General features: G+C 42.0%; 5 protein-coding genes across 7 annotated transcripts; 3 read left to right on the top strand and 2 right to left on the bottom strand.

Moving 5' to 3' along the window:
- Positions 1-23732: 23732 nt before the first annotated feature.
- On the bottom strand, positions 23733-33360 carry LOC140348548 (acyl-coenzyme A thioesterase 1-like). 2 transcript variants are annotated; one of them, XM_072434483.1, is made up of 12 exons: positions 33249-33265; positions 30182-30309; positions 29850-30059; positions 29679-29778; positions 29388-29578; positions 27624-27793; positions 27159-27278; positions 26607-26689; positions 25896-25989; positions 25702-25782; positions 25107-25248; positions 23733-24225 (listed from the first exon to the last, which is right to left on the bottom strand). In XM_072434483.1, coding segments are annotated over exons 1-12 (1443 nt in total). In that variant the 5' UTR covers positions 33251-33265; the 3' UTR covers positions 23733-24103. The 2 variants fall into 2 exon arrangements, with proteins under 2 accessions (XP_072290584.1, XP_072290585.1); XM_072434484.1 differs by lacking the exon at positions 30182-30309 and having other exon boundaries at positions 33249-33360.
- A 5827-nt stretch (positions 33361-39187) lies between these two features.
- kbtbd13b (kelch repeat and BTB domain containing 13b) lies at positions 39188-41500 on the bottom strand. The gene has a single exon (XM_072435240.1). It carries the CDS (start codon positions 41483-41485, stop codon positions 40043-40045), a length of 1443 nt encoding a protein of 480 aa, XP_072291341.1. The 5' UTR covers positions 41486-41500; the 3' UTR covers positions 39188-40042.
- A 5290-nt stretch (positions 41501-46790) lies between these two features.
- LOC140349347 (serine/threonine-protein kinase pim-3-like) lies at positions 46791-50041 on the top strand. The gene is made up of 6 exons (XM_072435642.1): positions 46791-47037; positions 47619-47728; positions 48391-48441; positions 48856-49219; positions 49481-49657; positions 49806-50041. Exons 1-6 carry the CDS (start codon positions 46953-46955, stop codon positions 49997-49999), a joined length of 981 nt encoding a protein of 326 aa, XP_072291743.1. The 5' UTR covers positions 46791-46952; the 3' UTR covers positions 50000-50041.
- Positions 50042-51346: 1305 nt separating this feature from the next.
- ftsj1 (FtsJ RNA 2'-O-methyltransferase 1) lies at positions 51347-54800 on the top strand. Its single transcript, XM_072434820.1, has 10 exons — positions 51347-51484; positions 51877-51946; positions 52042-52147; positions 52499-52577; positions 52655-52707; positions 53690-53743; positions 53858-53960; positions 54070-54153; positions 54260-54363; positions 54554-54800. Exons 1-10 carry the CDS (start codon positions 51364-51366, stop codon positions 54710-54712), a joined length of 933 nt encoding a protein of 310 aa, XP_072290921.1. The 5' UTR covers positions 51347-51363; the 3' UTR covers positions 54713-54800.
- Positions 54801-55059: 259 nt separating this feature from the next.
- LOC140349558 (bromodomain-containing protein 1-like) lies at positions 55060-69868 on the top strand. 2 transcript variants are annotated; one of them, XM_072435942.1, is made up of 12 exons: positions 55060-55375; positions 58110-59490; positions 60265-60418; positions 61014-61145; positions 61224-61352; positions 62039-62351; positions 63570-64271; positions 64479-64605; positions 64688-64815; positions 65700-65794; positions 65968-66122; positions 67656-69868. In XM_072435942.1, exons 2-12 carry the CDS (start codon positions 58127-58129, stop codon positions 67828-67830), a joined length of 3474 nt encoding a protein of 1157 aa, XP_072292043.1. In that variant the 5' UTR covers positions 55060-55375; positions 58110-58126; the 3' UTR covers positions 67831-69868. The 2 variants fall into 2 exon arrangements, with proteins under 2 accessions (XP_072292043.1, XP_072292041.1); XM_072435940.1 differs by lacking the exon at positions 65700-65794.
- The last annotated feature ends 830 nt before the right edge of the window (positions 69869-70698 follow it).

The raw sequence follows: 70698 nt of genomic DNA, 5'->3' as shown, positions 1-70698 counted from the left end.
TTATGGACAATCCGTGGCTAGCACAGAAGTCCAATAACTGAACACTGCTTGGGTTCAGATCGGGGAAGCCGTTCTTCCCGATCACCCCTCTCCAGGTGTCACTGTCATTGCCCACGTGGGCGTTGAAGTCCCCCAGTAGAACAACGGAGTCCCCGGTCGGTGCACTGTCCAGTACTCCTCCCAAGGACTCCAAGAAGGCTGGGTACTCTGCACTGCTGTTCGGCCCGTAGGCCGCTACAACAGTGAGAGACCTGTCCCCCAACCGAAGGCGAAGGGACGCGACCCTCTCGTCCACCAGGGTGAACTCCAACACGAGGGGCTATAAGCAAGCCCACACCAGCCCGCCACTTCTCACCCCCGGTGACGCCGATTCGGGCAACGTAAATGGCCTTGTTCGTGAACTCATCATAATAGGCTTCTGAACCGATCTATGTCTGACCCGTCATCTAGGACCTGTTTGCCTTGGGAGACCCTACCAGGGGCTTGAAGCCCCCGACAACATAGCTCCTGGGATCATACGGGCACTCAAACCCCTCCACCACGTTAAGGTGTCGGTTCAAGGAGAGGCGTATGATTATATGTTCGCTATTTGTTCACTGCCGTACTTATTAGACAGTGCGCATGCTCCACCTCACGGCACGCGCTTAGGAAGTAGTTTTGCTCTGATAACACGCTCACATTGTGATGCTGGAAATATAATGTGTGATTAAACACGAGCTAGACTTTGACCAAGACTCCTCGCTCATTTTGACACACAGGAATAAACATTAAGAGCAAACTGGCCTCAAACCAGGTTAAACCAGCAGGCTACAAGTTTGCAGTAGTAGTCATCTCTCTGTGGTGTTTCCTCTTCATATCATAGACATAACACTGAGCCAAATAGTGCAGGTGACACTTACATCTCTTGTTCAAATGAAGCACAATGAAGGAACTGGTGTTTGGAGAGTACGGATGCTCGATCAGGTGACTGTTCCCAGCCTTCTCCATCATCGCCTTTATCTGGAAAAACAATCAATGTCATGCACATCACGACGCACTTCTGCCACTACCTGATTGGGAAAGGGACAGTTTCAGGTTCTGTTCCCATTCAAACTAGTGGGGGAAGTATAGTTAAATGTACAAAGAAACATGAAACATGCTGTATTGTTGTTAAGTTATTTTCTTCACAGCCAAGCAGGGAAAAGGGAAAAAGTGTATTTCTTAACTTTCCTCGAGTTAGGAGAGTCTAATAATGGGTTGGTTGTTGTCTGAAAATAATCAAAAAATATAAAAATATATTTTAACTCAAGTAGCCTCATACTAAAATGATTAAATTCAAATTTGATACCAAAAATTAAGCCATTTATGAAAATTATGAAAATTAACAATAATAAACTGTTCAAAAATATAAGACTGAATTCCAGGACATTTCTGCTTTCTCTTTCTTTGAAGCTATTTCTCTAAAATTATTCACACTTTTTGGTACTTTTTTTTCCTGAATAATGTTTTTTAGTGATTTGACATTATAGCGCTAGAATCATATAGTGGGAGAAGAGCTGTACACATTGCATTAGCAGGACACATTTGCAAATTAGCAACATTTACCGTACATTTTACCGCTGGGGGGAAATAGGAGGAATAAAATGGTAAACCCCCCCCAAGTCCTATTTCATCATTTTCAGGAACAATTAGTTGAAACTTTTACACTTTATTTGAAATGTTTGAAGAAATGTGTTTCTCTCCTGATTGCATAATTGTATTATAGTCATTTTTTTGTATTGTATGTAAAAAAAATACAGAGGTGGGGCTGTGTGCTTGCACACTGAAAGCCATGCTGGGCCCAAACGCATTGGTACATATTTTATGTAATAAAGGCTTTTCAGTTTTTTAAACTGACAGTGTCTGGATTTTTGCATTTGGGAATAGTCAACGTATACTTTGCTACACTTTTTTAACCAAATAACCAGTAAAGAAGCACCCTCTTCTCCATTTGCGCACCTGTTTGTGAGTTTTTAAAAAGTTGGCACATTTTTGTACCCACCCTTTGATAAGAAATTGTCTACAGACGTTGCAGACGGATAAGTCTGAAAAGGGAAAAAACAGAGATAGGTCACTAAAAATGGAGTGACTATGGAGTTAAAGTAGCTGTGACATTGGAACAGACACAAATCTCTCTATAAAAGGGGAAAATAAGTGTGTGAAAAAGTGCACCAAACATAACTACAAAAGTGTTTTAAGCAGCTTCCACTGAAGAAGTTGAATCTATAACTGTGTCCAGGACCGAATGGGAAGCTAAATTTATTTTGACTATAAAGGGGAAATCTGGAATAATAGAGAAAATACTGAAAGGAGAGATTATCGGGGGGAGATTATAAAAATAACAGATATTAAAGTAAGGGGAATGCCGAAGGATCAGAGAAGGTTTATTCTCGAAAATTATGAGAGGATTTTTTGGAATAAATTAAATTGTGCATTAGAAATTAGAACGTGAAGACCAAATTATAGATTTGTGCTGTTTAGAAATATTTTCATGGACGAGTAACATGAACATTAACAACATTTACAACGTTAACTAGGACAACACCAAAGATGAAGTTGTTTATTATAAAAGCAAGAACATTGGCTATCACATCAACAACTAAAATGGAAATAGGGTTTAGAATTAGTTAATAGTTATTTACCTTAACTCAAAAAGAGTCATCATTCATGGTGATGTTTTTCTTCAAATGGATGCATCCACATGATCATTCATTTTGTTAGATAATCACTCACATAAGGGGAGTGTTCTGGTTTAATTGGGGAATAGTTAGATACATTTTACATTACACTACAATACATTACATTACATTACATATGTGACTGACCGTGGCTAATCCAGTTACATGTCTACCCGGAGACATTTTGAGTTATTCACAGATTCTGAAAGTGTGAATTCAAAGCTTTCCAATGATGTCTCACTCATGTAGATCTGATAATATGAGTAAGTTGTGGTCATTTGAATGTATACAACTCTCAAACCCATTCACTGATATATACGACACTGATACATATGACATTTGATTAAGACGTATATGTCTCTATAATTGCTATTCTGCATTTGCACTATTATTAGTACCTGCTGTGCAAAGTCAAAGCTGTAATGCATCCTGATGTCTTTGCTTGCTGGCGGTGAGGATCGGAAAGACAGCACATTAGATTCTGTTGTAGAGATCTGTGCGTGGCCTGCAGCTTCTGATGTGTTGGAGAAGCTGTTTCCACAGTGATCTGAAGCTTGATGTACAAACTGCAGGCTCACCTGAAAAACAGATGTTGCTTATGGTTAATTATACTCTAATCATTAAAACATGAAAATCACCAGAATAATGTTTTACACTTACCACGCTCCTTAGCAGACTTCACGTAGAGACAGGTCATGTCAGTCAGGGTGTCTGCCAATTCTGAAAAGGGGAAAAAAAGGATTAGGGTTAACAGTAATATGGGAATAACACGCTTCACAGATAACAGTTCACATTGTGACGTTAACGGTATATTTAAGATGCAAAACGCGGAGATATTGGGACATCTGCCCTCGGCTAGCGGGGCTAGCTAGCTCACTTGAGATAACACGGCTCGTAAAAGCAGAACACTTGCAGAACAGCACACCAAAACATAAACATACACTCGAGTTTAAAACCGGCGCACATTAAAGTGATTAAAAGCGGGTGTTTTAGTCGCAAAGCTTACCTGGTTCAGCCGTCCTGTTGTCTCTCCCAACACCGTGCACAGAGAGACACACAGGAAGCTGATAATGGCCAGGCAAGCGCGTGATTGGTTTGAGTGACGCAGTGCGTGCGTGCGTGACGTGCAACGTACGTAAGCCACGTGACCAGAAGTGGTATCGGGAGTTGTAGTTTTTTTCTCTTCCCACGCCGAAAAATAACCCGATAACATAGCAAAGTTTAGCTTACAACTTAGCTCCGAATAGCTGCGTTTAGCTCCAGGCTGTGGGGCTAACAGCCGGTTTAGTCCACCATAAAACACACACAAAGCACGACCCACACAACCCACGGGCCAACCCATGCCGAAAAATAACCCGATAACATAGCAAAGTTTAGCTTACAACTTAGCTCCGAATAGCTGCATTTAGCTCCGGGCTGTGGGGCCAACAGCCGGTTTAGCACCATAAAAACACACACAAAGCACAACCCACAGGTCAAGAAATACTACATAAGTATATAATTTGTACGGACAAAACGCCGAAAAATAACCCGATAACATAGCAAAGTTTAGCTTACAACTTAGCTCCGAATAGCTGCGTTTAGCTCCGGGCTGTGGGGCCAACAGCCGGTTTAGCACCATAAAACAGACACAAAGCACGACCCACACAACCCACGGGCCAACCCACGCCGAAAAATAACCCGATAACATGGTGATAACAGCAAGTAGTCACATTAAGCCCGTATTGCTGAGTGCACTGAAGCAACATGTTAGCTTAGCATTAGCTCCACCTGAGCAGACAAGTAAGATTCTAAAGTGATCACGAGACCGCCTTAAAACACAGCGTTAAAGCAATAATTTAGTAGTAAAGTAAAAGTGTACCTGAGTAAACAGTTCCGTTGCAATATAGTCCAGGAAATGTAAGCTCTGAAGACTGTGCTCTGCAGACGGTCTGGAGTAATGAGAGGAAAACACGGAGCACGCAGCTGGCCATGCGGATCACAGTTGATTGGTGGAAAATGTAAACAATACGTTGGCTAGAAAAAGGTGACGCCCCCCAGGAGAGCAGGAAAAAGACCCGAAAACTCCACATTTTTAACAGCTTAATGTATACGTTTAAGACAACCAATAGTGTTATCTGACGCACACAGGGGCTTATTCATAACTTCAACTAGCACATTCTGCAAAAAAACGAAAATCACAAATTTGGGGGAAAAAAGTAAAATGCTGTTTTTCTCAGTTCACCGAGGCCGACATGGTCCGACAATTGCCGTGGCGGGGCACATATATTTTACATTTATTGTTCATTTTTACATTTATTATTAATTGCTTTTGTTTTTATATATTTAATGATTTATTTTACTTCTTCAACTATGGTTGTTTTTGTTAACACATTATATTGTCACATCTATATATCTATATTCTGTTTCACATAAAAAATTAAAAAATATAAATAGTTATTTTTGTTCCCAGGCCAACCACCGAAATGCTGTAAAAAGGGACAATGAACATGGACGATAACGGGAGTGGACATTGAGAATATCAGAGGAGAACGCTTTGGACCTAACATCACAACATATCAACACCTTTGAGGACAACATATCATCGCTGAGAGGAATGGTGAAAAGTTAAGAGAGAATGTTGAGAGGTTTAAATAAGTAAATTGTTTAAATAAGTAAATTGAAATAAGTGATGTGATAATCATGTGTTGATGTTTAGGTTGTGCGGTGACATGAATATCCTCACGCAGTAGCGATTCAAGATTGAGTCAATTGGATACTAACCTAATAATTGAAAACATACATACATTTAATGTTACCATTATTGAAGGAGTGGAGGCTATTTAGGTCATCAAGGAGACATGAACGAGGAGAGCCAGAAAGGGAAGGAGCCGATCGTTTAAGAACAACAACCGGTTGGTGCCGCAAGATAAGATAAGATATTCCTTTATTGTCCCACATGGGGAAATTTCATTGGTGCAACGCAGGTAGATACAGAGGTAGATACAGAAGAACAGATCACTTATAGGAAGTCTGAAAAACACTTTCAGTAGAAGATCTCCTATAAATAAATAAAAACTCCCATAAACAAATAAATAAATAAATACCATTGCATGTGATCCCGACAGTAATTGCACATGAATATGTGTCACGACAGCACAGTAATTGCACATGAATTGCACATGAATTCCAACAGCAATTGCACATATGACAGAATTGCACATCAGTATTAGGTTAGGTCAGTATTGCGACGGGATAACGTGACGATCTCCGGGTAAGACGACTGTTCTCCGCAGTTTCATGTGTTCCTCCTTTGTGTAAACGCGGTACGGCGCCGGCCGGGGGGAGGGGCCGGAGCCGGGGGGCGGGGCCGGGGGACTCAGAGCCAAGACACATCGCAACGACATGACGAAAACACTCAATCCAGCCGAATAAAGTCAAAACAAGTTAATTTAAAGCGATTCCAGTGCGTGTCCCGATCGTTCGTGAAGTTCCTCTTTCATATAAACGTGTATATAAACGTGTACCGACGACACGCCGTACTTTAGCGCGGCCGGAGGGCGCGGGGGGGGGGGCTGGTGGGCTCGCTCGGAGCTAGCTCATGTCACAACAACACAACGAAAAACGCTCAAATCCAGCCGAAAAAAGTCAAAAACAGTTGAATTAAAAAACTATTCCAGCGCGTGTCCCTATCGTACAGTAAAATAGAAAAAATATAATTTTTCCCCTGCTAAGCAAAAGTGAAGACAGACGTTAGTAGGTTTTTTGCTCTCACCCTCGCCTGGTTGTGGTAATTAATTCGAGTTTATGGACTCGAAAAGGGAGGAATATGAGGTATCTTGGTCGTACAGTGTTGTGTTTTCTCTACACATTGTGTTCTGCAGAGGGCCTCTTGATTTATGACAATGATTATTCGCTGCAGAAATGTGTGTGCGCTTAGGTTTGAGTTGAAAAAGGCCGTAGATGAGCTCTCTTCCAACCTCTGGGGATGAAAGAGGTGGCCTCACATGGCGTCAACCATGGATAGCATCTTGGTGAGCGCATGGAGGTCAAAGGGCAGTCTAAGGGGTGTTTCTTTGTGTGGGATGATCATAAAATCTGCGGGGAAAGCTTTGTTTGCGATTCTTTGATTCGGCCAAGCTGAAGTTCCCAGGCAATGACAATTGTCTGTTTGTATTGATGCTGCTTTCTGCAATACACATATTTTGAAAATACAGAAGCAAAGTGTCAAGCGAGTCCTTCCTTTTCTGCTCAACCACCTCGGAACGGAAAAACCTTTGGAGACCACACTACGTTATTTGAGAGATATTGCAGTCCATTTCAGATTGTTTATTTCATGATACTTTGCTCTTTTAACCCTCACATACTTCTCGTGTCTACAAATCTGACAAATCAATAATTCATAGTGAGGATACCAGTCCATGTGGACCGGCCTCCTGCTGCTGCCAGAGGCAGGACTAAACATGGACCGGCCTCCTGCTGGTGCCAGAGTCAGGACTAAAGCTTCTCAAGCCACTCCCCTCAGGCAGGAGGCCACGGTCCACACGGACCAGAACCTCCCGCCACAAGAACAGTTTCTCTCCCTGTGCCGTTGTACTCATGAACACTTCTTAAACACTGTCACTTTAACCATAATGTAATCACTCACTGCACTGTTCACTTTCTGCACTACACTATATATATATATATATATATATATATATATATATATGTATATATATATATCTGATAGCTTATTGTGGTGACCTATTCATTGTTCATTGTTTTATTGTTTTATTGTTTTGTGTTGCATCAAATCACCAAGTTGTAACCAAATTTTGAATTTTGTTCATTGACAATAATAATGGGAATAAACCTTTTTCCTAATTCTGATTCTGGAGTGTGTACTTGTGTACTTGTGTGGGTGTCGTCAGTGGAGCAGTAAATGGGCATCTGTAGCTAACGGTGCTAAAGTGGGCCACCCTCACCAGCTGTGCCCACCTCTGTCTGGGATGTCCACTCCCGTCTCACCTTTGTGATTATTGTACAGTATTTAGTGCAGTATTTTAAGTATTTAAAGCACGGGGTTCCCCAACTCTTTAGGATTCCCAAAATAACCCTGAAATTAAATAGATGTCAACAATGTAATTTGGCTTTTGTTGTATTGTATTCATTGAGTGTCTGCTTATGATGTCATAAAGCAGATACTATTATGTTCTTGTATTTTAGGATTGTAGGATTTTTGACACATTTTCACTCCTTGACACAACATAATAGTATCTGCTTTATGACATAATAAGCAGACACTATTATGTTCTTGAATTTTAGGATTGTAGGATTTTTGACACGTTTTCACTCCTTGACACTTTCACCAATTTTAACAAGTAATACCTCTTTACAATCACTTTCACCGTCTCATTGATGCTGTTGCTTTTGACACTTGTATATCTTGTTCTTTTTTCAGTATTTGCTTATATTTTTTCAACTCCTTAACACTTTCACCGATTTCAACAAGTTCAAACCTCTTCAAACAAACCTCTTTACGATCACTTTCACCGTCTTACTGGGGCTATTGCTTTAGACATTTTTACATACCGGAATATTTTTCAGTATTTGCAAAAGTAAATTGCTAATGCTAACGCTAATGCTCTACAGGGAGGAGGGGGTGCAGCCGGGTCACCGAGGCTCTCTCTCCCTTTTTCCCTGCTCAGGTCTGCGTTCTTGCAATTTGTCAGGACAAACTATTTGAGTCGCAGACTACGCAATCATCAACTGTGAATTACTGAGCGTCATTGGTATGCCGCAAAACGCAGCAGAAAACATGGACGGGCGGGAAGGAGGCCGCGCGGAAAGGCTGAATATTTTTCAACAAATATTGAACATTTTCAACAACACATGTAGTACTCTGAAACACGGGTTACACACATGCAGTACTTTCACACAAATGCTGGACCTTTTCCACTAATTTTAGGACATTACATTTCTTTACACTAACTAAACTACATGTTGTTGTTGTTGTTTTTGTTGTTGTTTTATGGCGGCTGGTATCCAAATGTTACATTGCCGCCAGACTTTATTCTTCAGATTTTATTCTTCAGATTTTATTCTTCAGATTTTATTCTGTGTTTCAAAGCTCATGAGTTAAAAGCACGTTAGAACAGACTCGAGCATTCCTTGGAATGAACATTCCATTCCATGGCTCGAGCCTAACAAGAATTAAGTCTTTACTACACACACGTAGTACTTTTACGTAAGAATGCAGACACTCGCAATGGCTTCAGCCATTGCACATTATCTAGTTTTAGTATTGTGGTATATTGCACTAGAGAATTGTATGGTAATTGTAAGTAAGTAAGTACATTTTATTTGTATAGCACCTTTCACAGACAGAAGTCACAAAGTGCTTCACAAAACACAGAATAAAACAGTAAAAACACAAAAAACTTACAGCGAGCAATACACATACAACAATATACAGTCAAATCAGTCCCTAAAACAAATGCAATTAAAAGGCTTGACTAAATAAAAAGGTTTTAAGTTGACCCTTAAAAGCAATAACTGAGTTCAGTGACCGTAGGGAGAGCGGAAGATCTTTCCAGAGTTTGGGGGCCTCTGCCTGGAAGGATCTGTCTCTGGTCCCAAAACGGGTGCGAAGAACCAACAACAGTTTCTGATCCCAAGGACCTTAGTGAGCGAGAGGGAGCGTACGGTTTGATCAGATCGCTGATGTACAGAGGGACCTGACCATTTAAAGCTCTAAAAGCTCTAATTGTATACGCTATATTCTGCTCCTCCTATTGTGAATGTGTTACACCGTGTGAAATAGAGTGTCATTATTAGTGCTCACCAATAGAGGGCGCACTTGCCCTTGTATGCATGTTGTTAAGAGTTCTCGAGCAAGTTATGCACCACATGTACCTGTTGGATTAAAAGACACGACTGGAATTGAGACGTTGTTCTTCTTTATTTCGGCCAAGATACAACAAGTATTGTTTTCTGACCCAATTTCACAGAAACTGAAAACATCTCACGACCCCCACTTTGGGAACCACAACCCTTTATTTATGATTTTACGAAAATGTAATTATTTTCCACGTTTCACAATTTTGTTGAAGTTTATCATGTTAATTACTGGTTGGACAAGAACACACAGCTGTTACCTAGCAACCACACTGTAAACAAGGGACAAAGCCATGCAAGTGACACAACAGTTATGATTAGACTAAAAAACATAAAAGCCGAAAACTCCTTTGTTTTGTTGGTGGTTCAAACTGTCAGAATAACGTGTCAGTCGTGAGTTGTCTCTGCGACTGTCGCTCATTGATGACATCACAGAGGGATTCTGCTTTACCACTCGGTGCAGGTTTTGTACTTTTATTTTCCCATTCGTCTTCGCAAACTGTAAAACTATGATCACTATTTTGCACAGATTCAGTTCCACCGAAACAAAGTCGTCATTAGAAAAACACAAGACCCAAACGCACTTTAAAATCTGAAAATAAATAACGAAGGCGGAGCTGAATTCAGTTGTTGATGAACAAACAGATGAAACAAACCCCCGTTTACCCCGCCCTCACAGACGCCTCTGCCACCTGCGCCCGCCTACCCGGGACATATGAACAGAAGTCCTGCTCCACTGGAAGTGTCATGACAACTGAAGATTTGATCTTGGTATTTTAGACACGTTCTTGGCAGCTACTCTCCCTTCTAGTAACATGAAGACAGCAAACCACAACGTTAGAACATCATCTCTCTCCCAAAGCCTACGATGACACATCAGGAGCGATATGGCCCAACACTTCCACCACCTTCTCTTCTATCTGCTCTTTTTCTCCATCAGCTTTGTAAGCTCTTGGAATTTGGCTCGCTCGGCTTTCAGCTTCTTCTCAAGCTCCTGAGCATTGTTCTGTGCCTCTGAAACCATCTGCTTCTGAAGGCTGAGGGAGCTCTGAAGGGTGTAGAGCTTGTTCTGGAGGGCCTGTTTTTCTTCCTCTGCATTTTGAAGCTTGGCGGTGGTGGAGGTCAGAAGTATTTCCCTCCCTTCAGCTTTCTCAAGGGCCTCTTGAAGCTGAATGTTTAGGGCCATGTTCTCCTCCTCGTACGTTTCCATTGTCCATGTCACATATTCCAAATCAGTCTCCTGCTCTTCTTTAAGGACCTGCTTCTCTTCTTGTGCTCTCTGAAGATCGTTGGTCGTTGTGGTCGGGCGTGTCTCCCTGCTTTGAGCCACCTTCTTGATGTTTTGAAGATTAACGTCTAAAGTCTGTTCCTCTTCTTCTAACATTTCTATGGTCTTCCTCCTTTCATCCAAAGCAACCTCCAGCTCTTCAGTGATTTGAATGGCCAAATCCAACTCTTCAGTCAAAGACTTGTGTATATACTGGTTGACTTCAGAGAGATTCTCTGCCAGATCTTCCAGGTTCTTCACATCCTCCTCTTTTATGTGGAGGTCTGCCACTTTTTTGTTGATATATTTTTCAAAATCCAGATTGATCTTTAAAAGCTCTCCAATGTAATCATCAATCCTTTGTTGTCCCTCTTGTATGTGTTTAGGGATGATATTTTTCTCCTCCTCCAACTTCTGCACATGCAATTGTTGAGTCTGTATGACATGGTGCATCTGCTCCACCTTTGCCTGTTTGTTGTGGACGGTGGCCTCTTGTTCTTGAAGAAATCTATTCTCCTGTACCTGGTCTCCCTGAGAATATAAGTTGATCCATGAAACTTGATCCAGGTCTTTGTTTCCGTGGATCTGCTCTTGGTACTCTCTCAGGACCTCCTGGTACTGCTGTATCTTCTGCACCTGAGGATTCTCCTTCATCCATGCATGAACAGGTGTTTGGGCGGTGGCCCCTGCTGCTCGAGTCTCCATATTGCTCCTGGTATTTTCTCTTTTCTCTGTGTTAGTTGAAGGATCTCAAAGTGTTCGTCTCTCCAAAGGTTTGCGTGTAGTGTAGGTAGTGTAGTCTATCTCCAAATACATGTTATAGTCCCTCTCAAAGCGTATGGCACTTATATACCCTGGCTTTGTGATGTCATAAAGCTTCTAGGCTGGCTTTGTGATGACATAAAGAAAGCTTAACCATGGATATAGAGCATTGGGCAACCTAGCGCTACATTATAGTACTACGTTGAAGTACTACGTTGAAGTACATTTTTGTACTTTTATAATTGTAGTAATCCTAGGACTTGCAGTCTATTCAGTATTTTTAGCACTATGTTTAGCTCTAGCTTGATTTTTTATAGCGAGAAAAAAATTAACATAAAAAAAAATTCCGTTATTATTATTTTTATCTCCCAAACCACCGCAATTTTGACCCCCTGAACATTGACGAAAACAAAAAAAAATGACGTAAAATGACTCACTAGCACCTCCAACAATTTTATAAAAATCGTAACAACATGACACTCACTCCAAAAAATAGTTCAGGTGAAGACATGTAAAAAATAATCTTATGACATAAGTCATAAGTCATACAGGAAGTCGGGCATATTGGATCAAACACGGCGCTGACTAAAGTGCACCTCGTACATTGTCGTACATTTGGCATGGCATCTTCTACTTCAGTTTTCATTGAAAACACTTCAAATTTGGCCAAATGACACAAAACCCACGAGCGATGTCATTTTATACATTTGAAGAAAATCTGTGTTTCTTAAAGGTGGTATGGACAATTTTTTTCAGCAATTTTTCTTTTATCATATTTCCTCGTGGCGTGGATAAATCATTTGTCCTGCCACATATCAATCATAAAACGCACCTATCGCTCACCTGCAGCCGCGTCAGGTTCGTCCCCACGTTTCCGCGTGCCTAAGCGCATGGATCTATCATAATATAGTTCCCTCAGTGTACGGGGCAAAATGAAGACGAGATTCAGCCAGGTTTTAGGCTTGCGGTGCGGAGTTAGGGTTTATTGACTGTGTGAAGTGACTTTGAAAAAAAAAAAAAGAGACTGAGTTTGAAACGTATATATATTGGCCAAGATGTTTAACCCTAATCCACCTTGCATTGGTAGAGGCATGGCACTGAATGCTGGTGTTAATGATGTACGCTCTGTTAGTGATAAGACTGTATTGAGCCCACCGATTGCCACTTCTACTCCTATTGCTAATGCACACTCAGATCCCACACGTGTTCTTACACATGATGCGCTTAGTGGCATAATAACTGATTTGGCAAAACAAATTGGGGATAGTATCGCAAACAGTCTGAACACGAAACCGCCCTGCCACACCCAGCTACCTGCTACTGACAGTATGTTCCCCAGTCGCCTGGAGGCTTCACAGCTCAAAGTAGTGGTGCAGTCTGAAGCCAAAGCCCCACCGTTCTTCAGGGGTGACCGCACTGATACATTCTCCATTCAAGAATGGGAGGGAATGATGAGATGTTACCTGTCTAGAACAAGCTGTGAGACGTCTGAGCAAAAGTATGAACTGATTATGTCCAGATTGACAGGCAAAGCTCGGGATATGGTTAAGGTGTCACTCCGCTGCCGCTCTGACCTGAGTGGGAGTGAGTTGATCGCTGCTGTATTTGACATCCTAAAACGAAACTTCAGTGAGATCACATGTTCCAACATGCCAATGAGAGACTTTTATAGCACTATACCGAGGGGTGGTGAGGATGCCATGGACTATTGGATCCGTCTCAATAAGTATATTGATGCTGTTGATGAGTGCCTCAGGAGGCGCGGGAAATGTGTGGACGACCCCACCGCTGAGGTTGTGATGATGTTCATAAGTCACTGTCCTGACCCTGCTCTTTCTCTGTCATTTCAAATCAAGCCCCCCGAGGAGTGGACAGCTGCTGAGGTCCAGCGCCGCTTGGACAGTCATGTGGAGCGGATAAAAGGTGTTGCGGCCAACACGCACTTGGTGACTAGTGCCTTGTCTGCTCAAGCCCCTGTTTATTCCTGCGATCTTCAGGACTCTGCTGAACCGACTCCCTTTTGTCCACCCAAAGCTGCCTGTCGGGAACAGTGGGCCCGCCACACAATTCAGCTAATGCCACACCAGAACCTGTCACTCAGCAAATGGTGACCATGTTTGACAAAGTTCTCTCCCTGTGCACTGCTTCAGTAACTAACAACAAGCAGAGGGCAGGTCGCGGTCAATTCCCTCAGCGTCCCCAAAGCAGAGCGTGCCAGGTTTGTGGTTCCAGCGAACACACCACTCACTCTCATTGTAGATTGTACAGACTGTGTCTTAACTGTTTTGGGCCCGGTCATATGAGAAATGAATGTGTGCAGAAGACACTAGTCAGCCTATGTGATAAGAGGGACAACATGGGCAGTGTTATAGATACCCTCGACAATCCTCCTGGTCCTCACTCTGTGTATGTTGACTGTTGTAAAAGCTACCCCAAGGACAAGACTGTCGTTCTGGTTGGGTCTCAAAGAATTGAGGGAGCTAGTGAACTGTTTTAAGCTCCTGTTTCAGTGAACAATCAAATATCTTTGAGAGGGATGCTTGATTCAGGTAGCATGTCATGTACACTTAGTGAATTAGCTGAGGCCAGGTTGAGAGCAGCTGGTGTGGTCTTAATTCCACAACCTGTCCCCGAGCAGGTGGTTCTCATTGGTTGTGGTGGTCTTGTTACTCAACCTAAATGTATCTATGATTTGGACATTGAGATCTATAGCTTGAAGTTTGTGGTGCCAACGTTTCTAGTGCCTGGGCAGAGGGATGAGTTTATTGTTGGCACTAATGTTATCCGTCCCGTTGTCCAGAAGATGAAATCTGAAGAGAAATATTGGGAAATGCTATCTTCGCCTACATCCGACCCTGATTGTGAACTGTTTCTTCAATTACTGAGTTGCTCCTCCCGGTGGTTGGGCCCAGAGGTTCCTGATATGGTGGGAACAGTGAGATTACAACAGGTTGTGACGCTGCTTCCTCAGAAGGAATACATTGTTTGGGGGAAGCTGCCAGCATCTGCTCCTGTGTCCCCTGGCAGCACGGTCATTGTTGAGCCTACATCCGCACGCTCCACACCCAAGAACATCATGGTTGGTCGAATTGTTACGCCAATGTGGGGTGATCGCTGGGTTCCCATGAAGGTCCTCAATCCCACGCAGACTGCTGTCACCTTGCGGCGTAATGCAAAGCTAGCTGACGTGTTCCCCTGTGTGGCCATGGAAGACTTTCCTGTTACCCAGGGCCAGTTTGACCCTGTGCAGCTACTGAAGGACTGTGGACTCGGTGACATTGACATGGAAGGTTGTGAAGTGTCAGATGAGTGGAAGTGCAAGCTGGCTGACCTACTGTTGGGCTTTAAGGATGTGTTTTCTAGGGATAGTCTGGATTGTGGGGAGGCTAAGGAGTTTGTCCATCGGATTCACTTAGCTGATGATTGTCCCTTTCGGCTGCCGTTCCGCAGAGTTCCGCCAGCTCACTATCAGAAATTGAGGGAAGTTTTGTCTGAAATGGAAATAAGAGGCATAATCAGCAAGTCCATCAGTGAATATGCCTCTCCCCTGGTGTTGGTGTGGAAGAAGTCAGGAGACTTGCGGTTATGTACGGACTTTCGTTGGCTTAATGCTAGGTCTGTTAAAGATGCTCATCCATTACCACACCAGTCAGACTGCCTTGCTGCCCTTGGAGGAAATGCCTTCTTCAGCACGATGGATTTGACTTCAGGGTTCTACAACATCCCTCTTCATGAGTCTGACAGGCATTACACTGCCTTTACTACGCCCCTCGGCCTTTATGAGTACAACCGCTTGCCCCAGGGCCTCTGCAACAGTCCAGCCTCCTTTATGCGAATGATGCTTAGCATTTTCGGTGATCTCAACTTCTCAAACCTTCTTTGCTACCTTGATGACTTGTTGGTGTTTGCACCTTCTGAGGAGGAGTCTTTGAGTCGTCTCAGTGTTGTCTTCTCCCGGTTGAGATCCAGTAACCTGAAGCTTTCTCAAAAGAAGTGTCACTTTCTCAGAAGATCTGTTAGATTTCTGGGTCATGTTGTTAGCGCTGGCGGTGTTTCTGTGGATCAGGAGAAGGTGAGCACAATCTCTGGGTTCAGGAGGGAGGACTTGATGGACTCTGATGGCTGTACTCCATCCCAGCAGAAGGTCAGATCCTTCCTCGGAATGGTCCTGTACCAACATTTCATCCCTGCACGTTCCCGTATTGCCAAGCCACTCTATGCCTTGACAGCTGGCCAAAAGCGGAGGACCAAGGGTGGTCAGGGCCCATGTAAACCTGGTACATACAGACAGTTAACACCACAGGATTGGACCCCAGAGTGCGAGGGAGCTTTTGTGAAATTAAAAACCGCTCTCCTTGATTGTGTGGTTCTGGCTCACCCAGATTTTGATAGACCTTTTATCCTCTCCACTGATGCTTCCACTGATGGGCTTGGGGCTGTTCTTTCTCAGGTGCCTGCTGGTGAGGAGAGGGCAAGACCGGTTGCTTTTGCTAGCAAGTCCTTAAGCCGCAGCCAGGCTAAATACCCTGCTCATAGACTTGAATTTTTGGCTCTCAAGTGGGCAGCTTGTGATAAATTCAGTCATTAGCTCAAAGGTCATCAGTTCACCGTCTGGACTGACAATAACCCGCTCACGTACATCTTGACCAAGCCAAAACTGGATGCCTGTGAACAGCGGTGGGTCTCCAAACTGGCCCGTACAACTTTGACATTAAATATGTCCCTGGTAGGCTGAATGTTGTTGCAGATGCCCTTAGTCGACGGCCTTTTGTCAAACCTTTAGCTGAGCGTCTCCTTTCTGAGCCATACATTGATCTGTTGAAGCAGGCTTGGGAAATGAGGGAGGAGTCTGTGCAGGATGCTTTTCATCTGACCTGTCAGCCTCAGTCATTGGTTGGCCCCGCTTTCTCAACCGCAGTTAATGTCTCCATGTCTGAGGATGAAGTCTCCACTGTCCTATCGGCATCCAATGACTGGGAGGTTGCGTCCAGACATCGTGCTGTTTCTTTAGCCGGCCATCTAGGTGCGCTTGTTGGCCCTGAGCCTTGCCTGTCGTCAGTGTTGTCCAAGCATGAGCTCCAATCCCACCAGGAGAGTGATGTTGTTGTTTCCAGGGTTACCTTCTTTGTGAACCGGAAACGCAGGCCTTCCAGACGTGAGCGTGACCATGAAAACCAGCAGGTCCTTAGGATTTTGCAGCAGTGGGAGAGGCTGACGGTTCTTGAAGGAATTCTGTACCGTGTCACTAAGGATCCTCTGACCAAGCACAAGCGCTTCCAGTTTGTTGTTCCAGAGTCCCTCAAGTCGTCTGTACTCGCTGGCATCCATGACAATGCAGGTCACCAAGGGCAGCCAGGTACTCTGTCATTGGCACGTCAGCGGTTCTTTTGGTATGAGATGGAAAAAGACGTCCGCAACTATGTAAGACAGTGTCCACGGTGTGTCCTCAGTAAGGCTCCAGAACCGTCTGCCAGAGCCCCACTGGAGAACATTAAGACCAGTGTGCCACTGGAGTTGGTATGCATTGACTTTTGGTCTGCTGAGGACAACAACAATAAATCGGTCGATGTTCTTGTGGTCACTGACCATTTCACTAAATTGGCACATGCATTCCCTTGCCGCGACCAAACTGCAAAGAATGTGGCTAAGAAGCTTTGGGAGGGATTCTTCTGCATGTATGGCTTTCCTCAGCGCATCCACTCCGACCAAGGTGCTACATTTGAGAGTGAGTTGGTGGCAGAGTTGCTAGAAATGGGCGGCATCATCAAATCTCATACCACACCGTACCACCCCATGGGCAATGGCATCACTGAGCGGTTTAACAGGACGTTGGGGTGCGTGTTGAGGTCTTTGCCCCCAAGGACGAAGCAGAGATGGCCGCAGATGATTCAATCTTTGACATTTGCTTATAATTGTACTGCTCATGAAACAACAGGATTTGCACCCTTCTATTTGATGTTCGGGAGGGTTCCCCGGTTACCTGTTGATCTCCTCTTCAAGAATGTTCTCCATGATGGCTCAGTGTGCGACTACAATACCTATGTCAAGTCACTTGTGGATGACCTTCGTTCCGCCATGATCTTGGCGCACGGAAACAGTGCAGTTGAACAGAAACACCAGTCGGACCAGTACAATAAGCGAACCAAGGGCTTACCTCTTTCTGTTGGGGACCGTGTACTGCTGGCAAATAAAGGAGTCAAAGGAAAAAGGAAGCTGTCAGACAAGTGGGAGGCAGTTGTTTACGATGTTATTGCTTCGAAACCAGACCTCCACATATACAAAATCCGAGACCGAGCGGGTAATGAAAAGACTGTGCATCGCAACTTACTTCTTCAAGTCAACTTCTTGCCGCTAGATACTTCAATGGACGTGACAAAAGCGCAGTCTATCGCTGATGTCGATGTTGTCCCAGAGGAACCCGGAGTGTCCGTGGTGGGTGGGGAATCTGAATCCTCCCTGCCCTATGCCCCCCCCCCCCCCCCCCCCCCCCCCCCCCCCCGAGTTTGAGTGAGTCTAGTGTTGACCGCACCACGTCTTGGGTCCAGCAGCAGTCCCCCAATGAAAGAATACAACCTGATGTGATGTCCTGTGACTCTCCCACCGAGTTTGCTGGTGCTCCCTTGGCCCCGTGTGATGAGGTACACAAACTTTCCGATGACCTTTCTGATTTGGGTCACAACCTTACCACTCGTTTTGGTAGGATTGTTAAGCCAGTCTGTAGATTGATTGAATCTATGACTCAGGTGGAGTCTTTGTTCGGACCTGAGAGAGTTCATGCTCCTATTATAACTATTTGATTTCAGTGGCTTCCTTTCTTTTGATTGGTGCCAGCACTTGTGATTCTGTTGGGATACTTGATATTTATGTAAAACACTCCTATGCACATTGTGAATGGTTGCTATTTTGTGGTGTAAATGGCACCGCTTATTGCCTTTTATTCTTTGAGTAGATTATCTTTGATATATTGGCCGTTTTCCTTTTTCTTTTTAGCAGCCGATGTTATGTGCTTTTGGTATTTTGTGTAATTCTAAGGGGGTGAATGTAACCAGTTCATGTATAATCACACAAAATCTTATATTATTTTTGTTTAATATTATGTTCAACATGCCTGGTGTTTGTTTTATTGTGCTGTCGGTGTCCTCCAGCCCCCTTCTTCTTCTTCTTCGTGTGTTCCCTTATATTCCCCCTATAAATGTGATGGACGTGACTTCCTCTTCCCTTCTGTTATCTCCGTGCGGGGAAGAGGTCAGTCATCCCTCGGATCGTCCTTCATGTTTTGTATGTAGTGTGTTGATTTAATTGTGTTATATCCCTTTTAGTTTGGGCTGGAGTTGCCTCGTGGCACGTTTGACTTTATTTTTGTGTTTCCGTTTACCAGGTATGTTTTATCCCTTCTGTTATCTCCGTGCGGGGAAGAGTTTGGGCTGGAGTTGCCTCGTGGCACGTTTGACTTTATTTTTGTGTTTCTGTTTACCAGAATAAACGGATAAAACCGTGTCTCGTGGCCACTCAATTAATCCACAACGCAGGAACGATCCGGTCACACATGCGCACTTCCGTCTGCGTTCCCAAATCGCCGAAAAATCGTCCATACCGCCTTTAAACAGTTTATTTTTTTAAATTGTTAATATAGCGTTTGTGAAGATTTTCAAGCTGAACGGAATCATATGCAAATGTAGTGGCTAGCTAATAGAACGGGTCTCTAGCGCCCTCTCCAACTTGATATTTAATCATTTGTATTCGTAAAATACTCTATTTCTAGTAGACAACTGAAAACATTTATAACTGGTTAATTTGTGAGTGATGTGACAATGAATGGTTATCTGTGTGTCTGTGTCCATGTCTGTCGGCCCTGCAACAAGTTGGCCACTGTCCAGGGTGTACCCCGCCTAAGGCCCAAAGTCACTGCGATAGGCTCCAGTCACCTGTGACCCCGAAAATCAATGAATTTGTGACCGGATACAATAAGTCAAAATCATGTGACTCTGGCTCGAGTTTTTATGGTGGAAAAAAATGGTTAATATTATCATTATTATTTTCCCCACAAACCACCCTTAAACTTTTTAAACTTATAGATTGCACAGTCTGGTGTTTGTTACATAGCTTTCTATTCAACAGCACAAGTTTCATGCACAAGTTTCATGTTTAAATGTGTCATTACTGAGCGTAATGACACATTTAAACATGACCTATACAAATCCAATCAGACTTGTCAGATCTATATAGAAAGTAAAAAAATATTTTGTGCAAAATTACTCAAAACTTGCACAAACATTGGTCGGACCAAATCACTCTATAAAGTACAATATATCTGTATTATGTACAAGTTGCCGGTTTAAAGCCATGCTGAAACTTCTCTGCTATAGTGAAAGTTCCTATAACAGCAACCAAACACTGTGACACTTACAAAATAAAGGCCTCTGTTTTTTACAGATACAGAAGCAGTTTTATTTTGACACGGCCTGACTGTGACGATTGATTTAACGCTGACGAACATACTGACAAACAGCTAGCATCAAAATATGTTCTCTTTTTCATCTGTTTGCTTACAAACTTTGATATGTCATATCCAAATTTGCATTAAAAAGATTTATAACACAACTCCTTTAGATAATTAAACTAGAGAACCTATCCAATCCAACAAGTGTGCAATTCATGTGCAATTACTGTGAAATTCATGTGCAATCCATGTGCCGTCGTGACACATATTCATGTGCAATTACTGTCGTGATCACACATATTTATTTATTTATTTGTCTATTGGAGTTTTTATTTATAGGAGATCTTCTACTGAAAGTGTTTTTCAGACTTCCTATAAGTGATCTGTTCTGTTCTTCTGTATCTATCTCTGTATCTACCTGCGTTGCACCAATGAAATTTCCCCATGTGGGACAATAAAGGAATATCTTATCTTATCTTATCTTTATTTGTATTGCCCATTTGACCAACACAAAGTTCAAAGTGCTGCACAGAGTACAAAACAAGCACAGGTAAAATATGTTAAACCAAATAAAAATAATATAATATAAAAAATAAACTAAAATGTAGCCGCAAGCGGCAATGATCGGCCCTCGCTACGCCGCCGCCACGCCGCAAGAGGAGGGGGCGCTAACGCGCCCCAATTGTCCTTTTATTACGCCTACTGCAGAATCTGTGACGCTGTCACATCTTCTCCCCTTTGTTTTACCATCAAAAAGCAATTTTATTTTGAATTCTTGGCAAAATGTGCGGCTTTGCCGCACAGACACCGTGACTCTTTGAATAAAAATGTGGATAACTTTTGATGGTCCACACCTGAAGATGAGTCTCACCAAATTTCAGGTTAATAGGGCTGACGCCCTGGGAGGAGTTTGTGAAAGTCTAAAGTGTAAACATGTTCTGGCGATTTCCCCATTGGAATAACATGGAAGGTTTCGGTCATCGTTACGGTAACGCCATAACAATTATGACATGGGTCTCATTGACTTTTTTGATGAGGATTCTAAAATTGAGTTGTGTGTCAAATTTCATATAATTTCGCAAAACTAAACATTTAACCTCCATATAAAATCTGTAGGGGGCGCTGTGGCTCCAAATTAATTTTTTTCACTTCAAGTAGGTTTAGGGCAAAGAGTTTAACAACTGATTCTAATTTGAGGCAATTCGGACTTTATCTGCGCAAACGGCAGAAATGTAAAATTTGGGAGATTTCTGAAATTCTTGCTACAGTTTGCGGCTTCGCCGCACAGAGACCGTGACAGGTATCAATGTAATTTGGATAACTTTTGATGTCCCACTCCTCAGTAGCATTTTCACCAAATTTCAGCTTTTTAGGGCCAACGCCCTGGGAGGAGTTCGTAAAAGTACGACGTTTGGAAAAACTCCGAAGTCATGTTTAGCCATTTTTGAAGCAATATGGCCGACATTTGGTTGGGCGGACGGCGTTGCCGTAATAATATTTTTTACTTCTCTTGTCACCATCTACCTCTGCGCCAAATTTCATGATTCTACGATCAGATTTTTTTTGGGTCATTTCCCATCTCTCAATGCATTTTTGGTACATTTGGGGGCGCTGACGCGCCAATTTTTTTTATTTTAAAAAAGGGAAATAGCCAGAATGTAGAGAGCCACGATTTTTAGAGGTGTGCAAATTTTTGTGACTTTTCGTCAATGTTCACTGGGTGAAAAATAGGGGGGTTGGTCCCGAGAAGAAGAAGAAGAAGAAGAAAGAATAATATTCCGATGCGAAAACAATGTTTCCCATTTTTCAAATATCATAAACTATACATTTTCGGAAAGCGCTCGCGCTTTCCTACCTCATGGTGTGGGTCCCTGGTCACTGACGGGTACTTTCGTTAATTTTGAGTGGGCTCCGCCCACTTTGTGTTTTTGGCCCTCTATACAGTAATAATGTTCAATTTTTGCATTAGATGCTTATATGCACGGAACATGCAAGAGATGGGGAACGTATTCGTGAGCTACTTAGGGCAAATGAGTGCTTTATATGGGGATGACGACCGCTAAAGTGCTCGTTTAGTGCGCACTTTTGCACGGGCTTCGCCCGTTTACAACGGTAATGTTCCATTTTCCTACTACTAATTAGTATGCACGGGGCGTGCATGAGTGAAGGAGTGCGTTAGTGAGTGTTTGGAAGTGGACGAGCGCTTCGCGCTCGATTTCATGCGCACTACGTGCGCACTTTCGCAGCCGTGCTTCGCACGGCCTTACGAGATTAATAGGCCTCTCGCCAGCTTGTGGCGCTCGGGCCTAATTATAAAAGACGGTCAGTGGACCACACTCATTAAATGGTTAAATGTTAGTCTTGGTTTAACCCTGGTCTTGTCTTAGGTTTGCTTTGCACTGGTTGAGTCAGGTTTCTGGAAAACACTGTGTTTGTGTTGTCTGGGTTTTAGTGCTTTTGTCCTGTGTTCAATCATTTAATATTGTTATATTATGACTTCTCTGAAAATAAAGTCCTATGTTGATTTTTGATGTTGAATTGTGCCACTGTGAGTTGTTTGTGGATCTTATAGAAATAAACATAAAATTGTGGTGTGATTTTGCAGTCCGACTTCAGCCCCCCAAAAAATCTGCCCCCCTGGAAACCATAATTGGAGACCCTTGGCCTAGCTACTCATTCAGTTTTACTCATACACTTCTCTATTAATCTGTATAATAAAGCCATTTGTATCGTGATTACAGTAATATCAAAACATGGTGAAAAGACAAAAATGTAGCTCGCAAAAACATCCGTCGTGACCGGACTCGATAGCGCCAGCCTATAGCAAAAAAGATAAGAAATGAGACGCGTCCACTTTGTTCTAGCCACATTTGGAAAAGTGACGAGTAAAGCACACAGGAGCATCGCTGTAAAACTTATCCTGGGTTTTTGTGCGTGCTGTGAACCGTGCTGTGCTGTGTACATAGTAGGCAGGTAGAGGAACTCAGAGCCTGGATGGTGGTTGGACGGAGAGAATGCAGTGATCGCAATCAAAACACGGACGCGATGGAAGGCGGTCGCACGGGTGGGGAGAGCAATCATCGCCGCTTGCGGCTTTAATTTTATGTTTTGTTGCACCAATTAAGATTAACTTCAAATTATAGATCAGATGTTGCACCCAGAATCACTCTTAAAATGACTCTTACTAATAGATTCCCCAATACTGCACTTTTTTACTTGAGTAATTTCTTGGCCCACTACATTGTACTTCTAATTGAGTAATATTAGTTTGAAGTAACTTAACACTTAAGTAAAATTTGTTGATATTCTCTACCCATCTCCACATGTTCATAAACCTTACAGTGAAGTGAATAGTTTGAACTCCACATATGAACTACTCATGGGTAGTTTGTAACTTGCTGGTGGCTCGATGATGGATCTCTTAAGCATGTGTCAGTGACTGTCCTGCTTATCTTCTCCTGTGCTCCCACATCTGACTGTAGATTCAATGTTTGACTTTAAAGCTTACTTACTATGTTACTTTCATTGAGGCATATTGATCTAAAAAAAACAACAACCTGTGTTCCTCTGATACCCTTACAGACACAAAAGGCTTGCCAGTATCATGGGAATGCGTTTCAAATTAAAATGCATACGTGCCTAAAGGCCCATACATTTAACAGATTCTCAAGCCACGTCAGCGGGCTCCTCTCGACACATTAACAACAACCTTATTTAATCATTTTTAATATACATTTTCATATACAATTGCTTCTTTCAGTCATTTCTGTTATAAAATCATCATTTATCAAAGCACTACAAAAATATTAAAACTAGCTACTCAAGATGAAAATTAAAATGTCTTCAAAACATATGTTGGGTGAGACTTATTGTGCTGACTTTTACGGCACATTAGAAACATTGAAGTAGAGGATCGTAGTTCAGGCCCAGGTCTACAGAGGTGCAAATGGGTGCGATGCAATATAATCATTTAAGAATATTGTCTTTGCAGATGGACTTCCCATTGAATTATCAGACTCACCCAAACAATGTCCTGATTTGAGATTAATTAATAGTAATTATTTATTCAAGTCATTGGTCTCAAAGGTTTGATGTGTTTCTCCTGTCGTACAAATGCTCTCTCAAAAACACCAGAGTCTTCCTCCAGGAGTCTTCCTGAGCTCGAGAATGTGCCACAGTGCGGCCGCCCCACAGCACCATGCCTGGCAAACAGGAGGGAAAGAAAATAAAGCCTTCAGAAGAAATATTAAATGAAGATTTTCCAGACATAATTATATTGAAAGAAGTTGAATAAAATACATCTTACTTTGTTTTAAATAATATATATAATATAATAATATTTTGGGTTATTTTATATAAAATAAAATGGTAAATTGTGAAAAAATAATTGGCTTATTATAATACTCTATACATATGTTATAAAATAATAATTACATATATTATAATATAAAAGTTGCAAAGTGGCACAAATGTTCCTGAAAGTTTATTAGTGACCCCTGCTGTAGGAGGAGGTGTAGGGCCCAAGTGAGCCCTACTGCATTGTGGGCCAAGTGTGGTCACACTGAATTGCCTGATGCTATGCTACTGAATATAGTGTAATTGTGACCAGCGTCAGGATATATGAGGCTATTCATATTTAGGCATTGCTTGGCACAGGCATAGATGACATTCATTCATATTGTGGCGATGACATTAGTGCATTTATACTTCAGTCAGGTTTCACAGGTTTGATTTTCAAAATAACTTTCTCAGTGGTGTGGAAATGATTAGACGATAAGTGCAGACTCCATGTGAACGCAGCAACTGTGTTTCCTTTGGCGGTTAAATTTGATTTATTTCTAGTATATTTTGTGATTATGACTTGAACTTGAAATATGCTGTACTTCCATTTCTGGTGGTTGTGGTCAGCGCATAACTACGGGGCTGTATATGGACCTGTGTGCATCTGTATTCAATGAAAAAGTGTTGACTGTGAGCTCTGCACTCACGATCGACAGGTTGCTCGCCCCTGATCTATACTATGTGCAGTATGTCTTTGTTGTTGTGGGAGAAAGCCGTCTTACATGTTTACACCTTTACTTACACAATTGTTTAGACGTAACATCTCTGAAGATGCTGGTCCGTGTATGTGGAGAGTACGGAGGTTCAATCAAATGACCAGTGTCAGGATATATGAGCAGATTGAGCAGGTGACTGTTCCCAGCCTTCTCCATCATCACCTTCATCTGACAGACAAAAAGCATCACATTTCACTTAAGTTAAAAATGAAACAAATTGTAATAAATTTGTGATTAACATAATCTGTGACTGACTAGGACACAGTCTATTCTTTCAGATTAAGGGAATTGTAAACTTTGATAAATATTGGTGACATTGCAAAGTGAACCATGAAAAAAAAAGATTTTCACAATATCCAGTATTCAGATATTTGAATAGTGAGTGAGACACAAAGAGGAGAAAGAAGGTCTGATTTTCTCAATCTGTGGACAAATCATCAAAATTAATAGATTTGCTTGAGGTTATTTACGTTTGTCCCCCGACCTGGAGAATAAATTATGGAATTCAATATATATAATTTATCTCAAATGAATGATCCCACCTAGAAGAACATTCTCAGCCGAGCTGCTGTAGGTGATGATGTATGCCACCAAATCTGGTAATAAACGCAGTGAACTCACATCCATTGCAGACACAAAAGCTGGCCAGTTCTGATCGTCCTGACCAACCACAAGCAACAGGGGGCACTGCAAACGTCCCATCTGCACAAAGAGAAATAGTGTAGAACTGAAAATAAACATGATCCAAGTAGTAGCTTTACCACCAGCACTTCTATTATACTCTTCATGATTATCTACAAATCACTCGTACTCACATCGACTTTGAAAGCAGGGTCTTCGGGGATTGGCAGGAGAATATCATGCCATATGACCTCCTGATTCTCAGTGACGCGGGTCTTCCCTTCATTTCTGAATAAAGTTTGTTTTTTAAATAAAACATTTCAGCCAAGCACAATGTCATACAATTCGAGGTGATATTGAAATGGTTAATTTGAGGATATACACAATTACAACAAGGTATATTGTGTGTATATCATATTGATTTGATTAAAAAGCTGCAGACAACAATATTTAAAATGTACCAAAGATTATCAAGTATCTGTTCTTTGACCTCAACCAAGGCATTTACAGGAACATTTTTTTAATGGATTTAAAAAATAATCCTCATTATTGGGATTATAAAAAAGGAGTGTCTACAGCGCGGCCGAAACTGTTAGGCTATTTTGTGCTGCGGCTCCTGAAACTGATGGGCTATTTGACCACGCCGGGTTAGACCGTGTTAGGGTCAGGGTCAGGGTTAAGGTCAGGGTTAAGGTCAGGGTTAAGGTCAGGGTTAAGGTCAGGGTTAAGGTTAGGGTCAGGGTTAGCCATGAGGCTATATGGCCGTGCCGCGGCTCCTGAAACTGCTGGGACATTTGACCGCACCGCGGCTCTGTAGCCACGGCCTATTAAAAATATTTATTGATGTTTAGAAAGTGTCTGAATGTAAAAAAAAATATGACTGAACTGTCAGCAGCATAACTTACTGTGCACAGTATTTTAAGATTTCTTCAACACTGCCGTTGACTGGCTGAATATGACTTCCGCTGTAACACACTGCACACCTGAGCTGAGAAAACACAAAAAGGCCACATTACAAAGAGTACAGAATTGCATTTTTTTGTTTCAAGTACAGAAAAATGAATAAGCCGCCATTATTTTTTTAGGTGAGTGGAATGGAAGATGATTGATGCCTCACTTTTGAACTTTACACCACTTTTCTGTTTGATCAACCTAACACTAATATATCAATATTTACTGTTAAATATTCGGTCAGACTCAGTTAAAACACATGTTTTTGACTGATCCCAGAGACTTCCCCTGCAGATTGTGCAATGGACAAAAGGATTCAAGTGTAATAATCTGCACACCTTTTTGAAAATAAAGATGTTTCGACTTTAATCTGAATTATTTTCTACGATGAAACACTCCTGGGCAAATGAGGGATTACACAGATTCCTCAAATTATGCCTTATTTCTAGTGAAATAAAATGTTATTGTTTAATTTAAATGATTAAAATGAATGGAACTCTAGTCACCTTCATAACCTTGGAGTAAGCGGCCATTTTAAACGTCATAGATGTACCAAAAGAGAGCCCCCACATGGCGATCCTGCTGCCCACGATCTGAGGGTGCTGCTCCAGGAATTTATAGGCATTCTATAAAAGGAATAACAAACATGTAATAACTAAACACAGTTTAGTGACCACCACTTAAGCTCAACATGTTGAATAAGTTGCTTAATGTGGGAAAATCTGTTTTGAAGGTGTACCTGTAACATTTCTACCACTTTTGTTCAAACTTTAATTAGATGTGCCTTAGACTAGCACAGGATTCTCTCATTTTAGTGTTTTATTTGGTGATTTATGGCCATTAAAGCTGAAGTTATCTTTGAGTCAATAATGAACCAAACTTTGGCTTTGTGATAAAAAAAAGTGAGCATTACATATTGATAAAGGGTTTTTCAAACTATATTTTTTCAATATTCAAAAAGATGCCTTTACCTCAAAGTAGTCATTTTCCATCATTTTGCCTGTTTCCACAGTGAGTTTATTGGTCAGATAATCCAAGGCCAGAGCAGCAAACCCATGTGAGGCCAGTAAAGACGCTCGGTACTCCACTAGTTTCCCACCTCCTCCCCAGAGGTCCAGGACGGCAGGGAATGGACCAGGTCCTGCACAGGAATACAGAACAATGAACAGTGCTGTGAGAGGTATTATTTTTCATGTTGATAAATGTATTCCTCATAACAATCAGAAACTTGTATTTAAAGGTTGAATGGACGATTTTTTTGGCCCAAATCTAAGTCTTATTTCCTCGTGGCGTGGACTGCCGATTAGTCCCGCCAGCCGAGTCAGGTTCGTCCCCACGTTTCCGCGTGCCTAAGCGCATTGATCTATCATAATATAGTTCCCTCAGTGTACGGGACAAAATGAAGACGGAGAAAGAGAGTTCGAGATGACTCAGAAGAAGACGGAAATCTACGGGAGACGAGAGATGCGATTCGATCAGTCGCGCTAATAAACAAAACACACGTGTGTGTTGTATCAGTCCGCACGGGGGAGAGCGCATGCGCACTTCCGCCCGAGTTCGCAAATCGCCGAAAAATCGTCCATTGCGCCTTTAAGTGCAATTCAAAAGGTTGCAAAAGCCCTTGGAAAGCAGTACTGCCTGCACAGGGCCATAAAGGTCACCTTGAGCCCAAAATATTGTTAATTATTCATTCAGAAGCTTGTATAACCCTAACCCCTACACAATAACAAGCTTGTAAATTTGATCCCCCTAGCTGCTTTTTGGTGCAAGCGCCGGAGAAGAAATTAATGGATTGACCAGTGGTTCCCAAAGTGGAGTTCAGGACCCCCCGGGGGTCACGAAGCATGAGATGGGAGGTCGTAAGATGATTTCAAGATGTAGGCAAGGCAAGTTTATTTGTAGAGCACATTTCATACACAAGGCAATTCAAAGTGCTTCACATAGCAGGATGTAATGTTAAAATGATGACACTGAATTTAATCTGTTTATTGAAAACAGAGAGAGACTTCCAGGTCCCGTCATGTTGACTTCAGCTCTCTCGTTAAACAAAAATGGAGGCCTGATGAAGACCTTTTTGGAACATCAACAATGGCCTTGATCCACAAATGACAAACTCTACCACTTTGAGGATTTGAGGAACTTTTTGCACAACGAATGCACTCGCAATCCCATGCGCTCGCTGCACATGTGAGACCAATCAAGTTGAGCCAAACTTCAGAAACAAGCTAGTCCTCTTTCTTTGGAAAAGCTGCCCTGGATATGCACTCATATGCTTGCGCAGTAGTAAATAGACATCATGGACCAAGTGAAGCCCGGGTGGAACCCGGGGCCCCCGCGACAGACTCTTGTGACAGACCGGCTAAAAAATCCAAAACACTGCAAAGCTATGAAGAGGCTGTCCCCAGCGCTGGCTTACCTTCTTTGCTCGCAGACACACAATATGTTGAGTATAAAAAATAATAAAACTCATCAAAACTAGGTAGCCTTGCTACTCTGACTTAAAATTTAAAAACTAAAAAAGAAAAGCAGTTCTCAATGCAAAGTTGATTTCAATTAATGCAAACAGCCTTAATTGAAATCAACTGCTATCTATACTTCATTAGACACATACGTTAACTTTTAAAAGTGTTTTTAAAAGTGCACAGTCTTTTTGCTCCTCCTCTGTCTTGATGAATAGCCAGTGGAAGTAATCCACAATTAGCCCACCTAGGTTGGATGTGACAAAAGAAACCCACCTGGAGGGAGGAAGAGTGTAGCAGTGAGGTTGTACTCTGTGACTGGGATCCTCTGAACTCCAGGAGCCATGTACCAGCGCTCCACCAGCACAGCAGCCAGAGCTTTCTGCTCTGGGAAGTCCTCTGACAGATGGCCCTGGTAAACTGAGATCGTCACCTCCAGGGGAGTCTCCACATTCGTCTTTCTCATCCTGGGGAATTATTATATAACTATTGTGACATTTGTTTGATACTTCACATTACAAGAGTAGAAATGAGTGTAGAAAGAACACATTGTACTGTATGTCTGACCTGAGTCCAGGTTTGCTCCCTGGCACTGGTCTGAGGCTCCACATTAATCCCATTGGTTCAACTCCTTCATATGTCCCACCCAGGCTCGGGTCCTGACACACTGTCAATGTAATTAAGTATATTTATGAAGATTAAATTTACCAGGAGGGAAATCATTTGAGAGGCTCATACAGTTGAGTGTCCCGGTGCTGTCACAGATGTAGTGTCCAAACGCCTCCCAGTTGTGTTTGTCTTCAGTGTGGAGATGAGAGCGCACCGTCAGCTCAGCCCCAGGAGAAGCATTCTGGACCAACACTTTAAACTTCTCATCCACAAGAGCTCGGGACGGCCGAACAGACAGCTGAACACAGCGCTGTTGTTGTGCCATAATACCAGAATGATCTGCAAAAAATACACATTTCAGTGAATATATGAATCATGTGGTACACACATCACGTCACATGTGTATTGAAGAGATGGTGTCGCCCACTGGTATTGAATTGGCCTGCAGCAGTCACACTCACTTTTACAAACCAGTTGTATGCAGATGAAAAAGGGAATTCGTTGAGATGAGTCAAAGCGAAACTTAATTAAAGAGTATCTCCTTATTGCACTGGTCAGTTTGTTTTGGAACCGAGCCTGAAAGATTAGCCTTGCAAGAATATATAGGTTACTACATAGGATACAATCACAGGACGACAAAACAGGTAATGCAGAAATCTGACGTGCCAATCATACAATGACTAGGATACATGCACATAACTAGGGCACATAGTCAAGTCAAAAGATTCTTGGTCAACTACTGGTCAATGTCCTGTGCATTGATTAATCAGCGAAAAGGAATATGATGGAGCTGGAAAAAGCTCTCAAACCAATTTAGTGTATCAATGATTTCACCATGTAGTTAAACTGATCACACACATACAAATACTCATAAAGAAAAATACACTGCGTAGAAGTAAACAGTGTCTTTATCTGTAAAAAGGCAGATTAAACTCAAATTTCACACAATATTGCGAATAGTTAGATTTGTTTGTATTCTGTTCAAAATGCACCACGTCCAGGAGCATTAACATTGAGAAAACTTAAATATGAACTGCTTAACTAAAACAAGAATCATATGCATTTCAGAGTATGTTTGGAGAAATCTAAAATACAGGGTTAGCAGCTTTAGACAGAATAAAAGGGAATAAAGGTTGTTTGCAAAGGACTTCAATGATAAATGTAGTCTGAAATCATTAAAATTCAGATTTGATAGTGATATATCTTGCAGAAATTCCTTCTTGATTTTGCTGTTATGAATATAAATCCTACAAAATCTTCCCTAAAATAATTAGTTGACTAATAAAAGGTTTGGTCAAACAAGATCAAACAGCATCAACCGATTAATGAAATAAACAACTAAAGATCTACAGCCCTACATATCACAGTATAGTGATAATATTATTACTTATTTGTTTTATTGACTAGCCAAACTTTTTCTCCCTTGGACATGTTGTGGACCCAAACATCCTTCAGCAACTTGATAAGCTATTGGCTTATAAAAAAAAAGGATATTTTCTGGTAATAAAGACGATATCGAACAGTAGTTATTATACTTTAATTTAGAAACAATCAACATTCCATCCCTTCATTTAATTTCAACTATCTAGAAGATTGGACTTACTTATTGATGAACCCCTGAGAATCTTTGTAACTTTTACTGTTTTTGAAAGAAATGTCCAAAGCAGAAATCCACAATCGTCTAACCTTATCACTATTTATCATATTATTCTTATGGCTTTAAGTCCTTTCAACTAACAACAATCACAATTGAATAATGGCACCACTTTGAGAGCATTGTGAAAAAATAATGAGGACGTTGAACTTTGTGCCAGTTTTTGTTTCATGTGGTTAAGACCATTATTATAGATATGAACCATAAACCAGGTCAACAAACCTGTAACCTAAATCTTTGTGTACACTAAAGTTCTAATATTTTTGTCAAATAATAAACCCTAAATTTACGACTTATATAAGGGCCATTCCAAATTTAAAAAAAAATATGCTGGCACGACCAGAATAAAGTCATAACATTCAGACATTAAAGTTGTAATTTCATGAGTTTAAAGTCAAAGATAGAAACAACTCGTAAATGTACGAGAATAAACTTGTAAATCTATATCTAATAATAATCTAATAAACTCATAGTCAAAATAAGACAGAATTTTCAGGGACCAACATCGAAGTGAAGCAGAAACACGATTCACATCAGCTCCACCGCCAGGACGCTTGGCTTGGATGACTGCTCCGTGTGTGTAGGTTTCATATACTTCTATCTGGAGCTTTCCGTCCTCTCCTCTGATAGTGGAACAATCACAAAGTGCTCTTTGGCTCTAACCACCCACAGCCCTTTTCCAAGGTGCTCTACAGCAACGCCATGGAGAAAGTAAAGAGCTGATCCAACAGTTTGTGAATGATGCGTAACAGGAATGGTGCTGCTAAACTGCATCTGTCTTGTAATCGGCACATGTGGGACATGGTTTTGTGTCCTGGCTGTGGTGGCCGACCTCGACGTCGGCCCCTGAACTTTTAAATGTCGACTTTATGTTTGGAAAATGACGTCTCTATTTTAAATAGAATTTTATTCTCATAAATGTATGAGTTTCTTCTCTTAAAATCATTAGTTTATTCTCGTAAAATTAAAAAAATGTACCAGTTTGTTCTCGTAATTTTAGGGACTTTTTTCTGGCTTTGACTTCAGTCTCTTAAAATTACGTCTTTAATTTTGAAATGTTATGGCTTTATTTTTGTAGTGCCCGCTTATTTTTCTTTTATTTGGAATGGACCTTAAGACTCTCATAATACTTTATAAAAGTATGATTGCATAAGAGACATAGGTCCAAGTTCAACTTCTCAGCCCCAGAGCCTCAAACTAGAAGCAGCAACAAAGTCCACGTCCAAAAACACGTTTGAAAAGGAAATGCAAATTCCTACAATGTATCATAATTACAGGCCCGTAGCCAGGGGGGGGGTTCGGGGGGTTCGAACGAACCGCCCATTTGGGCCGAAAAGGTCCATCTATAGCAGTAACTTTCAATATTTTGAGGGACCACAGATATTAGAGGTAGTGAGCCTCACCAGCCAGGAGGACCAATCAGAACCGAATCAGAAGCGAGCACAAAACAAAACTAGGTCATTTTTGCACACGGTTAACCGGGTTGATACTTTTATCTACCTCATCATACTAAAAAGGTCCACCTTGACAAAAAAAGAACCCGGGCCTGAATTAGTATACAATATATATTTTCTGTTGGACTAAAACTAGATCAATTAAATAACGTGGCATTTTGGTCGACTAAAACGACTAGATATAGAGCTTTAAGTTAAAAACTAAAAACTCAAAATGAACGCGTTCACGTGACATCACAACATTGAGCCTCCAGCTCAATGTTGTGATGTCACGTGAACGCAACACGTGGCCACAACCTATTGAACTGGGTGTAACGCACAGAGCGAGATGTAACGTAAGTCCAAAGAGTCGCGTATGGCAGCATGCATGTGACCTATTGGCTTGAGGAAAGTGTGTAGCAAAATAAAACAACTACTCACATAGTGAAAACAAACGTTGGGAGTGTTTAGAAGAACCCGAGTACCGCTATAATCTTACTTGGCCGAGCAGGAGAAGAGGCAGCCAAGCAGAGGAGCGCTGGTAATGCGGGGTAGAGAGAAGGAGGGGCGGGGTGAATGACCAGCGTGCTCCGCCCCCATCACCGCCCCCATCACCGGCCCATCCCATTGAACAGTTCAGCTAGAGGGCGCTAGGGGGAGCCACAGCACACTAAACACCATCCATGGCTGTGTTATACTGACCTGGAGGAGATGGACAGTTTAGAAGAGTTATATTTACATACGTTTGTTACGTCATTTGTGTTTGTATTCCTGTTTTTGTCCCCCATCTGCTAGTCCTTGTTTAGACCTATACTTCAATCATGGTCTTATTTTAGACTATTATGTTTAAAATATAGACCTGATGATGAACTATAGGCCAATGTATTAAACAATATCTAGATTTTCTTCGCAGACATTGTTTATCGTTTATTGACTGTTACTGTTTTTGAAAGAAATGTCCAAAATAGAAATTCACAAATGTTGAACCTTGTCATTATTTGTTTGGAATTGGCTCCACAAAGTTGTCATAATTATCGCATGATTTCAAACCCTTTCAAGTGAGAACAAAGACACATTTTTGAGGCAATAATGAAAACATGATTTCACTTTTGTTATTTATTTTGACAGAGAAAACATTGAACTTCGAGCCAAATTTTATTTAATGTGGATAGGGCCAGTAATGAGAGATTTTAACTATGGTCAACAAATCTGCAATTAGAAAATCAAACAACAAATTCCACCATAGAATTGTAAACTGCCTCATCTGGATTTACCATCCGTCGACTCTCATGTGTTTTTTTCCACATTCAGAATGTTGTGTTGTCATCTGCATAACCTATTTTGTAAAGCAACGTAAGCCGAGTGAGATTTGATATTGATGTTTGTATTTGGCTATTAGGGCTGCAACAAGTTAATCGATTAATCACAACTAATTGATTATTAAAATAATCCTCAACTAATTTAGTAATCGAATAATGATGAACTTCCAAAACGTGCCATGAACTGAGAAAAGTAGTTTTATGACTGAAATTGAGCTGTAATTTCATGAAAAGAATGTGGAAAGTATATAAATTCTGTCTATTTGATTAAAACCCTCTTTTGTCCATAAAATGCTCCACCATGATCCTCAAACAGCTTCACTTCAACAACTACCGGTTAAGATTAATTGAAAAAATAATCGCTAGACTGATCTGATTAGCAAAATGATTGTTAGTTGCAGTTATATTGCATCTATTAGTTATCAATGGTCTATTAAATCACAGTATGAACAAATGAAGCTGCATTTTCTTAAGCGCCTGTGCTGTGCCTGCAGAGCCGCAGAGTCGCAGAGCTGCAGTGCTTTGAGCCGCAGAGTCGCAGAGCTGCAGTGCTTTGAGCCGCAGAGTCGCAGAGCTGCAGTGCTTTGAGCCGCAGAGTCGCAGAGCTGCAGTGCTTTGAGCCGCAGAGTCGCAGAGCTGCAGTGCTTTGAGCCGCAGAGTCGCAGAGCTGCAGTGCTTTGAGCCGCAGAGTCGCAGAGCTGCAGTGCTTTGAGCCGCAGAGTCGCAGAGCTGCAGTGCTTTGAGCCGCAGAGTCGCAGAGCTGCAGTGCTTTGAGCCGCAGAGTCGCAGAGCTGCAGTGCTTTGAGCCGCAGAGTCGCAGTCGGAGAGCCATTTGTCAATGGAACGAACAATAACACAGTGCAGTGGTCTGGTGTCCCCAGCTCCCCATCTGTCCCAGAGGGGCCCTCACACCCAAAGAGCCCAAAGAGCACAATTACTAAACATATGCCTCTGTTCATCAGATTATAAACCCATTTATTAGCTCTGTTTAAAGGACTGCCTATTGTCTACCACAGCTCCACAGTCAGTATAAAGTAATTAGGCTGAACAGGATACTAATTAGCCAAACTAATGCAAAGTTAATTGCCATTGTAGTGGTAGAGGGAATCCATAGGCCATTAGTCTTGTTTACTCTTTCATCTTCAAATTATACATTTGTGTTTTTTCATAGTTTGTCACACAAAAATCTAGTTGGTGAGTGTGGACTGTCTGCTCTGTTTCAATGTGAAAAGACATATTAACTGTATCCATGGGTTTTAGAGTGATGAATAATTGTCCATTCAAAATAAAATATTGTGCATTTGAATGAGCAAAAATTCTCAAAATATAAACTGAAACTGACACACAGGCATTTAAATGTATAAAATAGACATTTAAAGGGACATGTCGACCCACTTCATCTTGATGTATAATTATTAAGAGGACTTAGTTCTAAAGAGTTTCTTATATTTTAGCTTAAGTTAACAAACATAGGTTCTACAAGTTTTTATTTGGTTTTAAATATTTTTAAATAATTTCACAAGAAAGCATTTGCAATTCTACATGTCATGTTGTTTGAGACAAATGTGGCAAATGCCAGCTGTTTATCTATTATTCCCGAAGCCATGATTTGCATGATTAGCGTCATAATATCCTCTGGTCACATTGAATAGGGCTAATAACAAATCAGTGTGAACAAAACATATTGAGTTGAGTTAATAGGTCAAAGGTCGCTGCCTCCATCAGAGTGAAAAATGTCTGATGCCACGTCTCCCCAACGTGGAAACGCATGGGCCAAATAAATCAGGCTAAAACACAGAGAATATGGTTAGTTTTAATATTCATGGGGCTCACTCATCATTGTCTGGTTTGGGACAGAGGCCAGAGGGAGGGGGTGAAATGAGGGCTGTTCATTCAAATGCTCCAGACACAAAAGAAGGGACACCTGTTGGTTTGGGCCAACTGGGAGTGATTCTGGAGGGAAACTAAATGCCTGGTTTGTAAAGCTATTTCATGGTTAACTAAAGCGCTATTGGAGAAAAGGGAGGATGATGTGGAAATGGCGTAGAATGATAGCAATGTAAACTGGGATGTTTTAAATCAATTATTTAAATGGAAACAAAATGACTTCTTTTAAGGTATTATATTATATAATATTTTATTTTTATAGAAAAATAAGTGAATTCTGTCAATTAGATAAAATTAGTTTTAAGAGTGAATGGTTTTCGTCTGTTCAGTTCTTCATTATAGCTGTTTTATTTACACTAAAGAGTACAAATACTCTTTACTGCAGGGAACGTTGTAGTGTGACTTGATTTATTGCCCGGTGTGCCATGAATAAATGTGCAATTTGGATTCACACACGGATTTCATTTTAAAAAGTTAGCATTTTGGAGTGCCAACATACTACTATACCAAAAGAGAAAGCAAATCAATTAAATAAATCCCCATTGCCAAGATTAAAGACCTAAATAGTGATGTGAACGCCGCATGGCTGATCTAGTCATGTTTTAGTAGGTGGTGCACTGTGGAATCTTTTCAACCAAGCTGTGGATTTTAAAGGTTGAAAAACACTGTGGTAAACAACTAGGGTATATCATTTTCAGTGGAGTTTGCTCCTTCCATCAAACATATATTTAGGGCAGTGACAAATCAGATCCCTGTCAGAGAAACTAAAGAAGCTTCTTGGATGAGTGACGAAAAAAAAACATGTCTATAAAACTAACAAAATAAATAAATACAATTCAAGAACTAAACAAGAGCTACATTTACAGTACAATGCACACATATAAACATATAGCCTGGCAAAGCCAACCTATTGGTCAGTCAACTAACTGAGGAAGAATGGGAACATTTACCGGTAATAAGCACATCCCAACAATGGAGAAGCACAATATCTCATGTTTGGAAAAAATTCTATTGGAAAAACGAATGATAACATTTCAAATTACACATTATTCACTGGGAAACACTTGTTGTAAGAGAAAATGTGGTTGCCAACTCCAAGTAGCTCATCACTTTCGTGTGTTATGGGACTGCCCCAATGTTTAATTATTTTGCACTGAGATGACTGAGATACAGCAAACTTTCTTCAACACCGATATTTCATTTTCATTTTGACTTGTCACTCTCTGGTCTTGTTATGCAACATTTGTCAGAAATGTGGAATGACTGGCTATGTCTGCAATCCTGTCTTTGTGAAAGGAACTTGCCTGTCAATGTGAATAAATGAGAGTAACTGATGCTTCTAAGCACTGACTGTTTACAGGTTAAGACGGGTACAGTCCCATGGGAAATATGTCCTCTGCATTTGGCCCATCCTTCAACGCCACGGGAGAGCAACTTGTCAAGATTACTGAATGACCACTGTGCAGCACCTGGGGCCCTTTTAGTTTAGATTTTTGTCTTTGGATCTGAGCAGGAGAAGTGAGGATCACCTACACTGTGATCCTCACTTTGCAGGGGAAATTAACCTCTTAAAACAGTTTAGTTTATCTTCTTTGCACTCTTCTCTTTTATGTCTTAAACTGTTTTGTGATTTCTGTCATGTGATTTTAATGATTTTTTTCCCCTATTGTGTGAAGCACTTTGAATTGTCTTGTGTATGAACTGTGCTCTACAAATAAACATGGCCTTGCCTTACTTTATTGGTTATTTCAGTTAACACACATTAATACAGGGCAATGAATGGAGAGCAATTATTTTTCTGCAAATATCTTGAATGCATCTCCAAATCCACTGTTTTTGCCTGTATTTTTAATTCCCAAATTTCCGCTTAACTGATGTACATTTGTGATACAAATTTACCCCTGGTATTGCCCCATCAAATTATGTTGGAAAACATAAAAAGGTGTCATAAGCACTTTGGGTAGTTGGTGATAAACTTTTGCATATCATGATTTTACAATTTGTTTGTTGTAAAGTCTGATATTTATTTAAAACAACTTCATATGATATAATAATATAAAACAATCCATTGACTTCCTGTTCCACACTGCTTCTCTGCTGCTGACTCATAGAAACATTTCACCACAACTAAAATCAAATTTTCAAGTTTAGTGTTTTATTTTTTGAGAAAATGTACCATGTGGCATTTTTTACATTTTCAGCTACCCGCAGTTTTCATTTTCTCGAGTCCATGCTGCAGCTTGCTGACTGTAAATGTCCCGGGGTGAGTTTGTGATGATGTAATGAAGTCACTGGTGTGGACCAGCAGCTCGCGTGATCACGAGCTTTATTTCCAGATAGAGCCTGACCTACTTCCTGCACGCTCAGTGGAGTAAAAACATGCTGCGTGTAAACAGTGACTTCATAAACACAATATGGTTGTTGTCACACGCTAACGCTTTCAGAAGCTGCTGTGACTCTTATTGTTTGAAATGTGTTCTTACTTCTCAGACCAAACAGCAAATGAAATATTTCATTTAGTTAATAATTTGTAGAATTTTGTATGACAACATTAAATTTGTGTCAAAGGTGCACTATGTAACACTTCTGGTTGCCAAAAATGCATTGAAAATCATTCAAATACTGTAAGCAAGCTTGCCTTTGTATAGATCTTAGCTGTACCTAGGCCTGGTGGTGTAATTTGCTTGCATCCATAGACATAGATAGGTTTTGAGGCTTTTAATTTCTTAGTAAAGGTCAAACTTAGGTCAAACTATGCTGTGACTAAATGCTTCAGTCGATGTCTCAGTTCAGCCGGACCCATGTTGACCTGAATGTGAGACCCTGGTTTCCGCTTGCACCCTGGTCTGTGTCTGAAGTGTCCACTGGTGCTGCTGCCTGGCTCAGCCTCTCCTCAGTCCACTCTACAACGTTTTGCAATGCCAACAAGAAACATGACACTGGGTAAAAGATTTAAACAGCATTATGGAAGCATTGTTGTGGTTAGGGTTGTGACAAACAAATAGCATTAAACAATATTTATCACTGACGGCCTTCTTGATATATTACTGTGAAATCCTATTTTTTGTTTTTCTTTAATATATTTTGTACAGCTAAATTTTGTATTAAAGTATTTTTGTTTGTTTGGGAAAAAACTTCTCTGTGTCATACAATTGAAGTGTAACTGTTGAAACAGCTGTAATTTTTAATAGATGTACCTGTATCAAGATCAATATCAAGAAGATTACTTTATTTGTCCTGAAGGTCATTTGTCTTGGACACACGCTGTTACACAGACAATACACACACGAGAGAGACATAGAACATGACAAATGGACTTATACTAATGTAAAAACACTACCACTACAAACCATCCCCGCTCTGCTCTGGATTTAGGGAGGGATGAGTTCTATTCTCTAAAATCTTTTGAAATGATTTGATCATTTTCAGTGCAACTCAGTTTTGGTTTTGTATTGGATGAACACACACACACACACACACACACAAAGCAACACATTTCATATATTTTAACAGTTTTCACAACAGCATGTTAAAATGCTATCGCCAAACAATATACCGTCTTTGTTGTACCCTGCTGCAAACTGACATCACAAGAATCAATGTACACCAAGGTCTATGAAAGTACATGAGCAACGTCTGTACCCTGTACCACGGGTGGAAAGTGCGGTGTGTCCCAAATATCTTTTCTTCCACTTTGATAGAGGTGGCGGTCATTACACCAGAAATACTCCACCTGTGATCTGTACACTGAAATGGACATATGCGCGCCCATGAGTCCTAAGATGGCTGTCATCAGAACGTGATGATTGCATTATCAATACATCACATTTTCCACATGACATTATTGGGATCCAAGTTGTATTGTATTGCAGATAAAAACATACAAATACAAAACCAAGGTTGGCTGTTAAATACCTCCAGACTAAACACTTTTCTCAAGTTGTAGAAAGCTTAATAAATAATTCCTTGATCACCTAGAATATGTATACTTGACTCTATCCCTAAGCCTAGATAAAAATAATATAATATTTACTCTTTGTTTTTGCCTGGAAGCCTGAGGAGAAATGTCCACACTGACCCACTTCTCGGAAAACCTTTCATCTGTCGTCTGGGCTTCCATGTTTTCCCATCTACGACATATTCCAGTGTCATACTCCTGTTTAGTGTCAGCGCCGAGTCTCCTCTCACTACAGCTGTAAATAAAGACCCTTTACTGTTGGCATAGTGACCCGGCAATGACGTCCACAGCCCTGTTGTGAGGTTGTAGCACTCCATTAAACATCTCAGAAAGTCATCTGAAGGTCCGTTTCTCATTATGTACAAATTGTCCCTATGTCCGACCATGCAGTGACCGTAACTTTGCTTTCTGATTAGCGTCGTAACTATCTGCCAATTGTCCTTATTTGGCAAATATTCATAGATATCCGAAGTCTCCATTGGCTTCCATAGACAGACAAAAATCCGGCCTAAAGCTTTGGCGCACGCTACCCCTGCTCCAGGTCGAGGCAAATGGGCCACAAATTCCCATGCATTTTTCTGAACATCGTAACTTTCTACTGATGACATTGCAACTCGATTGTACTCTCCACCAATGGCATACAGTTTTCCATCAAGTCCAATGAGGCTGAAGTTATAACGCAACTGGTTCGGGCTTGTGATCTTGGTCCAGGTGTTCTTTATGACATCGAAACGAAAAGAAACATCAACGACTTCTTTGCGAACCCCGTGAACTCCTCCTACAATGTAAAGCATGTTGTCCAAAACGGTGACGCCGGCTAGCGACGTGCTAGCTGCCAATGGAAGATCGGTCAGTACTTCCCAGCTATTCGCATTTTCATCAAGGCGGCAAACTGTCCGCGCCGCAGCATGGACAGTTTTTTCATCCGCGCAAGTTACGTGAGCCCCCACAGCAACGAAAGTACTTGGAGTTAAAGATTCGATGTAAGATACCAGCTCGATCGGCAAAGTTATTTTCACTTCTCGCTCAAAGTCATTGTACATGTCTCTGATGAATTGCGCCGCCTTGTAATAAAGCTCCATCAAACCGTACGTACCCGCTGTGTGGTAAATCAGCAAGCAGTTGTCAGAGTCCATATAATTAGAAAGATATTTAGTTAGCGGCGAAATTTGAAGAAACGAAGCACACTCTATCGCTTCAACAATGTCGTCGGCATTCAAAACCGGTTGATGGCCCCGTAAAACTGCTAATGCAATCACAAATCCTCGAGCTTGCAGACAGTGGAGGTGGATTTCTTCTTGGTAACACTCCTTCATTCCAGAGCGATACAAAGCTTGAAAATAGTCAGAGCTTTGAACAAGTAGACTTTTCTCTTCAAGGAAACTAGAGTCCCCAACTACAACGGTTAACTTGGATGGAATTAAACCAGGGTCTATGTCGCCGTGGTTGACCTCCTTTGAAGACATGACCGGTTTACAATTTCCAAAAATGTTTGCAATGTTCTTGAAAGACATCGAGGCAAGAGGGAGCAGAGGCTATGAAGGCAAGTAGACGAGGCGCAGTTGTTTGACAGTTTTAAAATAGATCTGGCTAAACATAGAATTGGACAAGCGACATCTGTGTTAAAAGGACAGTGCTGGCATTGACATAAGAGGCGTTCAATTCAGCACCAGGGCAATGAGGAGTTCTGCCTACATTAGAATCCTTATCAATAGGAATTATATAGATTTTGTGAAGCATGAACCAATATCACATACATGCATTTATCTGTGGTCAGGTCTATATCAGATCTATAATCAGGTGTATGGATGATTGTGTAACATTTTCAGCCTAACTACTCCATTTCCCTTTTCACTCGTAAATCCGCTCAAAAGGCCAAATCTGATGCACAGAGGACAAACTGGGATTTACACATAGGCACACACAGACCGGGGCACCTTAGAGAGAATATTGGTGGGAAATGTCTGCTAAATCTTCTCTTCTTAAGAAAAGGTTCTGGCCCTCAATCTTTATTGGACAGGTGACATGAGATGATAGATGAGTGATAAAGGGACATTCAGCTGATAGTCAGAGCTGTAATCAGACTCACTACACTGCCACTGGCTACACATTTTAATGTTACATTGTTACATCAACCTACAGTAGGAAACCAATTGGCATTTTTGCATGCCCTGGTACAAGACAACTTTCCTTTTTTGGTCAATGTTCATTGTCATGTTCAGTATCACCATGACAGCAGCATCTGTTTGGTAAACTGAGCACAAATCATTTTAGTGAATGAAAGTGAGGCCAAACCAAACTGGACCAAACTCTTTTGGCACATGAAATTATCCCTGCTGTTAATTTAATTGTGCAGTGGTGGTCTTGCATGGTTATTCTGGGGGCTCTGGCCTGAACATTTTGGGAAGCCCGGGACTAGATTTACAAGGTTTCTACACCAAAAAATAATACAAAACAAATATTATGTGAATGATTATGGCAACTCCAAGGCACTTTTATCAAGAACGCATTGTGTCAAATTGTAATTAGAGGCTATTAATTATGCAAACCACAAGTGACATTTGGTCCAAGACGTGGCGCCTAAACTGGAACCTCAAACAGGCTACTAGTGATCTTAACCTTGAGTCAGTGCCTTCTTAACCACATTCAAACTGTGATAATCTGAATGCTTGTCTTCACATGAGTTTAGTGTCTCACCTCTCTGGAGCGTGGATCTCCATCTGTTTCATTGACATACAGTAAGTATATGTGGGGGGTGGGCGAGGTTTGGAACTGACCTAAATTTGGACTGACATAATACAGCAGGTCATGTGACGCACGGAGACCGCTCCCTCTGCAGTCGCAACGATCCCAGTGGCTCCAGCGCTTCCTTAGGAGACAGAGAGGATTATGGGAAAAGAAAATGGCTTTGATTTGCTGGAGTGGCTGCAGGTGAAGAGAGGCGCATTGTCAACAAAGACATTGCAATGGTCTAAAACAGCCGTGTCTATTATTAAAAGCAGAAGTGGACAATAAGTGAATAAAGGAACAATTCAAATCCAAGCCTGGAGAATAACTTTGATAATGGTGATTTCTTAATATTTTACAGAAAAAAAAAATAACATAAAACATCTTATAACACTCTTTAAGTTCAAAACTCCCACCCCGGCCCAGGAAGTAAATTTCTCATTCATTTTTGCCATAGAGAATTAGAAACATTAAAATAATGTAACGGCACGACACAGGCTAAGCAGCTAAGTGCTAACTAATGTTCATAAGTAAAACTTCAAATTCAGCTAAATGTTTTAATAATGGTTAACAAAGTTTAATTAAAGATTTTGATTAAATTTGTATTGTTTTTGTGTTCATGAGATCGCGTTCTAGAATTTGATGATGTCAGATAGTAAAGTCACAAATATTGAACCCAAGCATTTATTTTAGTGTATAAGAAATCATTGTATTAAAACAAAAGTTTGCATATTAATTGTGACTGCCCTCCATCTATATTATTATTGGCCGATTGAATGTCACGTGAACACAACCTATATTGCATAAAATATAAGCTAGTCTTTAAAATATAGTTTAAAAAAAAAAAAAAGTCCCGAGCTCTCCGATCCTCCTCCTCTCTCACCCTGACTGCACCAACATCCCGACTCAAAACTTTTGGCGACAGAGCATTCTCCCGAACAGCACCCCGACTCTGGAACTCCCTCCCCCAACCTGTCCGCCACTCTCCCTCACTCACAACATTCAAATCCCGCCTAAAAACATACCTCTTCACCCAAGCCTATGACCTCCCCTACCCCTAGCCTCCTCTACCCCATTGCCTACTCTTCTACCCCCTGTTACATCCCCATCTTTTTCTCTCTACTTCTTCTGTCTTGTTCATTTTATCTGTATATTAATGTGTTCTGTACGTGTTGTCCCCCCCTGTCTGTAAATACCCCCCCTTTTTTATTATGTTCAGCGTCTTTGGGTCACTGAAAAGCGCTATATAAATAAAAGTTATTATTAGGCCCGAGCGCCACAAGCTGGCGAGAGGCCTATTAATCTCGTAAGGCCGTGCGAAGCACGGCTGCGAAAGTGCGCACGTAGTGCGCACAAAATCGAGCGCGAAGCGCTCGCCCACTTCCAAACACTCACTAACGCACTCCTCCACTCATGCACGCCCCGTGCATACTAATTAGTTGTAGGAAAATGGAACATTACCGTTGTAAACGGGCGAAGCCCGTGCAAAAGTTCGCACTAAACGAGCACTTTACATTGGGATGACGACCGCGAAGCGGTCGTCATCCCCATATAAAGCACTCATTTGCGCTAAGTAGCTCACGAATACGTTCCCCATCTCTTGCATGTTCCGTGCATATAAGCATGTAAGGCAAAAATTGAACATTATTACTGTATAGAGGGCCAAAAACACAAAGTGGGCGGAGCCCACTCAAAATTATCGAAAGTGCCCGTCAGTGACCAGGGACCCACACCATGAGGTAGGAAAGCGCGAGCGCTTTCCGAAAATGTATAGTTTATGATATTTGAAAAATGGGAAACATTGTTTTCGCATCGGAATATTATTCTTTCTTTCTTTCTTCTTCTTCTTCTTCTTCTTCTCGGGACCAACCCCCCTATTTTTCACCCAGTGAACATTGACGAAAAGTCACAAAAATTTGCACGCCTCTAAAAATCGTGCCTCTCTACATTCTGGCTATTTCCCTTTTCTAAAATTAAAAAAATTGGCGCGTCAGCGCCCCCAAATGTACCAAAAATGCATTGAGAGATGGGAAATGACCCAAAAAAAATCTGATCGTAGAATCATGAAATTTGGCGCAGAGGTAGATGGTGACAAGAGAAGTAAAAAATATTATTACGGCAACGCCGTCCGCCCAACCAAATGTCGGCCATATTGCTTCAAAAATGGCTAAACATGACTTCGGAGTTTTTCCAAACGTCGTACTTTTACGAACTCCTCCCAGGGCGTTGGCCCTAAAAAGCTGAAATTTGGTGAAAATGCTACTGAGGAGTGGGACATCAAAAGTTATCCAAATTACATTGATACCTCTCACGGTCTCTGTGCGGCGAAGCCGCAAACTGTAGCTAGAATTTCAGAAATCTCCCATATTTAAAATTTCTGCCGTTTGCGCAGATAAAGTCCGAATTGCGTCAAATTAGAATCAGTTGTTAAACTCTTTGCCCTAAACCTACTTGAAGTGAAATAAATTCATTTGGCGCCACAGCGCCCCCTACAGATTTTATATGGAGGTTAAATGTTTAGTTTTGCGAAATTATATGAAATTTGACACACAACTCAATTTTAGCATCCCCATCAAAAAAGTCAATGACTCATGTCATAATTGTTATGGCGTTGCCGTAACGATGACCGAAACCTTTCATGTTATTCCAATGGGGAAATCGCCAGAACATGTTTACACTTTAGACTTTCACAAACTCCTCCCAGGGCGTCAGCCCTATTAACCTGAAATTTGGTGAGACTCATCTTCAAGACCATCAAAAGTTATCCACATTTTCATTCAAAGAGTCACGGTGTCTGTGCGGCAAAGCCGCACATTTTGCCAAGAATTCAAAATAAAATTGCTTTTTGATGGTAAAACAAAGGGGAGAAGATGTGACAGCGTCACAGATTCAGCAGTAGGCGTAATAAAAGGACAATTGGGGCGCGTTAGCGCCCCCTCCTCTTGCGGCGTGGCGGCGGTGTGGCGGCGGCGTGGCGGCGGCGTGGCGAGAGCCGATCATTGCCGCTTGCGGCTATATTTATTATTATTATTATTATTAAAAAAGCCTACAGACCTATTCTGATTTCCCCCAACGTTTGAGCCATCCAGTCAACCCCGTGACCCTTATAGTATATTTAAAATAGTTTCAAACACATTCCATATAAACCAACTTTTAGTTTTACTGGCATAAAATTCCTTTTTGTATTTTTTTTTTAATTCCAAACATAAAATATGAATTAATTAATGGCTAGTTGGACATCTGTGTGTGTTTTGTTGCTACGTAAACTATATATATGTATTACCTAAAACTATATTCCTTGAGGTGATGTTAAGGTTTAGCCCTTAACATCACTCATACAGTGAAACCATGGCAACAGCCCCCTTCGCTCAACCCGACGCCGCCACTGAGAATAAGATATTAATAAAATACTAATTAACATTGAATCAACCACTAACCAGTATGCAAATTAGGTGTTTAAAAAAATAAGGCTAATAATCCTAATAATAACAATAAACACACATAATATATCTTACAAACAGGGTTTAGCCATGATAAGTCTGATTAATGAGTTTGAATAATTCATCCCTTTTATAAATAATCTTATATCAACGTTTGAACCTTTATGAGCATTGCCTTTGAAGCTTGCATAATTTATCATTTAGATATACCATTCAACATTTGACATGGTATTTTATAGGGCTATTTTTTGTTCCCTAACCCTAACAGTGAATAAATAAATATGTTATCTTAATATGAATCTCGCGGTAGAAAATGGATGGATGGATGGATTTCTTAACGTTTGGACTGGATAAATAATGCGGTGCTTTGAGCTCATTATTGTTCTGACAAATACAAAGCACCGCTCTAACAAACCGCATTACTACGGCTGTCTGCAAGCGCTGTTTTTACTACAACAAAATAGTCCCTAACATTTGTCCCCTGCTTGTATTTCTTGGTCTATTTCCACAGAATTGATGACTAACTGATGACTGATAAAATAAATATTATTTTACGTTTCATATACATAAAATAATTGTCTTTCAGTTCAATGTTGTGTAAACGCTGACAGGGAAAGAGGCGGAGGGATACCAGTGCCAATCAAAACATTGGTTTAAACGGTTCAGCGGCGGAGCGGGCGGCGTGCATCGTGCTGCGTCCTTTCGAACCAACATGGCTGCGATTTTAAAGGATTTCTGTCACGTTTTCGCATCTGTACCAACATTTCTCCTTGGATTCGTTTATTAGGAATATTTTGCCTTCGTTTGGGGCAGTATGCTGCTCTCAAAACTGGGCGCTTTTTCTCCCATCTCGACCAGCATGGATTTACCGGCGAAGCTCCAGCTGCAGCAGCAGCAAGGTAACCGCATGAGCCGGGTCAGCGCGGTGCTACGGGAACCCCCTGAACCCCGTGACCGAGGAACGAACCTCCCGACCCGCTTCTATTACCAAACAGAGCAACGGTTTAATGTGACCGATACGATTATGATTAATTAGAAAATATTACACGCGCTTCATATTAAAAAAAAAACCGTGGCCGTTGATGCGTTGTGTCTGTTCAAATGTATACAGTGTTTTTAGTAGTTAACTGCCTTGTCGAAAGTGTAGATGTTCATCACTCTGAACCACCATCTGAAGCTTCAAACGCGCCAGCCACGTTTTGTTTATGTTCTAAAAGTGGCGCGCCCACGTTTTACGCGCGAGTCCGTCCGTCACGCTGCCAAACGCCCGGGTTCATATTTAGTTTGTGCTTTCCCGGTGTGTTCGCCACCGTAACGGATGACAACGTGCTCTGGAAGACGAGGTCAGCCGGTCGGTGCGCCGGGTTTTCGCCGGGTTTTCTCGTAGACTGATACGTTAGCGGCTTTGCGCCACATGGACGTGCCGCGTGCGAACGACTGTCGTGACTGAGTGTGTGTGTTTTATGTGTGTTTTTTCCAGCCAAAACGGAGAGGCTCCCGTTTGAGAAGCAGTACCGGCTCGGCGCGGTGCTGGGCAGCGGAGGCTTTGGCACCGTGTACTCCGCTGTGCGTGTGGCCGACGGTTTGCCGGTGAGTACGAAGGCTTTGTTTTGGTCCAGGCACATGGCGGGGCCGGCCGGGGACCACCGGGCGGGCGCGCGGGGGCAGGGCGGAGGGGTGTCGGGTTACAAGCACAAAGAGCCGCAAAGGTCCCGGATGTGGCGGTGTTTTGAAAATAAGAACCAAGAATAAAGTCCGGCGGTAACACGTGGAGACCAGACGCCATAACACGCCAAAGAAGAAGACGACATGTGTTTTGTTTTGGAGAATTGCTTTTCTAAATTAAAAACATGGTATATTGTAACGTCAAGACTTCATACAAGTTATTTGTATTTCTAGGTGGTCTAGGAGTTTAAACATCCCAATATCTTGTTACATTTTGTAGCTTAACAACATAATAGACTATTTTTGAGTTTTATTTAGTTTTATAGAACAAAGTCAGATTTCATTTGGAAAATAATTTGTAATTATTTATATTCTCCAGTAAATGAGAAACGAGTTGATGTAATACCACATTTGTCCAGAAGGGGGCCATGGTAGAGAAGGTTTCAAGGAGAGTCAACCTTTTGAAAATACAAATAGAAATCATTGACCAGATGACTACCTTTTTGAAACCTTTCTACGTAAAATATTTGTTTCTGTTGGTTTTTACTTTGAATTAATAATGAGGACAATATTGTTCTTTCTTTCAGGTTGCTGTGAAACATGTTTGTAGAGACCGAGTAACCGAGTGGGGCACACTGGTGAGGACTTCTCTTGCTTTAAATCTCTAAAAATACAGTATCATGCAGTATTGTTTCAGATATTCGATTTTCTCTGATTCTGATGTTTAGATATTTACGAATAGATGGAAATGTGTAAATATTGATTTAAATTAGGGGCTTTTTACATTTGACTTGACAGGAGAAAACATTGCATGGTAATGCTGATGCGTCAACGATTTTGAGTTGAATTATGTATCTCTGCATTCCACTTCCTGTCCATTGACTCAGTAGTGCCCTCTGGTGGACAGAATTTGCATAGCATTAGCTAAAATGGCTGTAAGTCACAATGCTTAATGGTTTCAAGTATAAATACTGATTTTTATTTTTTAAATTTGTATTATGTAGAAAGGATTAAAACTGCTTTTAAGCAAATCGTTTTCTCTTTTCCTTCAGACCAGCAGTGTGGTTCCTCTGGAGATTGTCCTGCTGGAGAAGGTGGGTGGTGGTTTTGGGGGCGTGGTGCAGCTGTTGGACTGGTGGGAGCGCCCCGATGGTTGGCTGCTGGTGATGGAGCGTCCCGAGCTGGCTCAGGACCTGTTCGACTACATCACAGAGCGGGGCACTTTGGAGGAGGAGGTGGCTCGAGGGTTCTTCCTGCAAGTTTTAAAAGCTGTGGAGCACTGTTTCAGCTGTGGAGTGGTTCACAGAGACATTAAGGATGAGAACCTCCTTGTGGATTTAAGGACTGAAACGCTCAAACTGATAGACTTTGGCTCAGGAGCGTTTCTAAAAGACTCTGCGTACACAGACTTTGATGGTGAGATTTTTACTCTCAAGCAAAAGAGAATGATGTTGTATTGTATGATAATGGATACTGTGTAAATTCTGCTTTACTTTTAGAACATGTTGTGTTTTACATTAAATCAATACGATGTCCCGGTCTCATTTAAATAAACTATACTAAATACAGAATAAAAGCGCATTTAAACGAAATGGTAGATTACATTTTAAACACTAGCTAAAATGTTATTGGTGTATTGTGAATCCAAATAACAAATACAATCTCCCGTTTGTGCAGGCACTCGAGTGTACAGCCCTCCAGAGTGGATCCGGCTGAAGCGTTACCACGGCCCTTCTGCCACAGTGTGGTCTTTGGGGGTGCTTCTGTACGATATGGTGTGTGGAGACGTCCCATTTGAACAGGATGAGGAGATACTTCGGGGACATGTCAATTTCAGAGGACAGGTGTCACAGGGTCAGTACGGTCAAAGCGTTCTACTGCAAATATCACACACCATTGATTACCATTTACTCTTTTAAAGCCATCAGGTCAAAGTCATACCACTTGTCAAATAATGCATAATCTTGTACTGTATATTATTTACCGGTCATTTCTCTCACAGAATGCCAGCAGCTGATTGGTTGGTGTTTGAATCTACAGCCTTCAGAAAGACCAAGCCTGGAGCAGATCCTGGTTCACCCCTGGCTCATGGGCACAAAATCCCACCAAACGCAGAGCTGCGAAATTGCACTGCACACTCTGGCAGACCCCTCTACCTCTCCTTCGTCTACCTCATCTAGCCAGGACAGCCTCTGATCGGGCGTCAAGCGGGGCATGTAATAAATGCACAAATACTTATTCCAATGTGCCTTTACTTTCAAACCGTTGAACTGTGATGAGACTTTTGAAGAAATATTTGTTTGCTACTGGTTTTGAAATGTTTGTAGCTTCATGTCAAATGCACAGTCAATGCAAACATTTTAAAAAATAGCCTTTTGTTATTATTTTTATATTTTGGTACATTTTCATTTATTTATTAAGGATGCAATTATTCCTTTGTGGTAAATTTATTTTCAGTCTGAATTTTTGTTTCCACTGAAGCTGAAAATGTTTAGGAATTGTTGACAGTTGTCACCTAGTTTTGTAAATATAGAAGTTCTGTTGAAGTTCTATTTTTTTTTTCATGGAAATATTTTTTAACTGAACATTCAGTATAAAATTTAAATCTCAATGTGTGATGCATCTGTTATTTTATTCAAAAATGGTTGTGTATTAAGATTAGTTATTAAAAGCAATCAAGCTAAATTAACTGGCACAAACATTACTATAGACTAAACGAAACAATCCAAACTGTTGCACTCATTTACATTCTCTTATCAGTCAGGTCGTTCCAGGTCAGCAGTGTCAGTCCACTGAGTTTAAAGTCTATATGAAAGGTTGGATAACTTACACTCTTGGACGTAGGCAGGACATTTACTAATAAGACATTTAAAAACATGACACCTTGTGTCCCCGCATTTTGGATGAGACGTATTTATTGATGAATTCAGCACTTCTTACTGTAATTTTCAACATTTTCTTCAACTGACTGGTGTAAAAGTGATGGATAGTTACCAGAAAAATACTACCCCACCAAATACAATAATTACCAGGAAAACCTTGAAGGCACTTCAAGCTTTAATTTGGCTAATTTTGCAATTTAGAACGGTTTGTTTTTTTGTGTTACTGTTTTCTAATTTTAACAAAGTAGTTAACCATTTCAAACCAACAAAATAAGCATCCCCCCATCAGGCATAGTACAGGGCAGCTAGGGGTCCTTCCAACACAACGGAAGCACGCGTGATAAAAAACATTGTGAGTATTTGCTGTATATATTTGCAGAATAACGCCACTTCTTACGTTCATATATGAACTATATAAATGAACTTTAGTGTGTAGGCTAATGATAAGTGCGTTTCTTCAACAAACCCTCAGATAAAGAACTAAGAATTCAGTCTGTAAGTCAGAAATAGCAAATGTGGTTCTTTTTTATTACATAATATAAGTTAACTTGTCTATTGTTTAATTTCATTGACTTCTTTAACAGTTGAAGTATACTACTGATAAAACCACCCGTAGAGTAATGGTTTATGATCTGTCGTGATAATGATGTCCTGTGCAGTGGTTTGTGCAGAGTGAAGATGGGTCGCTCCTCCAAAGACAAAAGAGACATTTATTACCGTTTAGCCAAAGAAGAAGGCTGGAGAGCCAGGAGTGCTTTTAAACTGCTCCAACTGGACCAAGAGTTCAACCTGTTCACAGGTAACATACTTACAGGGCCGGCCCTTCCACTAGGCCGGATAGGCGGGTGCCTGGGGCGGCACTGCGGGGGGATTTTTTATTATTATTTAACATGTTTTATTTATTATTATTTTTTTTTTCTTGGCGGAGTTTTTTGCGCCCCCATCTATGTATCCAAACACTATTTTGGAATTGACAAATAAATCTAACGAAAGGAGAGGAGTGTTACGTATTCTAGCAAGTCAGGGGTATCCCCTCTGGATAGACAGAACAGGCTAGAATATCGAATGCCAACAGCCAGGGGAGTAGCTCGCTTAGGGCACCAAATGTGCTGGGGCCGGCCCTGCATACATGTTGGCATAGCTTTATTGTACTGTATTGTAATGTGCAATGTGCCGTCTTGTCCTCTGCAGGAGTGACCAGAGCAGTGGATCTGTGTGCAGCTCCAGGCAGCTGGAGCCAGGTGCTCAGTCGGAAACTCAGGTGAGTTCAGCTTTTCTATACAACACACATTATTATAACATACTCTCTGTTGCAGTAAAATGTTGTCAAATACATTGAATTATTTCTTTCTTCAGAGGCCAAGAAGAGAATGGTGATGCTGAAGTAAAAATTGTTGCCGTTGATCTCCAGGCAATGGCTCCTCTACATGGAGTCACTCAGATTCAGGGAGACATCACCAAGGTAAATGTGCGCTAAATTACATTTTCTAGTGTTTGGCAACAGAAAAAATCTGTTATTTACTATCACTCAAGCAAATGCCTTATTTTGTCTGATTTAACCACTTGAGTTAGGGTTGTCATAAAGTCTTTGAAGCCTTTTGACTGGCTCAAGGCTGCCCATGTCAAGTATGTATTGACACTTCATTGACCCATGGTGGACAGAAATGTAAAATGTGTGTATATATATATATATATATATATATATATATATATATATATATATATATATATATATATATATATATATATATTACACACACATTTTACATGATACATGATCTGGCTTTTTGAACGTGCAATTTATATTCTACAGATATCAACTGCAGAAGAGATCATTCGACACTTTGAGGGTCAGCCGGCAGATCTAGTAGTCTGTGATGGAGCTCCTGATGGTCAGACATACTTTGATTAGTATAGTACTTGTGTCTAATTGAACAGTTCTACACTTACTCTTAATATTTTACTGCAGTAACTGGCCTCCATGATGTGGACGAGTACATCCAGGCTCAACTTCTGTTGGCAGTAAGTCGAGAAATATTTTGCTCTCTACCACTAATCATAATAATATTAATGCAGTAGTCTTATATAGTGCATTATTAATTCACTTCATACTCAATGGTGATAAGCTACTACAGCTTCCCTAATGTAGACTGACAGAAGCAAGGCTAGAACCAACCCATTAACAAGATCGTGCAGCCACATGTTAAGGTTTATTTGTTTTATTATCAGGGACTGTGCACATAAAAACATTCCATCTGCAGCCCCTGGACAGGCAGGGGACAGGCACCATAGATGTATACATTTCAAGTATATCATAAATTTACTAAAACCAGTCCCACTCAAACACGATAACACACATATCCATCATATTTAGATATTTACAGATCATGTTGCTGCATTTATGATTTATTTATCTTTGTTTAGTTAGAAGTCATTGTTTTGTCAGGCATGTAAACCTTTCATAATTTGTAAATGATATGATGGGGAATGAGGAGAATGAGGACTGACCAAGAGAGGTTCTGCATCTTGGAACACTGCACTCTCCTCTGGCGGTGAGCACATAAAAACAAAAAAGGCTTTTTATATTTGGCAAGGATGGGGCAGTGATGGCACTGACAAGATTTTTACCATGCATTTTTGGTGCCCTTTTATACAATGTTTCAATTGATTTAGAGATGTTTTACACATCTGGGGGCAGCTTGTTATACAATAACGAAGGTATGAAACAATCATGGCATTTAGGTATATATTTGAGGCCTCAATGGTCAAGGAGTTTCTAATGTGAAATAATAAATGCAGCTTTAAACAGGGACATAATCACCCAGTGATGCCGTCCTCTCAAAGTAGCTTGTCGAGGAGTATCCAAAGGCTTTGCATAGATCAAGGAAGACCGGCTCCACTACTCTAGCCTGGTCCATGTGTGGCCTGATTGTTTCCAAGAAGTAACCGCAGAATAAATCTGTGGAATATTTGGTAGTTTTACATTTCCATCTTGGTTTTACAGGCTTTAAACATCACAACACATGTACTGAAACGAGGAGGAACATTTGTAGCCAAAGTAAGTTGACATAAGACGCAAATAAGTGTTCCAAATAATTATTTAGCTTTGGATTACAAATCAACCATGCAGGTTTACAATTTAAGGACGGTAAAGTAGTTTTTTGTGTCCTAGATTTTCAGAGGGAAGGATGTTACATTGCTATATTCTCAGTTGAAAATCTTCTTTAGTGGTGTAACCTGTGCAAAGCCCCGCAGCAGCAGGAACTCCAGCATTGGTGAGATGACATTGCAACTTCTAACTATGACAGTTAGATGACACAATATGAAATGAAAGTTTGATTTTGCCAGAATTTTATGTTTTGTTTTGTTTTGATTTCATTTTAGAAGCATTTGTTGTCTGTCAGAATTACCAGCCTCCTGAAGGCTACGTTCCAAATATGTCCAACCCATTGCTGGATCACTCCTATGGTATATTATATATATATTGACTTAACTCACTTTTTGAAAATGTCCTGTTCTTGTATATGTGGCTAATGTTATTTGTCTTGCTATCCTTTTAATATTTTCTTGACAGATGTGGACTTTAACCAGTTAGAGGGTCCAAACCGTGTCATTGTTCCTTTCTTGGCCTGTGGCGACCTTAGTGCATATGACTCTGACCGAACTTACCCCCTGAAGGTATTTTTTTAATTACAAAATATATATATCTATATCTATATCTATATCTATATATATATATATATATATATTGTATATCATATATTATATAATATATATACACTCACTCTTCATACTCTTGCACTTACTCTGACTTCACAAGGCCATCATCTTTATCTTAGTGTAATTGTGTATCTCTTTGTTTTTTTAGTTGGATGACAGCAAAGAATACCAGTACACACCCCCCACACAGCCCCCCATCCAGCCTCCATACCAGCAGGCCTGCTACCTACGAAAAAACAACCTTCTGTCTAAAGAGGATGCTCCTTCTGCTTCCAGCTACAACCCAGACACAGCTGAATCTTCATAGCCTCTCTGTATAGTTTTAACATTTTATAGTTGATTTTAGTCATGTCATGCTATTGTATTCATGTAAATAAAACTGATCTAAAACACAATTTATGCTTTACTGTAGAGAAGCTCTGCATTGGAGTATTTGGTCCTGTACATGAATCCTTCCCTGAGCAGTAGGTGCAGGTTTACAACTCCCAGGCATTGCTAGTTCTGTGCTTTCGTAGCAACTCGCTGTTCAGTGACACATGCTCAATACTGCAGTGTAGGCCGTTGTAAACGCGTACTGCTGCCATGGCTCTGTGACTGCTGCTGCCCACTGTGGAACACAACATCTGACTTCCGGGTGTTCGCCGTACGCGGTGACGTAGCAGCAGAACGCCTCGCAGCTGCATTGTTGTTGGGGGAAGAGAAGCTCGGGCTGCCGCTGAGGACAGCTACTTCAAACCTCCTCTCTGCGCTCTCCTGCAGATCAATATAGCTCTGAGATACTGTGGAGGACATCAGGCCGAGCCCTCAGCCCTAGATGAGCGCTGCTCTGTGTCGGGATTGGTCCGGTTCAGCGCGCGCCGCGGCCGCCTTTGCAGGAGCTGACTGAATGTGGAATTAAGTGCTGCTGTGCTCCACAGGCCGCGCCGCCATTGCTCCTGTTTTAAAAGGCCAACATTTTAAATATACACAGGTAGGAACTGTCTCATTTTGTCAACATGATTGAATGTTTGTTTTAAACCCTCCAAGTGTGTTTGAATCAAACGCATTGTCTCTGTCTTTAACAAACAAACAACTTTTTTAGTTGAGGCAGTTTGGTGTTGTGCTGGTCGCCATATTTCCTCCCACAGTGAGGCTAAAGGCTAGCAGGAGCTAGGGTTGTGGACGGAGTGTCCTAATGCATTTTACGGACCAGCAGAGAGGCCACTGTCCGGATCAAAACACCATCTGGCCCCGCCGCCGCAAACCAAGACTTTGGTTAATCATTATCCGCACTTGGAGAAACTGTTCTTGGTTTATTTTAACACTGAAGGTCGTTGAAGCCAACCCAACATTAGCACAGACAGCCCCTGTTCATTCAGAGCGAGGCTGGCCGAGTTAAAGCTGCTCGCTGCCCCTGTTCTTCCACAACAGCCCGCTCCCTGCGGCTGAGGGCGGATAAAGGCGCATTGTTGGCCTCTGCTTCGGGTCAGTGTCTTTTATAAGTGAAGCTTGTAATGGAGAAAAGAACAAGACTGTTCTGTCCCCATGTGCTTTAGGCTCTGTCAAATTTAAAGGTAACTGACATCAGACGCTCGTTTTTGGCTTTGGAAAGACCAACAAACCGCTTTTCCAAGGTCGTTTACGTTTCCAAACCAACCTCCACCACCGAACGTCCTCCCGACATTAAAAAGCAACATGTAATCTGTACTTTACAGCGCTAGACGGTCCTTGTAATGGAAAGAAGCGGAGGCGGCTGCCTCTGCGCAGGGACATCGCCTGTTGTAGCGTTGCTTTGGGTCCAGACTGTCCTTTTGTTTTGGTTGGGACAAGCCATTTCATGCCCCTGACCAGTCCCATGCCCCTGACCAGACCCATGCCCCTGACCAGACCCATGCCCCTGACCAGACCCATGCCCCTGACCAGTCCCATGCCCCTGACCAGTCCCATGCCCCTGACCAGTCCCATGCCCCTGACCAGAGCCATGCCCCTGACCAGACCCATGCCCCTGACCAGACCCATGCCCCTGACCAGTCCCATGCCCCTGACCAGTCCCATGCCCCTGACCAGTCCCATGCCCCTGACCAGACCCATGCCCCTGACCAGACCCATGCCCCTGACCAGACCCATGCCCCTGACCAGTCCCATGCCCCTGACCAGACCCATGCCCCTGACCAGACCCATGCCCCTGACCAGACCCATGCCCCTGACCAGTCCCATGCCCCTGACCAGTCCCATGCCCCTGACCAGAGCCATGCCCCTGACCAGTCCCATGCCCCTGACCAGTCCCATGCCCCTGACCAGAGCCATGCCCCTGACCAGAGCTATGCCTCCGACCAGTCCCATGCCCCTGACCAGTCCCATGCCCCTGACCAGAGCTATGCCTCCGACCAGTCCCATGCCCCTGACCAGTCCCATGCCCCTGACCAGAGCTATGCCTCCGACCAGTCCCATGCCCCTGACCAGAGCCATGCCCCTGACCAGAGCTATGCCTCCGACCAGTCCCATGCCCCTGACCAGAGCTATGCCCCTGACCAGAGCCATGCCCCTGACCAGAGCCATGCCCCTGACCAGTCCCATGCCCCTGACCAGTCCCATGCCCCTGACCAGAGCCATGCCCCTGACCAGAGCCATGCCCCTGACCAGAGCTATGCCTCCGACCAGTCCCATGCCCCTGACCAGAGCCATGCCCCTGACCAGAGCCATGCCTCCGACCAGTCCCATGCCCCTGACCAGTCCCATGCCCCTGACCAGTCCCATGCCCCTGACCAGAGCCATGCCCCTGACCAGAGCTATGCCTCCGACCAGAGCCATGCCCCTGACCAGAGCTATGCCTCCGACCAGTCCCATGCCCCTGACCAGTCCCATGCCCCTGACCAGTCCCATGCCCCTGACCAGAGCCATGCCCCTGACCAGAGCTATGCCTCCGACCAGAGCCATGCCCCTGACCAGAGCTATGCCTCCGACCAGTCCCATGCCCCTGACCAGAGCTATGCCCCTGACCAGAGCTATGCCCCTGACCAGAGCCATGCCCCTGACCAGAGCCATGCCTCCGACCAGTCCCATGCCCCCGACCTAGTTGAGTGTCAGGGGGCTCCTCAGTTCAAAGAGCCAGCTAATGAAGCAGGGGTTTCCTTCACATTTCACTAGTCATTTGTAATGGTAAAGACCCCAGCACCACACCAAACACACATATATACATATGCTTGTCATTTCTGCTTCTTAAAGCTGAACTTGGGGGAAAAAAAAAACACTACACTGTTCAAGCATTGCTCCGTAATGTTTTGTGATACATTTTTAACCATTTGCTCTCCAAGATCAGCTATTGATAATATGTGGATTTAACATGTCTTTGCTTTTGGCTCATCTTTATGTACCACATCTAAACATTTTTGGTTTGTAAACCAACGCTATAATTTAATCGGTGCTTCTGCTTTTCTATTCTGCTGTAGAATGCGGCGTGTTACAGATTAAAACTAGTTACTTGGTGAATAATGAAACATGACATTAATACAATGCAAGTGGATGTGGCAACCCAGGAAAAATGGTCTCTTGCCTCAAACTATACTTATGCTATTGTTCTGCATCGAAACCTCTAATCTAGCTATGTGGAGCAAAAGAGTCTGGTGAAAATGGCTTAATTGCAGCTTTAAATATATATGCATGGTTTAGTTTACTGAATATGAAACTATGCCTGGATAAAAATGTTTTCTTTGACCTGTGTACAGGGTCTATACAGTTCAAGATGCGGAAAAAGAGTCGAAACCAGCGCACGTCGGTGCTGAAGCGAGAGTCGTCTCCCATCAAACCTTCACCCAATCGGGAGACGCTGACGTACGCCCAGGCCCAGCGCATGGTGGAGCTGGAGGTGGATGGGCGTGTCCACCGGATCAGCATCTACGACAAGTTGGACGTGATCGGCGACGACGACCCCACGGCGCAGGAAATTATGGAGTGCAACAGCAACAAGGAGAACAATGAAAAGTCCGAGCAAGTTTTAGTCCGCTCGGTACGGCTCAAAAACAGCCAGCAGAAGAAAAACGCAGCACTGGTGTCTTCCCAGACAACCACACAAACAAACAACACCGGTTTACTGGATCCCAAATTCAGGACAGTAGAGTACAATCTCCCCGTGGTGCCCAAGAGGCCGCCGGCGTATTACAAATACACAGAAATGACGGAGGAGGAGCTCGACGAGGAGGTGGAGTACGACATGGACGAGGAAGATTACGCCTGGCTGGATCTTATGAACGAGAAACGGAAAGGCGAAGGCGCCACTCAGGTGTCGCACAACCTGTTCGAGTTTCTCATGGACCGCTTCGAGAAGGAGTCCTACACAGCCACACAGGGTCAGAGCGATCACCAAACTCTCGTGGACGAAGATGCCGTGTGCTGTATTTGTATGGACGGCGACGGAGCAGACAGCAACGTCATCCTCTTCTGCGATTCGTGCAACATCGCGGTGCATCAGGAGTGCTACGGCGTGCCCTACATCCCAGAAGGACAGTGGCTGTGTCGTCATTGCCTGCAGTGCCCGTCCCGCAAGGCCGACTGTGTCTTTTGTCCCAACCGAGGAGGCGCGCTGAAGAGGACTGACGACGACCGCTGGGGGCATGTGGCGTGTGCCATCTGGGTGCCCGAGGTTGGCTTTTCCGATACGACTTTTATTGAGCCCATCGACGGAGTGCGTAATATCCCCCCGGCACGCTGGAAACTCACCTGTTATCTTTGTAAAGAAAAAGGCGTAGGCGCTTGTATACAATGTGACAAAATGAACTGTTACACAGCGTTCCACGTCAGCTGTGCGCAAAAGGCAGGTCTGTTTATGAAAATCGAGCCTTTGAAAGAGGAGTCGCCGTCCGGAACGACCACCTTATCTGTAAAGAAGACGGCCTACTGCTGCGCCCATACGCCCGACGGGTGCGACAGGAGGGTGCTGAACATCTACGAGGAACCGCACAGAAAAAACGGTGCGTTTCAAAAGCGGCCTGAGAAGAGGAAGCCTCGGTCCAAAGTGTGGCACCGGAAGAAGACCAGGAAAGTGGAGCCCGTGCCAGCAGCGGAGTCGGGAACACCGGCCAGCAACGGGCCCAGCATCACCGCTTCAAGGTAAGAAACGGACCACTCTGAGATTATCCAGGGAGCGACACAGTGGTTAAGAGCATTGATTCAGTCCATAGGTTTTTGAATTGGATAAACTGTCTGTCTATGAGCAAGTGATTCAAAATTGTGAAACAAGTAAAGCAAATGTTTTTGCTGAAACAAGTAATTGCAACAACCGGTAACAAATATTCTTTTAAAGTATTTTTAACTGTTTTAGTAATCAAATAATGGTTTTCTGAACTCCAAAACATGCCATGTCCTGAAAGAAGAGGTTTTATTACTCGGAGCAGGAATTACCCCAGAATGAGATGAGATATGTTTGTAAAGCTGTGTTATTAAATAAAATAAAAACAAATGATTTGGAATAGAAGATGTTCTAAAGCTTAACCGTAGGTTAATTTCTGTCAATTTTTAAAAAAATCCATATAAATGGGCCTTTTGCAATGGAAGCAACTAATCAATTGATCAACAGAATCACTGCTAGATTCATTCATTACTAAAATATACTTTGGTTGCAGCCCTAGTCAGCCCCAGGGCAGTTGTGGCTACAGTACCACCACCGAATTCAATATTAATCCTTTGTAAATGAGTGTCCAAAATATATATATCCAATGCACTATTTCTCGTGAAGAAACTTCCTGCACCATAAATATTGCTTTTTGTAATTAACATTTTTGTCAGGCTGTTTGAGTACAGTTGTGTGTTACACATTTGAATAATAATAATAATGTCCTAGTGTTAGTATTGGAGTTTAACACCATGAATCTCTTGTCTTTCCAGTTTGGACACCATCCTGAACCAGGTGTCGGTGCAGAGGAAGCGTCCGTTTGTGGAGCGGGTGCTGAGTTACTGGGTGCTAAAGAGACAGGCGAGAAACAACGTGCCTCTGATCCGACGACTACAGGCCAACCCCCAGCCCCCTAAAACCAAGCAGGTGTGTGCTTTCTACTGTCTTTAGGCAAGACACTTCACACACATCGCCTGAACCATTGCGGGCGATTGCTTTTATTGCTGGTGAAAAAGAGTTTTGGGATGAGAGTTTGCCTACTGAGTAAGTACTCCAGAGAGGGCTGGGAAAAGTAAGTGTTAAGGCATTTAATTTACTGAATGCTGAATGGGCAAAATGCATTGAAGTCTTTAAAGGCTTCATTCAATTAAAACAAAGTATGCAATGTGTCTAAATTGTCAATATTGTGAGTTATAATGAAAGATTTTGGTGTTTTAGTTTTAGCCTGCAGCAGCCATAGATCATTATTGTACATTTTGTTCATTGTAAACTGAGATATTGATCTAAAACTACTTGAGTAGGGAAACGTGTCCATTGGCTGAAAAATCCCACCAAATCAAAGTGGCATTAAAGGATGTAGGCGGAGATAGGAGGTTGGTGGAAATGGAAATTTGAAAAAGGACTAGTCTACAGGCAGGTATCAATTACAAGGCGACTTTGAGTGAGATAGTGATGGAAAACTATGGTTAAAAGTTGATTATATGTCCTGGAGCTTAGTCTTACTTCTTTTTTTTTCTTGCAGGTGAGTCGTGCAGAGGCAAACCAAGCCCTAAAGGAGCAGCTAAAAGAGTGGCACCGCCTTCGCCACGACCTCGAGCGAGCCAGACTGTTGTTAGAGCTCATAAGAAAGAGGGAAAAACTCAAGCGAGAAGAGGTAAAGCTGCTTTCATTTAAACTACGCTCTATAATAACAATGAGTTTTTTAAAGGATATTCTACCTGTTTGTGGTCAGATGAAATTGCAACAGTCCGTTCTGGAGATGCAGTTGACCCCATTCAACATCCTGCTGAGAGCTGTGCTCCGGCAGCTCCAGGAAAAGGACCATTACAGTATTTTTGCTCAGCCCGTCAGCGCAAAGGAGGTAATACTGCGTTTACCGGTACTGTGTTTTATTTGAAACTGAACCATTCCCAATCTATTTCAAGCTCTAAGTCGTGTCAATATCTCTACTATTCAATTCTACATATTTTCAGCATTTGTTAAGTTCAAGTTAAAAAGCTCTTTGTTCAGTCTCACAAGTTTAGCAGATCTAATGAAGTAGTCCACATTTCAGCGTCTGAGCTGATGACATATATTTGCACACAAAGTAGATATGTAAAGTTGTCCTCATTGGCTTTGGATGAGAGCAGTAGATTTGATTACTGAATACATTCTTTTATAGCACTTTCTTTTATCGTGGCAAAAAGCTGTGTGTTGTGTAGGCCTGTCCTAATCACACAGTGCGCTGAAATGAATAAAAAATCAGTATGAAACACGCTTGTTTTATTAATGAACCATAGATTAAGAAAGAAAAAATGTTGATGTAAAAGTCGATGTAGTATTCATCGTTTTGAATTTAATTGAACAAATTTGATTCAATACATGTTACTCTGCCCTCTGTGAATTTTATCTCCAACTTCAAACCCGAGCTATACTTGATCCGAGTCCGTCTCTTCCTCTAAACCTTGTCACGTTGCTGATCTCTCCACTGTCTTGTAAATTATATCTTAATATAATCTTAAACCAGATATCTTTGTACTATCACACTTTCTCTCTTGTCCCTGTCAGGTGCCGGACTACCTAGACGTCATCACGAAGCCCATGGACTACTCTACGATGAGGCAGCACATCGACGATCACGTCTACCGAAACCTGGACGAGTTTGAGTCGGACTTTAACCTCATCATCGCAAACTGTCTGACCTACAACGCCAAGGACACGTTCTTCTACAAAGCGGGTCTCCGGATGCAGGACCACGGAGGGGTCATCCTGAGGCGCGCCCGCAGAGAGGTGGAGCGCATCGGCTTCGACTTCCCCAGTGGGATCCACCTTCCCGAGGCCCCCAAACAGGAGGAAGCCGCCCCTTTCACCTGGAGCGAGGGTAAGTACTGCTCCACAACTGTTGAACTCAATGAAACGTTTGTACATTACATTCCTTTGCTACAATGGAAGATGTTTTCCTTATTTTTCTGGAGTGTTCTTGATGAAAAGCGATGACTGCACATGACTGCACAGCTAATTAATTATTAATGAGTTATTCTCACCAAACGTTAAATCTATTGAGCACTAATTTTCTATGAAGGGCCTTTTATTACATAATGACAAAGTGTCACTCCAGCTGGTTCTCTAAATGTCTTGACAGCTGACTCGAGTAGATGAATAACTCCTCTCGTCTGCACATTGTGCTGAGGTCTCGCTGCATACAAAGGCTAAAGGACACATATTATGCTAAATTGACTAAAGCTTTTTACCATGTCATAATCAAGTTGCCACATCAAAAACATACCTTTGTATGGGCTGTATTTAGCTCCAGTCACGCTTGTTTCATTAATCCTGTCATGAGTTTCTTTGGCTCCGTGCCTCAGAAAAAGCATGTTAGCTACAGCGCCAGAGATCTGTGCTGTTTTTAAGTCCATAAGTCACAGCCAGACTCGTTCTGAGCATTTTTTGCTAAAATGTATTGATTAGAAATTCATGCTTATTAGGCCCGAGCGCCACAAGCTGGCGAGAGGCCTATTAGTTCCGTAAGGCCGTGCGAAGCGCGACGGCGAAAGTGCGCTCGCAGTGCACACGAAATCGAGCCCACTCGCCCACCTCCACACACTCACTAACGCATTCCTTCACTCATGCACGCCCGTGCATACTAATTAGTAGTAGGAAAATGGAACATTACCGTTGTAAACTGGCAAAGCCCGTGCAAAAGTGCGCACTAAACGAACGCTTTACATGTAAACCAAAGGGGAAAAGACGAGACAGCGTCACGGATTCAGCAGTAGGGGTAATAAAAGGTAAATTGAGGCGCGTTAGCGCCCCCTCATGTTGCGGCGGCGTGGCAAAGGCCGATCATCGCCGCTTGCTGCTATTATTATTATTATTATTATTATTTATTATTATTATTATTATTATTATTATTATTATTATTATTATTATTATTATTATTAGCATATTGGGGAAAAAGCCAGCTTTTATTTCCCCTTGGTAATTGCTGACAGTAGATGGCGTGCTACCACCAATCCATGAGATGACTAAGGTGCTCAGGGGTATGTTTTTAAAGGACAATAACAATACAAATATTACATCTTATGTCCTGTTCTTGCAGTGGACCAGTTGTTGACGCCCACTTATCGCCAGCACACCCCTCTGGAGGAGCAGCTGAAGGAGCTTTTGCAAAAGCTGGACTTGAGCCGGACCATGAAGCAGAGCCCGTCCCGCAGCAAGAGACTAAAGTTACTGAAGAAGACCATCACAGAGGTGCGCAGCGAGATAGGCCTCAAGAAGCCCCTCCGCCACAAGCCCGCGTCCCAGGACCCCTCCCCAACACCAGCTGAGCCCAAGCTAATACCACTACCTGAACTTCCCGCTGCCGCACAGGAGGAGACGTTCATACCTCAGCTAGCGCTACCATCCTCACCCAAACACACTCCCCCCAGCCCCGCCCCCAGTTCAACCCCCAGCGTCACAGTCACCAAACCCGACGGAGACGAGGAGCCCAGGGAGTCGGACGCATCTACCTCACCGCCGCGGGACACTCCCAACGGACACCTCCCCGACGAGCTGCTCATGGACCTGCAGCCCGACCTCTCGCCCCGGGGTAACAGGCGGACCAACATCCTGTTCAGGAAGTCCAAAAGCGTCAGCCCCCACAAGCTCGCTCCGGCAGAAGAGGCCGGGGCACCGCTGGCCAAAACATTTCTTTCCGTGGTCATCCCTCGCCTCGAGACGCTGCTGTTGCCCAAGAAACGGACGCGCAGCAGCAGCGTCGACGCACACGACGAGGTGCCCAGGAAACGGCCCAGTTCAGGTAAATATCACAAACGTATAGGTTAGATTTATATTTTACCTTCATTTAGGAAATACTTTATAAGCACATGGGTAAAGTCAATGTTGGACCAAAAACTTCAATCAGAAATGGCCTAGTTGTGCCAGCTGCATGCTGAAGGACTGCATTCACGCTTCATTTCTCGCTACCCTCATGCAATAAAAGATACATGTTTGTTGTGGATCCCAGGGCTCACAAACGGTTTTGTGGTGGAAGAGGAAGAGGAGAGCTTGCCGCACTCTCGGCCGCTGGAGCCGCGCAGACGCTGTGCCTCGGAGTCCAGTCTCTCCTCCAGCGACGTCCTCTGCGGCACCAGGTAAGGACAACGCCCCTGTTCACGTAGCCTCCCAAGAGAAAAGAAAACACTCAAATATCCAATTACCTTTCTTGTATTTCAGCACCAACTCCGTGTCCAAGAGTGGGAAGTGTCGGCCGTCAGCTCGCAGAAGCACTGTGGATGATAAAAGCTCAGTCATAAGCTGTGTGGAAAATGGAGAGTTCACCAACTCTACAAAAGTGTCCACAGGTAAAACATGCTGCGCCTGAGCCAGGACCATTCATGAGACACTTGTGTTTGTGCATGAGTGGCATGGCTCGCTTATACCAACCCTTTGCAAAAACTAACATGTATTTGCCCTGATTGAACCCTAAAGCAAAATCTATTTATTTATCGTTCTATCAAAGTATGAGATTTTATCCAGCCAAACTAAACACATGGACACTGCAGGATCTGTGTGGCTGTCTTTGGTGCTATATTGAAACCTGTATTAAAAGTATTTATATCAAACAACCTTATTGTTCTAAGGGCTCTAAAACCTCATGGCTGCTCCAAGCGTTCTTTTATGTTTGTCTATTTGCATATGTGCATATGTCTTTGTAAATTATTATTTGTTCCTTTTGTAAAGTTTTTTTTTTGACAGAAAATGTGTGTAAAACTATGACAATCAAGATGTAAAAATGTTTATTTGACTTTACCCTGTATGTTTGTTGTGTGTGTTGTTGCTACGTCATTAACCAGACTATAGTTGCGTTTCCATTCAAGTTCAGTTGCTTTAAATTTTGACTAATTGAATATGAATTTGCTTATAATAAAAAGTACAATCTACATTTGAGAGTCTGTGATATAAAGTGTATCAGTTTCAGCCCTGTTTCACCTGGAGCAGGACTCACACACATTCCACTTCTAAACCGACACAAGAGCTTTACTTAGGGCAGAGCCGAACCAAAATACACACGCAACGTTTACTACATTTTAAAAACGAATGAGCTTTTTGAGCCTTCACACTTTTATTCCATTTCCTGCCTATGCATTCAAGAAGTCTGAACTTTTCTTTTCTGGAAACACAACTTGGCAGCGTGGTTTTTCCCGTTGTGCGTCTTGTGTTTAACCTGCTGTTGTTGTCCCTGTAGCTGTGTGGAAGCCTTCAGACTCCGCTGCATTTGCACTGGAGCCTCTTAAACTAGTTTGGGCTAAGTGTAGTGGATATCCCTCGTTCCCCGCGCTGGTGAGTGCCGCCTGGTCGCGTCTGCCTCGTCTTGTGGTAGTGCCTCCGGCTGCTTCTGCTGCATGTGGAGCTGAGTGCATGACTGTGCCTGTGTCAGCCGCTGGGAGCTTGGCGCTGTCGCCGTGGAGATGAGTGTTCATGTGTTGTGATGGTCTTGTGTGTGTGTGCCTCAGATAATGGAGCCGCGAGCGCGGAGGACGGGCTGTCGCCTCCACGGGCTGGACCTGCCCCGGCCGCCGCGGGACGTGCTCAGACTCGGAGAGCAGATGCAGTACAAGTCCGCAGAGAAACTCTTCCTCGTCCTCTTCTTCGACAGCAGACGCAGCTGGTAAGGCCTCCTACGCTTCAGATCACAGCCGTAATGGGCACTTTCTCTGTTCTGCGGGTCGACCCGCCCTTGTAGCACAATATGAAAGAAATCAGTTCTACAACGAGAGTATTGAAGGCTTTACACGAGTATTACCTCTTTTTGTGTGTAACTCTCTAGATTGTAGATGCTGTATTTTACAGGTGATGTCGCAGCACAGCATGTTAAAGCGTTAAGTTACACACAAACTATGGAATACTTGAGCCTTCTTATAGCACAGTCACAGCAAATTTGTGATGTTTAAAAAAACATGAATTACCTAATTATGTGTTGGTTCAATAAATATGTAACTTCCCCATCCTAAAATATATTTTCAAACAATTAAAATTAGATTCTGAAGTAATACTGTCACACCACAGGACGTCAAACTGGCACACATTTATAAATTTTCAGAAAATTAGGATTTTATCAGAGAAAATGAAACATATCGTTTGTATTTTCCTGGTGCATAAATGACAGGTGAGCTCCTTCATGTTTTTTATTGCACTGTTGAGTGGAATTCTGGACCTTTAGACCAGGACTCACTAACGCACTTTAACCAGGTCTAGTTTGAGAAAATGTCCTGAACTTCGTTCGGTGTTTTATCACTTGTATATTATAAACTATAATATACTATACTATACCATATTATAAGATAGTATTATTAAAGGTGTTTTTATTTTTCACAATTTACCGATGCATTCTATTTTATATCAAATGAAATGAAAGTGAAATGTTTTATTGCTCATTTAAAAGTATATTTGAGGTAGAATATAGGGCTGACATGAGACGTGGAACAGAACCTCTCACTCAACTCTGACTTCCCTCTGGACAAAATAATGGAGCGATGTGATTGGCGTTACATGCAAAAAACGTTTCCATCTTTATGTTCCTCTCCCCGTGCAGAGAGCAGACGAGTTGAGTGTTGCAAAGTGAACTCATCTTAAGATTAAAAAAACCTGCTGTTTTCATAAAAGGCTGATTGTGACGCTGGCCCCGTGTTACAGCGCTTCATCTGCGCCTCTGCGTTTAGGACCGGCTCAATTCACTCATCACGCTTGTTTCCCGATGATTATGAGTCCATTTGTAATAAAACATCATTTTGCAGCTTAATGTACTGTCCCCACTGTCCGCTTGCCTGTGTCTGCCCCCCTCCACGTCTGCTCCTCCTGCGGTGGGCGAGAGAGGGGGGGATGCCAATGAAAGACGCAAACTCTCAGTTAATTTTGAACTATTTCTTAAAACCCGCTCATCTCTTACTCAGTGAGGCTGCACTGCTCGTACCGGCGCGCTATTAGTGACCTGGGCTTTAAAAAGTAATTTAACGCAAAAAATGGACATCACATCAAATACACGCAGTACAGTATCATATGGAACAGGTTTATTTCCTGTAGACTCCACCTAAAAGTGTTCCGTTCAGCTTGTGGTCAGTGGATTTAACATTTGGATGTGCTGTGTCACTACAGTAACAGATTTGTTTGCTGTCACGTGTCACATGCATCCTCTCTCTTTCAGGCAATGGCTTCCTAGATCCAAGATGGCGCCCTTTGGCATCCAGCCATCTCTGGACCGCCTGAAGCTGGTGGAGTCGTGCTCTTCATTTCACAGAAAAGCCGTGCGGCTAGCGTTCGACCGCGCCATGGACCACCTGAGCCGCGTGTGTGGCAATCCTACACCGAGCAACAAATAAACCAGCTCTCACAGACTGAAACAACCCTCTTTCCTCCCTTAACAGCCACAACTGTCATTTCATTTTCCTTCAGTACTGTCCTTTTCATTCGTTTCCACACAATCGCCGCCAACACGCACAAACACTCACCGGTCATGTTTACCATTTTCCTGTCAACTGGAGCTGGCTTTTCCTCTTCTTTTTCTTTTCCTTTTCCAAACACTGTAGCTTCTCGACGCAAATCCCTGTTTTGTCCCAAGAGCTATGCAACGACTCGGTTAGCGGGTGAAAACGTCCAAACTCTCCATCGTGTGCTTCGAGTGACTGAAATCTGTTGAATGTGTCAGTTTTGAGTCTGACCTCCTCAAACGTGCTGCAAAGACTGCTGCAACAATCCCACTGCCATTTCCACGGCCCACCGTCGTCCAAGCAGCAGCAACCTGTACATAACTCCAGCCCCGACACTAATTTATTCCTCTTTACGTGCGTGTTTTTGTTTTGTTTCGTTACGTTTTTGTTTTGTTTTTTTCGGTGGTTCAGTGTATTTCGTTATACATTGGAACGGGAGAAGTGGCTGCTTATGTTGGTGCTATCTCTGCGAAGAGACAAAACTGAAGCCTCGTTTACTCCAAGCATTACGGTACGGTTCAGTGGAAGGTGGTATTACGGTAAAGGCAGACTTCACTGTGAGAGAGATGAAATAATCACATGAGATTCATGAGTCTGGATTTTTAACCAAATTAAAAAAAAGTGATGAATTGTTTTTTTTGGTTGTCTACGTTGATGTTAAATGCGCTGTATGGACCCTTTTGCTGCAATAAATTGTACAGGAAAAATAGAGCTACTTAAAGACAAAGTATTTTGTATTGGGGTTTTACGAGAACAATTTATTATTCTACAAAGTGTGATTGTGTTATATACGATAGAAGTATAGTTGGGGGGTTAAAAAAAAAAAGCATTTCACGTATTGTTGCATATGACTGTTAATTTAAGAGAAAAAAAAGAGCCTTAATGAAAAAACGATGACATCTTGTGATTTCTTTCTTTTGTTCTCCTTATATGACTGATGTATTTTTCTAGTTTGACGTTTTTCGTTCTCGACCAAGCTGTGTTGTAGTTCCATCGTTGTACTGTCTTAAGGGTTGCCAAATATTTAGGACAGTTGCCTCTTTTTGCTAGGGAAAACCGCAGCGATCACACCCAACTGAACCGTACCGTACCATTTGTGGTAAAACTCGGCCTAAACTAACCTGCATACTGTTTTTATTCACCTCTTTTTTTACGGTTTTGTAACTTATTGGCTTCAAGTTCTCTTTTGGCATTCATTTTGTTTTTGTTGTGTGAACGCGACATTATTTTTTTACTGAATGTTTTTACTAGGACGTCACATCACTCATCGCATTCTTTCATTTTTCTTTTGTACATATTTATATAAAGTCTATATAGAAGTTTCTAAAATGCCTGAAGTGCATAATTCATTCGAAACCAAAAAATCTGCTGCCCACAATTTCCACTAATATGTTGTTATCATTTTATACGTTTTGTTGTTTTTAAAGAAGTGTTCAGCCTTTCTTTTGTGAGCGTGTACTAGTGTGCTGTGATGAGTTCAAGTGTCTTCTGTAGAAAAAACACAAAAAAAAAACAACCATCCAACGCCATCTTTTACTTCACACGAACGATGGACAGGAGAAAAACGTGCCTGAACTAATTTATTGTAAAGCAGAAATTGTTTATGCATCACTTTATAGAGTATTGTAAAAGAAAAGTAACTTCGGGCACAGACGACAGGGGGCGCTCTCGTCCCTGTCTCCTCCTATTGTTTTTGTGAGGTTCTTCCGTCTGTTTGTTTTTGATTTCAAATGGATAGCATTAATCTGAGCGGTGCGGTGGTAGTGTTTGGTGTTTTATTTTGGTGAGGTAGAGTCTGAATGACGTCGTGTGTAAATACATTTGGTACTTTAGCTGATTCTCTGGGAAAAAGACCACAGTATAGCCAACAGACGCTGGGATTTTTTATACTAAAACACTGAGAAATTAAAATATGTTATTGAATCACTAATGACTGTCTTGTTTTCTTTTCAGTGTTTGTGAGAGATTGTCGGGTTGATACAAGGCCTAGTGCATTTGACGAGCTTTATTTCTTTTTCTCAAGCATAGATTTCCACCAGAGAACAAAAGACAAAATAAGAACACAAATAGCACAGGATATTTACAGAAACAGACTCATGACGCATTGAAAATTGGTCCCACTTTTTCCATTTGTCCATTATAAGGTCCATCCAGTCCAGATTATAGGTGTAGTTTGTGTCATTTTCTTTTTGTGTGTGATTTTTTTCCTGCTGTCAAATATATGCTCCAAAGATATACATTATTGTGTCCATGGCAAGAGTTTAAGGCCCGAATACATAGTTCTGATATGTATATGACAGGGTTTTTTTTTTTCTTCTCAATATTACTTATATAATACTCGTCTTAAATGTAATATTCAGTCATGTGGCAGTTTGTGAAGGAAAGTTTAACGTTTGAAACCTGTCCCAAACTAGAATAAGAATAAGATAAGTAAATAGTATAATCAGATTGTTTTTCTGTGTTAACATGTACTGGAGAAATTTGACTTTACATAACACCTGGTGACACGTGACAGTTAATCAATGGCTTTTTAGAGTTGCTGTTATATATTTGGAATATTAAGTACGATGAATTTTAAAATGACTAATTACATTTTTTTACATGTTCTTTCACGTTTTGTACAATTTTCCTTGTAAAAACCAGAAAATAAATCAGATGTAGCTCTTTACATTATTATCCAAAGATTGACATTTTTGGTTTGCATTTACGGCAAACATAGGCAACGACAACCTGCAGAACAGAATACTTCCTAATAAATCA

This window comes from Eucyclogobius newberryi, unplaced genomic scaffold, assembly GCF_026437365.1.
Source record: "Eucyclogobius newberryi isolate DKJ021-1_F unplaced genomic scaffold, fEucNew1.0.hap1 SCAF_7, whole genome shotgun sequence".
NCBI lineage: Eukaryota > Metazoa > Chordata > Actinopteri > Gobiiformes > Gobiidae > Eucyclogobius > Eucyclogobius newberryi.
Note: the sequence above shows the minus strand (reverse complement) of the source record. Positions and strands in the feature narration are given on the sequence as shown.

Excerpts from the sequence above, each read along its gene's own strand:
- ftsj1 (XM_072434820.1), top strand. The coding sequence starts at position 51,364 with ATGGGTCGCTCCTCCAAAGACAAAAGAGACATTTATTACCGTTTAGCC. Across the intron at positions 51,485-51,876 it reads AGAGTTCAACCTGTTCACAG|GAGTGACCAGAGCAGTGGAT; the intron begins GTAACATACTTA and ends TGTCCTCTGCAG. Across the intron at positions 53,744-53,857 it reads GAGGAACATTTGTAGCCAAA|ATTTTCAGAGGGAAGGATGT; the intron begins GTAAGTTGACAT and ends TTTGTGTCCTAG.
- LOC140349558 (XM_072435942.1), top strand. The coding sequence starts at position 58,127 with ATGCGGAAAAAGAGTCGAAACCAGCGCACGTCGGTGCTGAAGCGAGAG. Across the intron at positions 59,491-60,264 it reads CCCAGCATCACCGCTTCAAG|TTTGGACACCATCCTGAACC; the intron begins GTAAGAAACGGA and ends TTGTCTTTCCAG. Across the intron at positions 61,353-62,038 it reads AGCCCGTCAGCGCAAAGGAG|GTGCCGGACTACCTAGACGT; the intron begins GTAATACTGCGT and ends TGTCCCTGTCAG.
- LOC140349347 (XM_072435642.1), top strand. The coding sequence starts at position 46,953 with ATGCTGCTCTCAAAACTGGGCGCTTTTTCTCCCATCTCGACCAGCATG. Across the intron at positions 47,729-48,390 it reads GTGTGGCCGACGGTTTGCCG|GTTGCTGTGAAACATGTTTG; the intron begins GTGAGTACGAAG and ends TCTTTCTTTCAG. Across the intron at positions 48,442-48,855 it reads TAACCGAGTGGGGCACACTG|ACCAGCAGTGTGGTTCCTCT; the intron begins GTGAGGACTTCT and ends CTTTTCCTTCAG.
- LOC140348548 (XM_072434483.1), bottom strand. Across the intron at positions 29,579-29,678 it reads GGGAGCAAACCTGGACTCAG|GATGAGAAAGACGAATGTGG; the intron begins GTCAGACATACA and ends ATAATTCCCCAG. Across the intron at positions 25,249-25,701 it reads CTTTTGTGTCTGCAATGGAT|ATGAAGGTGATGATGGAGAA; the intron begins GTGAGTTCACTG and ends TTTGTCTGTCAG.
- kbtbd13b (XM_072435240.1), bottom strand. The coding sequence starts at position 41,485 with ATGTCTTTCAAGAACATTGCAAACATTTTTGGAAATTGTAAACCGGTC.